This window comes from Bos indicus, chromosome 5, assembly GCF_029378745.1.
Source record: "Bos indicus isolate NIAB-ARS_2022 breed Sahiwal x Tharparkar chromosome 5, NIAB-ARS_B.indTharparkar_mat_pri_1.0, whole genome shotgun sequence".
NCBI classification, from domain to species: domain Eukaryota; kingdom Metazoa; phylum Chordata; class Mammalia; order Artiodactyla; family Bovidae; genus Bos; species Bos indicus.
In genome coordinates this window covers 27,538,260-27,608,011 of record NC_091764.1, presented here as the reverse complement: position 1 = coordinate 27,608,011, position 69,752 = coordinate 27,538,260, and the positions used below count along the sequence as shown (strand labels likewise).

The 69,752-nt window shown below is 48.8% G+C and overlaps 3 protein-coding genes and 1 pseudogene across 3 annotated transcripts; all 4 read right to left on the bottom strand.

Moving 5' to 3' along the window:
* Positions 1–6,902: 6,902 nt before the first annotated feature.
* Positions 6,903–19,058, bottom strand: KRT82 (keratin 82). The gene is made up of 9 exons (XM_019960023.2): positions 18,654–19,058; positions 16,801–17,009; positions 14,173–14,233; positions 13,510–13,605; positions 12,970–13,134; positions 10,333–10,458; positions 8,341–8,561; positions 8,100–8,131; positions 6,903–7,132 (listed from the first exon to the last, which is right to left on the bottom strand). The coding sequence occupies exons 1-9, from the start codon at positions 19,056–19,058 to the stop codon at positions 6,903–6,905; spliced, it is 1,545 nt and encodes a 514-aa protein (XP_019815582.2).
* Positions 19,059–23,188: 4,130 nt separating this feature from the next.
* On the bottom strand, positions 23,189–36,254 carry LOC109559067 (keratin, type II cytoskeletal 5-like). Its single transcript, XM_019960512.2, has 9 exons — positions 35,775–36,254; positions 33,226–33,434; positions 30,535–30,595; positions 29,609–29,704; positions 27,229–27,393; positions 26,327–26,452; positions 25,660–25,880; positions 25,024–25,058; positions 23,189–23,843 (listed from the first exon to the last, which is right to left on the bottom strand). The coding sequence occupies exons 1-9, from the start codon at positions 36,252–36,254 to the stop codon at positions 23,641–23,643; spliced, it is 1,596 nt and encodes a 531-aa protein (XP_019816071.2). The 3' UTR covers positions 23,189–23,640.
* Positions 36,255–42,054: 5,800 nt separating this feature from the next.
* Positions 42,055–48,251, bottom strand: LOC109559068 (keratin, type II cytoskeletal 75). Its single transcript, XM_019960513.2, has 7 exons — positions 47,622–48,251; positions 46,874–47,088; positions 45,895–45,955; positions 45,448–45,543; positions 44,484–44,648; positions 42,421–42,546; positions 42,055–42,279 (listed from the first exon to the last, which is right to left on the bottom strand). The coding sequence occupies exons 1-7, from the start codon at positions 48,105–48,107 to the stop codon at positions 42,055–42,057; spliced, it is 1,374 nt and encodes a 457-aa protein (XP_019816072.2). The 5' UTR covers positions 48,108–48,251.
* An 18,515-nt stretch (positions 48,252–66,766) lies between these two features.
* LOC109558346 (keratin, type II cytoskeletal 6A pseudogene) overlaps positions 66,767–69,752 on the bottom strand; it is a 3,398-nt pseudogene continuing 412 nt past the window's right edge.

Genomic DNA, 69,752 nt, shown 5'->3' with positions numbered 1-69,752 from the left:
TTCCAGACACCCATTCTCTTGATTTTCTTTACATATTATTGACTGCTTCTTTTCATTTTTCTTGACCAGTTTAGCCTCATATCCCTGATCTGCACACATCACAGCATCCTTGGGCTCAGCTCTTGTACCTGTTCATGTCTTTACACTTGTCCCCTATGTGACATCATACAGCCTCATGACTTTAAATACTATCTGTCTGCTGATGGCTGCCAAGGTGTATCTCTATCCTGAACATCCCTTTGAATGTCCCTTCTGTGCCCCCATGCACGTATTTGGATCAACATCTCTATTTGGTTATCAACTATGTATCTCAAATTTAATCTGTCCAAAACTGTTCTCCCGATTGCTTGTTCCTGTGAAATTCATTCTACTTGCCAGGCTTGCTATCTCTGTACTGGCTCAGGCAAAAAACTTGGGGGCCATCCTTTGTTCATCCACTTTTTCCATATCCCACATTCAGCCCATTGACAAGTCCTACCTTCAAAATATACCTGGAGCCTTACTGCTGCTCACCACACCATTGCTCCCGTATTGGTCCAAGTTCACCACTCCTCACAGGGTCTATTGAAGTATCCTTCCAGCCAGTCATCCTGCTTCCTCCTCTGCCCCCTCTGTCTTTCCTTAATACCATGTTCAGAGTGGTCCTTTAGAAACAAAACATGTCCGATCATGCCATTTCTAAGTTCAAACATCCAGAGTAAATGCCATACAGGACTCTACATAGTCTGCCCTCCTCTTTCATTGACCTCCCTTCCGTCTGTCTGTCCTTTGCTCACTCTGCTCCAGCCACTCTGTCTGCCTGTATGTCCATCAGACAGGTAGGAAAGCTCCTGCTCAGACACTTTTCGCATTTACTGTTTTTCATTTGTGCTGGGAAATCTTTTTTCCTCAAATGGCCGCATGGCTGGGTCCCTCAACTCTTCCAGGTCTTTGCTCATAGGTCCCTTCTCTTTAAATTCCCCTCCTCCACGTACTCTCCATCTCCTCTCCCTGCTTCCTCCTCTCCTTAGGAGTTCTCACCATCTGAGGTCCTTGCCTGCATGGATTTGCTGTTTAACATCATCATCCCAGGCTGTAATGTAAGCTCCAGGAGGCAGGCACCCGTGTGTGTGTGTGTGTGTGTGTGTGTGTGTGTGTTTCTCCTCTTCATCCCTCCTTAGGAGAGTGGAGGCAGGTGGTAGGCAGGATGTGTGTTTTTGCTGAATGAATGGAGACACTGGAAAGATTAAAAGCAGGAGGAAAAGGGAGACAGGACAGGGGGTAAAATTTTATTATCACTGTGCAAACACTCGCCCTCCTTGGTACATAAATGACCTGGGGAAATTTTCTAACCTCTCTAGCCTCAGTTTCCTCATCTGTAACATGGAATTATACCTACTGCATAGTATGTGAAGGACACATGTGGAAATGTTTGGGCGGGGTGTACGTTGTGTGGAGCCTCGTGTGGTTATCCATTTCTCTCCTCTCTTCATCCCCTTCTTTTCATCTCTGCCTCTTTCCCCCTTTTTTGCCTCCCTTCACCTGTAAGCTGTCATTCCTGGTGTGGTCCAGAACCCCACCTCATTCCTGCTCCAGTGGTTATGGCATCATTACCCCACCAGTCATTACTGGGGCTGACCCGTGTCTCAGCTTCCTTCAACCCTAACAGCTGGGGCGGGATGGGGGTAATTGAGACCAGTCATGCATGACCCCTGTTGTGAGATGAGCTGTCACCATTAGCAGTTTATAGTTCTGAGGTATTATTTCACCAGACGATGCAAAATACAGTCCTCAGCCATTTTTAAAGGGTAGCAGGTGGGGAGAGGGGAGGAGTAGCCCTGGAAACTCTGGGCTGGGGCTTTTGCTGCTCTGACAGTTTCTTCTTCCTGTTGAGAGTTGGTCTGGATGTAATCCTGAGATCTGCTGGCTGAGCTAGTGTAGATAGATTGCTGGCTCATCTTGATGCTAATTGCCCTGGGAGGAGGGGGAACTGCTGATGAGGGAGGGGGCCATGCTGGTTGGCTGGGCAGAGCCTGGGAACCTTGGCTGCTCTGTGTGTGTGTGCATGCCTGTGGGTGGGGAGGAGGGTGACAGGGAAATCCCAGAGGATGAGACGACTTTCTAAAGCCACCGCCTCCTTCAGAGTGTTTCCATTCTGCCTGGGGACAAGTCTGCACTGGAGAGAGGCACTCACTGGGATGTGTTCATGCTGAGACCTGCCCCAGTGGGAAGGGAGACTCAGGAATCTCCCTGAAGAAGGAGGGGGTGATGGGAAGGAGCCGAGGCCCTCTAGCCCTCTGTCCTGTCAGGTTAATGATGCTGAGATAGAATCTAAACACCTCTCAGGAGAGACAAAGCACCCCTCTTACTTGAGCCCATCCCCACCCTTTCAAGCAGCATGGCTTTTCTCTTTTTTTCAGGTTTAGCCCAAATTCCTCACTTGCCCACACAGTTTCAGGGCGAAATGATGCTCTTCATAGGCATGCAAGTCAGTTCACATCAAAAACCCTTCACTGGGTGCTGATGTGAGCCTGGCATCGAGCTAGGTGTGGGGATGCCAGCCAGCTGGGTGCAACCCTCTTCCTTCTACCAGACACAGTGATCCTAGGTCCCCTCCTCCACTTACAGCTCCATTTCTGTGGCCATTTCCCCCAATTCAAGCTCCAGGAGGAGAGTGGCAGTAGTGAGTCTCCCTGGAACCCCTGATGGGACCAGGATGAGGAAGGGGTCCCAGGGGACCCAGAGTGTGGGGCAGAGCACAACTGAGGGAGAGGGCAGTGGGGCAAGGAAGGGTCTCCCGCGGGTAAGAGGAACAAGAAAATGGGAGACATTCTGGGGAGACAGAAACAAAAACAAGGAACCTCATTCCAGAACCTCCACCCAGGCCTCTTTGGGCTGTTCGCCACCTGTCCTTGCGGGGGTGCTCTGGGAAGGGCTGCGATTTGAACTCCGGAGACGGAGTGGAATGCAGGGAGGCTCTGGCTTCAGCAGACATCTCTCCCTTCCTCCGGGGGGTAGGGCGGGGGCCTAATCCTCCCTGTATCCCTGCACCTGGCGCAGGGCAGGTCCTGGGAGAAGCTCGGGAGGTGTTTGCCCAGCTGATGGAATGAAATTCTGGAGCACCAGCAGGAGGCACTTTCATCCCGCCTGCCTGGCGTCACCTCCTTTCTGGGGAGAAGAGGAGAGTGAGGGCGCAACTGCGCAGCGCTGAGGGGGCTGTCCTGGGGGATGCTCTGAAGGGGCATGCTGGCGCCTCTAGCTTACATCCAGGACAGGGCCACCCTGGGATGGGAATTCCCGCAGGGATGGTCACCGGGCCGGAGCCCACCTCTCTGTGAAGGTGGAGGGATCTTCCTTTCTCCTTTACCCCACTGGGGTGTTTCCTGGGCCCTGGATAGTCATCTTCGGGACAGAGGTGGCCTGTTGTCATCTCTGTTTTTGCTGACTCCAGGCTGGATTGTCTCTGTAGTTTTCAGAGCTTTGGGTTTTTAATCAGCAAGCAGCTTACTGGCTCTAGGGCAGGTCCAGGGTGGCAGGGCTTCAAGTGGGAATGGAAGCCGTAAGGCCCTTGTTGTCCCATCTTCTCTTTCCCTGGGTGTGGATGTGCGTCCCTGAAGTCCCCGGCTCTCGCCTGTCTGACTCTGCGTGTGCCCTGACTCAGGGTTGCTGATCCCTCAGCCTTGAACCTCACCCCCCGACCCTGCCGCCACGGGCTTCCTTGCCTCCTCTCAGTCTTGCTGGCTTTTGGGGTCCAGCTTAGCTGCCCCTCCTCATGCGACCTACCCGAGGCCTGTGACTAGGGTGGGAGCCTCAGTTCTGTCCTCTTTCACAACAAGCCTGACATCTATAATTTCATGTCTAAGTCTGTATCCTCAGGTAGGCTGTAAGTCCCAGAGGCCTGGATTGGAGCCAGGGCCCCATTTTTGAAAGACAGTTTTTTAAAGATATAATTCATGGATCATATAATTCACTCATTTAAAATGTACACGTCAGTGGTTTTAGTATATTCCCAGATAAGTGCAACCAACACTATAGTCCATTTTAGAATATTTTCATCACCTCCAAAGAAACCTTTAGAATATTTTCATCACCCTTACCCCATCCTCTCCTTCCTCCAGGCCTAGGCAACCACTAATCTGCCTTCTGTCTCTATAGGTTTTCCTAATCTGGAATTTCGTATGAACGGAATCAGACTATCTGGTTTCTGTGTCTGATTTCTTTATCTACCTTATGTTTCCGAGGTTCATCCACGTTGTAGCACACATTAGTACTTCACTCCTTTTTATGGCCAAATAATATTCCATTGTATGGATAGATCAAATTTTGATCACCCATTAGTCCATTGCTGGGCATTCAGGTTGTTTCACCTCTTGGGGATTGTGAATAGGGCTGCTGTGGAACATTCATGGATGAGTTTTTATGTGGACATGTTTTTTTTTGTTTTTAAATTTTTATTGGCGTATAGTTGCTTTGCAGTGTCGTGTTAGTTTCTACTGTACAACAAAGAAATCAGCTAATGTGTACATATATCTCCTCTTTTTAAAATTTTGTTCTCATTTAGGTGACCACAGAGCACTGACTGGAGTTCCTTGTATACAGCAGGTTCTCCTTAGTTATCCGTTTTATACATGATATCAGTAGCGTGTGATGTCAGTCCCGGTGTCCCAGTCCGTCCTGCCTCCCCTCTCCTCCCTTAGTGTCCATACATCTGTCCTGTATGTGCTTTCATTTCTCTTGGGTATCTACCTAGGCGTGGAATTGCTGGGTCACGTGGTTACTCTAACGTTTAACATTTTGAGGAATCGCCAGACTGTTTTCCATAGTTTACAGTCCCTACTGTGGGCTCTAGGTACCATGTCTTCTGCCCCTACAGGTAGGTGCCACATCTTCTGTCCCTAATGGGGCTGCCTGGTTCACCACTATGACACCAGTTGCTGGGTGGCCTGACCCACAGCAGGTGCTTGATAAATACATTGAGTGAATGAAAACTGAGTGGATGGGTCCTTTGGAATAAGATGCCCATAAATCAGTAACCCTTGTCTCTTCAAACCCTGTCCTTGCAGTCTTCTCTGTGAACCTCTCTCTGACACCCCTGCCCAGCATAATCATCAGTTGCTTTTTCTTGTCACTTCTGTCCTCTCTGGCTGTCACTACTTATGACTCCTCTCTGAGGCCGAGTCCCTCCAGGGTTCCGAGGGTGTATAGTCACCTCTCTTTCACCAGCTCCTAATGCAGGGCTTGGCGCAGAAGAGCTGCCCTGTGAGGCAGGGCTGTGCGGTAAGGGAGTGCTCAGGACACGGGAGCACAGGGGGGCATCTATGGTGGGGGGATTGTTACAGGGGTCCGTGAAGCAACATGGAGGGTATCAGAGCCCCTCTGAGGGAGGAACTGCTGCCACCAAGTCTCAGCTCCAGGCCTTGGGGCTGTGGAGAGGGAGAGGCTCCTCGAGGATGCCCCTCCCTGGCCAGGCTGCTACCCAGCTTCCCTGTCAGCCCCAGGCCTGACTCTGTTCTGCATCGAAGGTGGATGTGGTACACGTAGTCCAGGTTGTGGAGGCAGAGTCCAGCCCTGGAGGCTGCTGAGTACAGACATGATATAAGGGCCCCATGGGCTTTCTCTAGGACGTATGCAGGGGACCATGTGGTGAGGAGGCCTGTGGGGAATCAGACCATGGTTTTTAACATGGCAAGTGACTTCTAAACTCTTGTGGTATGATGTGCAGGCTTTAAGTGTAATTTGTATGGCTCCACACTTACTCCACAGGCCACTTGCCAATCATTCACATGTAGTTTTCCCATTTGTATAATAACCTCTGTTTCCACTCCCAATGCTCCCAACTGGCCCCCAGGCCCCCAAAGCTGTTCATCGGTTTCACTTCAACCTCATTGTCCTCAGAGCAGGGTGAACAGTCCTGATTCCTGTAGCCTGGGAACAGTTTATTGGGAATAGACAAGCCCAGAGGCTCATGGAAGAAACGTGGATCCCTGGGTGGGCAGGAGGCAGCACTACTGGGAGGGGGTGTGCTCTGGGGAGGTGAGGCCAGTCAGCACCTTCTCCTCCCTCACAGCCCCTGAGGCAGAGCCTCCAAACCTGCTGAGGCAGCGCCTTAGCACTGTAGCCAGGAAAACATGCTCACATCAGACCCAAAGCAAGAGGAACTCAAGGGAGAGGGAGCTGGCAGGGGGTGGCTATGTACAAGAGGTGCGGGCATGACTGATTCCCTGGAACGAATAATGTCAACTCTTGATTGTCCCTTTGTTTTAGGCATTTCTTTGCCATCAGCTGCCAATATCAGCTCAGGAAAGAGATGTATTTTTATAGTGCCAGTTCAACACAGCTGAGCTGGTAAATCTATTGCCCAAAGACCATCTCCTGATTCTGTGTGCTGAGAGCAGCATTGACATATTCCCAGTGATTCTGAAATCCTGGCATTTGGCTTGGGAATTTGGGATGGGATTTTGGGGTGTCTCCTTTTGGTATTTGCAATAATGCATGTATTAGGTGGGAGCTAGAAGGAGTTAACTTTTCTCATGCGGCCAGTTCCATGGGGTGATCCACAAAGCAGAACTGTGATGTGCCCCTTTGACCTCCTGGGGGAGAGAAGTGTTAGGGGGCCATTGCCATTTTCCTGGTCACACTAGAGCCTGACTGTCAGCAGTCCAGGGAGACGGGAGGTGTGTTTTCTTCCTTTGTACCTTACCCTCACCCGAGGGCCTCGCTCAGGGTCTGCACGCAGCTAAGTGAAAAGAGACTCTTGAAGATACCTGAGGGGCAGCTCCCAGTGAAACCCCAAGGGGAATCTTCGATCAGTAGAGAAAGGTGGGATCATGGAACAGCTTTGTCTTGAACTCTGGTTGTGGGGGACAACATCCCAGCCTGGAGCTTGTGCCCTGTCCCCTGGGCTACTAGCCTCTGGGGCTATACTAACACTTGTGGCAGGAGGCGCTGCCCCCAGCCCCTAGCTTCACACCGGAGCTCCGCCTGCTCCCACAGACGAGGAGCCCCTGGGGCTCACAGGGGATGTAGATTTCACTAGTGCCCACAATGCCGCAGCCCCCACTGCTCTTGAGGACACTGGTGCTCCCTGGACAGTACACAGGTGTGCTGACCACACATGGCTCGTAGAGGATGGCACCTTTGGAGCTGCTCACAGCTGTGGGGACAGGAAGGGATGTTGAGGGCCCTGCCAGGCCAAGCCCTGTGCCCCCACTGGCCCCGCACCCTCACTGGCCCCGCACCTGCTGTCATCATGTCTAAGGACACCCCCATCCCAGTTACCAACTTCCAAGTCTCCTATTGTTGTTTAGTTGCTCAGTCGTGTCCAACTCTTCTGTAACCCCTTGACTATAGCCTGCTAGGCTCCCCTGTCCATGGGGTTTTCCAGGCAAGAGTACTGGAGTGGGTTGCCATTTCCTTCTCCAGGGGATCTTCCTGACCCAGTGGTCGAGCCTTGTGTGAGGAGTCACTTGTGTCTCCTGCATTGGCAGGCAGATACTTTAGCACTGAGCCACCGGGGAGGCCCAAGTCTCCCATTCCAGTCACATGAAATGCGTAGCAGTCCCCGCGTGTCCTTCTTCTTGCCCCAGAGCCCTGTCTTCTGCTTTACCCTCTCTTTCTATTTGTCCGCATGTGTGCATGCGTGCTAAGTTGCTTCAGTCGTGTCTGACTCTTTGTGCCCTGGTGGACTGTAGCCCACCAGGCTCCTCTGCCCGTGGAATTCTCCAGGCAAGAATACTGGAGTAGGTTGCCATGCCCTCCCCGAGGGGATCTTCCTCACCCAGGGATCAAAACTCTGTCTCAGGCGTCTCCTGACCTGGCAGGCGGGTTCTTTATCCCTATCACCACCTGGGAAGCTCCCTATTTGTCTGCTTCAAGTCTTGTTTCTCCAGGAAAACATCCTCTTGTCGAGATGGTGCCTGGCAGACCACGCTGGGTGTATGCTCCTGCTTCTGACTCCCATAGACCTGGGCAGCCCTGAGGGAGAAACTCTCCATCCACCAGGAGCTCTTTCCTTTAGGGTGAGGGAGGCAGGCTAAGGTTTGGGCAGGGGCAGTGTGGTCTATGTTTGGGTGGATCCGTTCCCAAGATCCCAGAGCCCCTGCAGAGTCCTCAGTACTCACAGATATTCACGGGTCCAACACCTTCACATAGCCTGGAGGTGAGAGGGAAAGGAGACACAAGAGACCTGCATCAGAGAACGAGAAGAACACAGCACCCCCTGCCCCTGCCCGCACCATGGACCTGCCAGTGAGGAGGGGCTGCAGACTGCATGCTGTCTCAGATTTCCTGTGGATGGGCTGAGAGGTGGGCAGTGGCTGTAGCAGCAATCAGAGGGCAGGAGAACAGACATCCCTGACCCACCTCTGCTCCTCGCCCTCCAGCAGGCGCCTGTAGGTGGCGATCTCGATGTCCAGGCCCAGCTTGGAGTTCATCACCTCCTGGTACTCCTTGAGCAGGCAGGCCATGTCCTGCTTGGCCTTCTGCAGGGCCTCCTCCAGCCCCGCCAGCTTGCACTTGGCATCATTGAGGGCTGCCTCGCCCTGCTGCTCAGCCTGGGTCACTGCAGCCTCCAGCTTGCAGCGCTGGGGGAGAAGCACAGAAAAGTATTACAGGGGCCCCAGGACCCTGGGCTGATTTTCAGAAGAACAGAGAGCATGGTCATTGTGGGATAATTGAAAATAACATATATTGGTCTCTTCCCCCAGTTCCTGGCACAGAACTCCTCCAAACCTTGTAGTTTAAGTGATGAGCACACCAGAGCATCCTTTGTCCTAACCTTTGGTCTTTGACCCTGTGTCTGATACAGAGTCCCAAAACCCCTTAGAATTTCCTGAGTATTGACAATGTCTTTCGTTTAAATAAGGTGATTCTAGGTGGGCTCCTGGGTGGGGGCTGGTCACCAGAAAAACTAAGCCTTGATTAGAAGCTGGGAATTTTCAGCCCACCCCACCATTCTCCTAAGAGGGGAGAGCAGCTGGGAATGGAGGTGATAAATGATGATGCCGATGTGAGGAAGCCTCCATAAAATCTCAATAGTAGAGGCTTCAGAGAGCCTTCAGGTTGTTGAACACGTGGAGGTACGGGGAGAATGGCATACCTGGAGTGGGCATGAGAGCTTCGTGCCCGTCCCACACACTTTACTTTATGCATCCCTTCCACCTGGGTATTCATTTATATTTCTTATCATATTCTTTTATAATAAACCAGTGTGTGCATGGGTGCTCAGTCATATCTGACTCTTTGTGACCCCATGGACTGTATCCTTCCAGGCTTCTCTATCCATGGGGATTTTCTAGGCAAGAATACTGGAGTGGGTTGCCGTTTCCTCCTTCAAGGTATCTTCAAGACTCAGGGATTGAACCCACATCTCCTGCATCTCCTGCCTTGGCAGATGGATTCTTTACTACTGTGCCAACTGGGAAGCCCATAATAAACCAAAAAAGTAAACTATTTTCCTGAGTTTTGTGAGCCACGCCAGCAAATTAATTGAATCCAAGGAGGATGGTCATGGAGCCCTCCAATGTACAACCACCTGGTCAGGAGCACAGCCTGGACGTGTGATTGGCATCTGAACTGGGGGCAGTCTTGTGGGACTTGGGGGGCAGCCCCTAACCTATGGGGTCTGATGCTATCTCCAGGTAGGTAGTGTCAGAAGTGAGTTCAATTGTGGAACACCCAGCTGGTGTTGCAGAGCTGGTTGGTGTGGAAACACTCTTCCCCACTATCTGGTGTCAGAAGTGTTGTGAGTGTGACTGTGTGAGAATGAAGGAGGGACACAGAAGGAAGAATGAGTTCTTCCTACAGTCATGGTTATGTGCCAGGTTCATGTCTGCTGTGGGTTTCAGCCTAGAATTGTGACGTCTGGTTCCCCCAGGGGATGGAGGCCAGTGCTCCTGTCTGTGACACTTCAAGGAGATCTGAGAGTTTCCTCTTATGCCAAGCAATTACTTTGTGGTTAATACATTTTAAGCATCTGCCTTGTCTTCACTAGCCCAGGAGGAAAGGGTGGGTCTGATTTTATGGACTCTACAGCGTCACCTTGAATTTCAGGATCATAGAATTAGAGTCTTTGGTTGGAAGGGGGTGTGGAGGACATCTTTTCTATACCCCCATCTCGTGAAGTATTCTTGCTATTTCATCTTGATGAATATAGGCTGCCTGGTCTCTGTTGGGGGCCTCACTATTGCCTGACCCTGCTTATCCTGCTGTGGATCAGCTTTTCTGAACAAAGGGCTCGCTCCCTCTTGTGGGAAACAGTGCAAGTTTACTCCCTCCCCCTCAGGTCCCCCAGGGAGGATGAGCCTGCCCTGTACAACCAGGACCAGATGGTGGGTCAGCCTGTGATGGGCTCACCTGGGCTTTGACATTCTCAATGTCTTGCTGCAGCCGCTGGATCAACTTGTTTATTTCCAGGATCTCATTCTTGCGGTCGCGGAGGTTGTCACAGTGATTCCCGGCCGTCAGCTGAAGCTCCTCATACTGCCAGACAGGGAGGTCAGAACCTGGGCACCCACACCGTGGTGCCTCTCAGCCCTCATTCCCACTGTCCCCAGGCTCTGCTCTCCTGACCTCCTGCACTGGGTACTCTGGATTCTTATACTTGTTATGCTTCCCCAGCCCTTTTCCACTTCTGGTCCTTTTCTGGGCTGCTTCTCATTCCCTTTTCACCTCCCAGCCCCGAACCTTCAAGCTTATCAAATTCTCCCCTAAGCTCCAAGCTCCCTTCCTCTTTTTCATGGGTTCTGTGTCTCATCCTTTTCTCTATGCCCTGGAATTTCCCTCCCTTTTGCTCCGTCTGTGCTCTGGAACTTGGAGGGGATTTCTGCCCTCACGCTGGGGTACCTAACAGACCAAGAACTGAGAACGCAGAACATCTGCCCACTCAGGGTAGATTTGCATGTTCTCCCTCAAAACAATTGAAAACAAAATTCAATGTTACTATCTCGGTTTAACACTTTTTTTTAAACCTCTGCACATAAAATCTAATTTCTTAATAGTGAATTATAGATGACATCAATAGATTTTTAAAAATTAGCCAACTATATGTTTTCTGCATATAAAAATGAGCCAACTGTATGTTTTCTGCATATAATGCATTTTCTATGCAAAACAAGATAAGCATAAGTCACTCTCTTTGGTTATTGTGAAATAAACTGGTAGTTGCCTAATCACTATCCATACTTCTTTTCCTCAGACAGAACCCCAGATAAAAGAATGTTTCTCAGCTTTCTCTACAGTGAGGTGTAGACTCTTGCAGGGTAGGGCTTCTAGGAAAGCTGTTTCAAGTCAGGGATGATTCACCTGGCATGTTCCTTTTGCCCTCTCTTCCTTCTGCTTGGAGTGGACATGGGAGACTGGTGGTATTGCAGCCATCTTAGGGCATGAGGGTACCACGAGGATTAAGGTTCTTAACAGAATGGCAGAATAGCAAGCTCGAAGGAGCCTGTGTTTCTGATGGTAACTTGGGGTCGTCTAGGCAGTGTATTTCTGTACTTCAAGTTATTTGAGAAAAAAATAAAAAATAAAATTTGTTTTAACCATTATTACTTAAAATTTCGGATCTTCACAGCCAAGTACAATTGATAAATAATAGAATTATCGTTCTGGTTCTAACTTAGAAGGATGGGTAATTAAGATTGTTTTCCTTAAGGCCTGATGGGTGGCCCAGGAGAGCAATCAGAGGAGGAGCTCGCCGGAATGAGACCTGGCCATGGATGGGCCACAGACTGACTTACAGGGAGCTGACCCCAGGTTAGGGTTTGATACCTTGATCATCATGGATCTGCAGAAAAAGGACAGAACATTTCTTGGGACACTTCCTGAAAATTGGTATCCATGGCCTTCAGAAAAATGTCTAGAGCCTTCAGGGAAGCTCTGCCGATTGCTGTGATCTAGCTGTGTCTCCAGCCCCATATCCTTCATGGTGCTTCACACTGGGGACACCTCCCCTTCATGCTTCTTGGACTGCTCCTGCTGGCTCTCAGCCAGACACCCTTACCATGCTCTGCTTATGGAAACCATACTTGGCTTCCAAGATCAGATCAAATGCCAGTGCTCCTGTCTTTCCAGACACAATCTGTCACTTCCGCATCATCATGCTGTACCCCGGGCCTATGGCTCGACTTTGGTGGCCACGTCATGCCACCTCGTATCCTTCTGGCTGTTTATACCTCTCTCTCTCCCACGGACTGTGACTTCTTTGAGGATGGGGATGGTCTGACTCTTAGTATCCTCATGGTTCCATACAACCCAGTAAGGCCCTCCTTCCCTGGCCAACCATTTAAAAACCGAATTCCCGCCACACTCCCTGTGCTTCACCCTAATTTATTTTTTTCCATAGCACGTGTCCATCTACTGTACATCCGCTGTACTTGTATGTCCTGTTTGGCTGTCCTGCCCCTGCCTCTGGAAAATGAAAGTGACATAGAGGCAGCTATTATTGTTCTGATTCCTGTTGGATCTCAAGCATCCAGAATGCTGCTTGGCACATGATGAATGTGCAATAAATGAATGAATAAGTGAGTGAGTGAATGAATGAATGGTACCTTTCATAGATGGGGTAGGTGAGACTGAGATGATAGTATCTGTTAAGTCAGATTGCCCTTGGGGGACAACTGCCCTCCCAGCAAGACCCTAATTACCTGAGTCTGGGGCCACCTTAATCACAGTTTCTGCTCCACCATTAGTAACCATTCCATGCCATTACCTCCTCCCACACCCGGAAACTCTGAGCCAATTTGCCATCACTGCCAATTAGTATTCCTTCAATGCTACTTAGGGAAGCACTTCCTGTGAGTCTATGAGTGTATAAAGCTGGGGAGCTCTGATGAACAGGTCTGGGCTGTCTGCGGGGTCTCTCCCACACTCATGGGGACCTGTCCTGAGGCTTGGTCAAAACAACAGAGGCTGGAGTGGCATGGCGTACATTTTCTCTCCTGATTCCTGGAGGAGAGTGGTTCTGGGGTCTCCCAGGCCCTGCCCAAGACTCACCCGGCTCTGGTACCAGGCCTCTGCTTCGGCTTTGCTGCGGCTGGCAATTTCGTCATACTGGGCCTTGATCTGGGCAATGATGCCATCGGTGTCCAGCTCCCGGCTATTGTCCATCTTCACAGTGACTGAGGTGTCCGAGATCTGAGACTGGAGCAGGTTCGTCTCCTGGGGGTGGGGGCCCCGGGTGAGAATGGGTGAGCTCTTTGAGGATAAAGTTGGTGAGGGAGAGGGGAAGAAATGAGGAGACCCAGCCCTGACATTCCTATGGCAGATTTGCCTGGCCGTCCCAGCCTTCAGTCACCGACCTCCTCCAGCCCCCACCCTCCAGTTGCACTGAGACCAAGTTGCACAAGAGCCAAGGTGTGGGCCCTCTGACTTCTGGGAGTCTCTCTGCCTGACACCCAGCTGTTCCACAATGACTTCTTCACTTGCCCACTTTTAAGCCACAAAAGTACCCACAGGGCAGGAGCTTTCCCTGCCCACCATCCCTCCAGAACTGGCCCCTGGCCAACCACCTCTGGGCAGCATGGCTGCAGGTACCTCGGTATACAGGGTTTTCAGGAAGTTGATCTCGTGGATCAGAGCTTCCACATTGATCTCCAGGTCAGAATTTATCAGGAAGGCTGTGTCCACATCCTGCAGCCAGGAAAGTGACAGTCATAACCTGGGGCCACCCCTCTGCTAGCTGGGCCACCTCCCAGGCAAGCTGGTAGCAGGTGACAGGTGTGGGACCCATGTGGAAGTGAAGGGGGTGACAAAGCCAAGGACCTCATGCCTGGGCCTGGCATCCCACTGGGGAAGGATCTGAAGGGAATGGGATTAAAGGAGATGGGAGTCCATTCCTCAGAGCTGCTATGGACCCTGGGCAACAGAACACATAGCTGTCTATGTGAGGGGTTGTCAGGATGGTTTTTATCTCTGGGGATTTGAGTCAGAGCTTTTGTCTTTTGATTTGGCATTTGCCACATCTCCAGCTTCTTGGACAGATGTAAATACAACACTTAACACGAGTTGGGCAGTGGAGGCTCAGTCACTGCCCTTCTGGAGCAGGAGGCTGGGCCTTTCTCTCCCTTGGGGTCAGTGGGGCTGGTATCGGGGTCAGCAAGGTGGGCTGGCTGCAGGCCGGGTCCAGGGGTTGAGTGTCCCCAGGCCCACTAGGCCAGCTCAGAGCGCCTTCTCCCTCTATGGGCCACCCTCCCTCACCTTCTTCAAGGCAACAAACTCATTCTCAGCAGTGGGTCGCAGGGAGAGCTCCTCTTCATATCTGGTGGAAGGGGCAGGGGGAAAATGTTTTAGTCACGCTGGTGAGATTTGGAAGGGTGTGGGCATGGGGTCTGAGAGTAGGAGCCTCTGGGGACAAGTCACAGATTGAATGCCCTATGGAGGCACCAGGTCTGGCCCTGTCTCTGGTCACCTCTGGCCCCTTCAGCCACTCAACACAGATTTTTTTTTTTTTTTTTTTATCATAGCCTCTTATTAGCCACTTTGTAAGTTTATGTTCCACTCCAATGCCTGGTAGCCTTTTCCTGTAATGAATCATTCTCTGGGAAGACCTTCTTTTTTTTTTAATTAAAAAAATTATTTACTGGCTGTGCTGGGTCTTAATTGCGAAATGTGGGTCCTTAGTTACATCATATGGGGATTTAGTTCCCTGACCAGGAGTCGAACCCAAGCCCCCTGCATTGGGACATGGAGTCTTAGCCACTGGATCACCAGGGAAGTCCCTGGGAAGTCCTTCTTAAAGCTACCTTTATTCTATCTTGCTGCTGAGGAAGCTTACTTCATCTAGTCATTTCCTCTGGGAAAATGGTGAAGAGTTGGCTGCCTGTTGCTGGCACACCTGTCTTTTCTTTTTGAAAAAATATCTGTTTATTTATTTGGCTGCGCCAGGTCTCAGTGGCAGCATGTGGTATCTTTCAGTCGCAGCATGCGGAATCTAGTTTCCCGACCAGGGATTGAACCCAGGTCCCCTGCACTGGGAGCATGGCGTCCTAGCCACTGGGCCACCAGGGAAGTCCCACAACTGTCTTTTCTGAGTTGTTCTGAGAGTTGGCTGCGGTCACTGCAAGCCCAGCTGACCCGTGCCCCTCCTCGCCAGGAGAGCGCTGAGCCTGGCCTCTACCTGCAGCTCACTTGCAGAGGTAGCAATTACCCACTTTACCAGGTCCTCAGAGAGAGCGGCCTATTTCCTCTAGGCTCCAGGGAGCTCTTCGCCCACTCACTGCACCCCAAGGCAACGGAATCAGGGTCAAGTGTTTAGTCTGGCCAGAATGACTCAGTTTGATGAATGACTTCAATCCATTAAAAGCTTCTCTGTGCTTCCTGACGCCCGAGCTTCCGTTTTCCTGCAGAACTCAGCCGCTGCACAGGCGCTGGATGCTGAGCCTGCTGCCTGGGTTTCAATCCCACTCTCCTGCACTTGTCATGTGACTTTGGGTGGGTGGCTTGGCCTTTCTTGGCCTCAGTTTCATCATCTGTAGAATGAGAATATCACTGGTCCTGTCTCACAATTACAAACATCACACAAGTTAATGTCTGCAGGACACCAGGTCAGTACCTGGAACAGGGTACGGTGTGCTTGCTATTGGTGTTAAAATACCACTTGGCCTCATCCTTCTCCAACAACCCCACTTTTAAAATTCAAAGTCCTAATCTTGAGCTGCGAAATATGTCTCCTGATCACCTTGTATCCATGAAGAAAGGCATCGCTCCTGCTGAAAGGGCTGATCTCGCCACGCCCACAACCTTGCCACATCTCCCCTACCAGTCCGCTTGAGTCGTCCCCTCTCACTTGCACACTCTGGTCCTTCCTTGTCACCTGCTTCTGTCTCATCTCCTTTTCTGTGGTCTAACTCTGAACTTCTCTTTTAGAAGAAGCAACTGGAATGAAACAAATCCTTCAAGGCCTTGAGCAAACTGACACCTCCCCTGGGAAGCCTTCCTGGGCTGCTTCTGCTCTCTCACTCTCTTGGGCTTCCTCTTCCCTCCTGCCTTGTACCATGCTGTAGCTGTTGGTGTGCATACCGGGGTATCTTGCTGACTCTACCAGGACATCTAGAGGGAAAGAGCCAGATTTTCCCAACTTTATCAAACCCAAACTGCCCAGCACAGCATCTGACTTGGACTAGACACATGCGTGACACCTGCAGCGTGTGTCCCCAACATGGCTCCACTCTAATGAACCCTCGTTCTTAGTGTATTCACACTGTCCTTGGAGACGTGTTTCTCTCGGCCCTCTCCCACCAACATGAGAGGCTCACCCAGGACCACGAGGCAGTTTATCTGGGCCTCAGCTTCTTGAAAGAATCACTGAATCTGTGAATTCTTGCAGATGATGATTTCGAGTTGGACCAGGAAGATGCGGGGTAGAATATATTAGCCCGGATGTTACAAAGAAATGCCGAGGTGGGACTTATCAGGAAGAAGGAACAGCAGGAGTCCAAGCTGGGAGGAAGGAGGGCTTGGGAATCTGTTTGGAGGCTAAGAAGTGTTCAAGATCTGTCAAGGGACTTATGGACGATGACGCACAACAGGTATGAGGGCAGAGCCCTGGAGCACTGGGAACAGCAGGAGAAAACTTGTTTTACATGAAGAGAAGTCGAGCGTGGTGGGAAGGGGGATTAATACACATCTAAAATCTCAGAGCTTGTACGATGTGCCTAATGGGTAGTAAGGATGCTCTGCCTACATTATCCCACGTGACTGTGGGACCCCCCCCCCGAAAGGTCTACATTTTCAACTTCCCATTTTATAGATGGGGAAACCCAGTGCCCAGATTGTTTATGTCACTTGCCTCAGGTGCCCGGCTGGGTAGCAGTGGGGCAGACTCACTTTTTCTTGTAGCCCTCCAGTGTGTCATGGAGGCAGTGGAACTCTGACTCCAGCCGGTCTCGGTCCCCGGTCAAGAAGTCCAGCTGCCTCCGAAGGGTGGAGATGTAGCCCTCGAAAATGGGCTCAATGTTGCTCGAGCAGCACTTCTGCTGCTGCATGAAGTTCCACTTGGTCTCCAGAAGCTTGTTTTTCTGTTCCAGGAACCGGACCTGCAGCCAAGAATAGGATATCATGGGGCGGCAGGGACCCTGGGGACCACAGCTTGCGAGAGTAAGTGCTGGTGCAGGCAGTGGAATCTGTCTGTGCTCCGACCTCCATCACATTGCTGCTGTGTCTCTGTCTCTCCTGCCTGGGGCGGCTTAGGGGACCCCCAGCTTCCACCAGGGGTTGTGTTGTAGTGGAAACAGGGCTGCCCCAAGAGGCCTGGGGTGTTTCCTCCTTCCAGCCCTGCCTGCCTGCCACCAGCCTGGTAACCTGGGCCAAGCCACTCAGCACCTCAAGCTTGTTTTGCTGCCTCAAACTCATACTTAGGATTGCATAGGGAGAGCTTTGTACATCTTCATGCTAATGGAAGCTGATGAGGCTACTGGAAATTGGGGTTTCTTTAATTACAGCCCAGGGGTGCTCAGGGAATAAAGCTCAAAATTCGGTCCTGGCACTCATTGCTACTCTGCCCCATCTGCATCCTACATGGCCAAGTCCAAACCATGTCCCTGCCACAGTAATGCGGAGAGCTCCTGGCCTACCCTTCATTTCCGTGGCTTGGAGATGGAGGTTAAGAGACACTGAGTGAGTTGGCTGTGGTCACCCAGCTAAGCTAGTCACTGGCCGGCATACACTGTCTCCAGTCCTCACCCTGGGATTTTGCACCTGGTGCACTGTCTCTCAAGAAAACGATAGAGGAAGTCACATCATCTTCCTCCTGGTCAAAGGCTTGCTCAGCAGAAGGCCCCCAGCCTCCCAGATGGAGATGTGATGCAGCTGACGATCAGGGCTCACAGTGTTGGAATGAGTTTACAAGCAGTGCTTAATGAGCTTTCAAAATAAAACTGTAAGTTTAACATTTTCCATTTACTAAAACAAGTTCCTTTTGGGAGCACTTTTGTGAGTATTACCTTCTTTAATTCTCCCTCCATCTCTGCCCGCTTTCCTGGGGCTGGGAGTCAGGGTCCAGGTCTCATGACTGCCAGCCCAGGACTCTGACCTAAACTTGGGATCACCAGGAACACCAGCTTAGTCCTCGGTGTGTATCCTGATCCCAAGAGCTTCCCTGGAATATAGGGACAGGCCCAGAAGCAGCCGAGGTGACAGGCCAGTTCAGCGTCTTCCAAAGGCAGCACATCACCCTTCTCTCAAGGCTTTCAGAGCCATGACTTGGGGGTTGAAAGATGTGAGACTTGGTCATGGCCACTTTGTGTCCCTAGCTCTGACTGCTCCACCTTCTCTTCATCACAGACCTAAGTTGATGGCAAATTCCAGGGTCACAGTGCCAAGGGTCTCACCCCAGTTCATGTCATTGGAAGGAAGATCTTTCATTAAAGCCTCATCAGAAAGGGCAGGTCTCTGCCTCTGATTGCCCCGTTCAGTATCTATCATGGCTTTGGGAGTTCCTCTTATAGTCTGACCTCAGGCCCTCTTGGTGAGTTTATCAGATAATACCCAGAGAGAAAGATAACGTATTATAAAAAAAGACAGACAAGCAGAAATGTCCACTGCTGAGCCTGATCTAACCGGCTTCCAGCGACTAGGGGTCATGGAGCAGCCACACCAGCAGCCCCAGGTTGTGGCTCCTGGGACAGCCACAAAGTGCTGTCTGTCTCCCATGGCCCTGCACCCCGGCACCCACGTCCTACCTTGTTGATGAAGGATGCAAAGCGGTTATTGAGGCACTTGATCTGCTCCTTCTCGTCCCTCTTCACCCTCTGGACAGTCGGATCGACCTCCAGCTCGAGTGGGACCAGCAGGCTCTCATTGATGGTTACAGGGGCGATGCAGGCTGAAGACCCGCAAGTGGTGCCTGCTCGATACCCAAAGCCAGGCAGGCCACACCTGGAGGCTACCCGGGGCCGCCCGAAGCCCACGTTGCACAGGCTCCGGGAGCCGAGGCAGCCCAGGGCACGGAAGCTCCCACTGCCCCCAGTCCGGCATGGCCCCTGGCTCACTGCATAGTGAGTGACCACCCGGGGGAGGACAGCTGAGCAGGAGCTGAAGCTCTGGCCGCCACATCTGAAGCCCTGCTGGAAGGAGCGGCACGACATGGTGGGTGTGAGAGGCAGAGAGACTGCGCCCTGGCGGGAGGACAGAGGTGAGAGTTATCAGGTGAGCTCAGCCTCCACCCTTTTATCTGGTCAAGGATGGAGGGCCGAGCTGGGCCGAACCCCAAATCACCATGAAATCAGGTTTATGAGCTTGGCATATTGGCAGCTGCTAAGCACCGAGGTGGATAATTAGGGTAGCAGAGAGCAAAGGGTAGGAGCCAATTGTCCATGCAGGTTGGACCCATAAAAATCCTACTTGTCCTCTTCCTTGGTGATGAAAGGGGCCAACCAGACAGATGTTGGGTCGGCTAAAAAGTTTGCTTGGTTTTTTTCTATAAGATGGCTCTGGTAGCACTTAGTTGTCTTTAACTTCATTTGAAACCATTTTGTTCAATTGTATTGTGACAGCTGTCATATCAGCATGCGTTAAAAAAAACTTACCAAAACCAGTGAATTTTTGTGTAGCTGTTTTAATATTGAAGATGGAAGGAAAAAGCAGCATTTTCGGCAAATTACCCTTTATTATTTCAAGAAAGGTAAATTCGCAACTGAAATGCACGAAAAGACTTGTGTAGTTTATGGAGAAGGGGCTGTGACTGACTGAACATGTCAAAAGTGGTCAAAAGTGGTTTGTGAAGTTTCGTTCTGGAGACTTCTCACTGAATGGTGCTCCATGGCCAGGTAGACCAGTTGAAGTTGATAGTGATCAAATTGAGACATTAATTGAGAAAAATCAACATTACATCATGCAGGAGATAGTTCACATACTCAAAATAACAGATCAAGTGTTGAAAACCATTTGTACTGGCTTGGTTATGTTTGTTGCTTTGATGTTTGGGTTCCGTATAAGTTACGTGAAAAAACCTTTTTGACCATATTTCTGCATGTGATTCTCTACTGAAATGTAATGAAAATGTTCCTTTTTAAAGAAAATTGTGATGGGTGATGAAAAGTGGACACTGCACGGTAATGTAAAATGGAAGAGATCGTGGGCCAAGAGAAACGAACCACCACCAACCACGCCGAAGGCTAGTCTTCATCAAAGGAGATAATGATGTATATATGGTGGGATTGGACAGGAGTCCTCTGTTATGAGCTCCCTCTGGAAAACCAAATAATTAATTCCGACACATACTGCTCCCAGTTAGACCAGCTGAAGGCAGCACTCAGTGAAGAGCGTCCAGGGTCAGTCCAGAGAAAACACAAAATCTTTCATCAGGGTAGTGCAAGACCGTAGGTTTCTTGATGACCAGGCAAAGACTGTTACAGCTTGGACAGGAAGTTCTGATTCACCTGTTGCATTCACCAGCCATTACACCTTCAGATTTCCATTTACGTCAATCTTTACAGAATTCTCTTAATGGAAAAAAATGTCAATTCCCTGGAAGAATGAAAAAGACATCTGGAACAGTTCTTTGCTTAAAAAGATAAAAAATTTTGGGAAGATGGAATTATGATGTTGCCTGAAAAATTGGAGAAGGTAATGGAACAAAACGGTGAATATGCTGTTCAGTAAAGTTCTTGGTGAAAACAGAAAATGTGTTCTTTATTAATATTTTTACTTAAAAACCAAAGGAACTTTTTGGCCAGCCCTATATGTTGGTTTATTCAGTTGCTTGGCCTCAAGGAAAGTTAGAGTTGGGACTTTAGGCCCTTTTGTCGGGGTGGGGCAAAGGGTATGAATTATCTACCTGGCTGCTCTGGGATGCGGAGAAGGCAATGGCGTCCCACTCCAGTACTCTTGCCTGGAAAATCCCATGGACAGAGGATCCTGGTGGGCCGCAGTCCATGGGGTTTCGAAGAGTCAGACATGACTGAGCAACTTCACTTTCACTTTTCACTTTTATGCATTGGAGAAGGAAATGGCACCCACTCCAGTGTTCTTGCCTGGAGAATCCCAGGGACAGGGGAGCCTGGTGGGCTGCTGTCTATGGGGTCGCACAGAGTGGGACACGACTGAAGTGACTTAGCAGCAGCAGCAGCAGCTCTGGGATGGGCTTTCCTGATAGCTCAGTTGGTAAAGAATCTGCCTGCAACGCAGGAGACTTCAATTTGATTCCTGGGTCGGGAAAATCTGCAGGAGAAGGGATAGGCTACCCACTCCAGTATTCTTGGGCTTCCCTGGTGGCTCAGCTGCCTTCAATGTGGGAGACCTGGGTTCAGTCCCTGGGTTGGGAAGATCCCCTGAAGAAGGGAAAGGCTACCCACTTCAGTATTCTGGCCTGGGTCACAAAGAGTCGGACATGACTGAGCCACTTTCACTTTCACTGCTCTGGGATTAGAGGCCAAATTAGATGTACTTGAGGATCCTCTATTTCCCCAAAGTGGTTTCCATGTTTTTCTGCAGATGCTTCAGACCCAAGTACCCCCATGGGCTCCCAAGTGGTCCTAGAAGCTCCCTAGAAGAGGGAGGGAGGCTTTGGGCATGAGAGAAGCCTCCCTAAGCAGGCTGGGCCCTGGCCTTCTCAGGCCGGGTAGGGTCCTGACTCTGAATCAGCTACCCACCCCTCATCCATCTAGGGCTCCTGAGATAGAAGGCTCCAGACACAGACTCTTGTCTCCAGGGGCCTGGTTACTCCAAAGGAGGCTTCAGGGGACTCAAGAGGGGGTGCCTTGTGCTTGAGGAGGGGAGAGGAATGGCCTCCCTAAGACTCTTTGAGCCCCAGATGGCTGTTAGCATAACTGACAGCATCTCGACGCTTACAGTTCCTCCTGTCCTTTCCCTGACCTGACCTAGGACAGTACTATGTGGTAAATCACTCTTTGCCATCAGGGGCTTTGTAGTTAATAGATATTGCTTAATAATCATTAAGGCCAGGTGGCCCTATGCTCTGTTGATCCTCAAGCAGTGATGACAACCTTCCCTGAAATATTCTGGGGCCCACAAGACTAGTTACCCATTCATAAACCTTAGTATTGCATGTCCTGTTTCAAGCACCTACCCCTGAACCCCAAGTTAAATCTAACATTATCCCTGTGGCCACTTGGTGGTGTAGAGTGCAGTTGTGAAAGCTTCCGAATTGTTGTCGGCCAGATCTTACCGTGTGAGTAAGTTACCCTGTAATAAACTGATCCATTGATGATGTGGAGCTGCTTGCCTTGTTTTTTTGGCTTCAAGATACCTTCTCAGTTAGGTGGGCATGTTTTGTTCCCTCCGTCCCCCAACAGGCCCCCCAAGTATGTACTGATGTCAGTCATTAGGTCAGGGATCCTTTCCCTGTCTCTGCCCTCCCCATCCTGAGCCTCCCAAGGATGGATGCTCTGACCTGAGGACATTTCTGGGAAGGGTCGTTGCCCTCAGGAATTGTTCAGGTGGAAGCAGGTTACAGGCTTTCTCCCCAGCACCTAGGACACAGCTCTTTGCTGATGCCTGAAATGCCTTCTTTCCATCAGTCCCATCAGTGAAGCCACTGTAGCCACCTTGTCTTTCCCTTCCACACTGTGACCTTTTTCTAGGTTAAAATCAAGTCAACAACAATAATAGTAACATTTACTGGGTGCCTACTATGTGTTGGAACCAAACTGAGCTCTACGTCCATTATCCCATTGAATTCTTATGATAACCATGATATAGTTTCTATTTTATGGACAAGGAAAGTGAGGAGCAGAGTGGTGGAGTAAAACTCCCAAGACACACAGACAGGCTGGGATGGGCGGGGATCCAGTCCCAGCATTTCTGATGTCACTGCACTCTACTGCTCTGGTGGGGAGGAGCCTGGGTTAGGACTCAGGGATCTACTGTTAATATGCATTCTGTCCTCTCTGTTTCTTGGCTTCCTCACCTCTGGATTAGGAGACTGAACTCAAACATTCTTGTGCTTGGCATTTCTTAGTCTAACTGTGACACTTCACACTGGCACCTTTTGCATTGTCTTGGCTCGGGTCCTGGAGCGTTGGCGAGGGAAGACTGGGGCTTGGGGAGGTAAGGGGTATAATGAGAGACTCTGGGAAATGGCAAGAGGCAGAGGTGGGTGGAGGTTGCAGGATGTCCGGGGGAGGGGATTCTCATTCTGCCCTGGAGTAAGCCCTGCAGGTGGATAGAACCTGCTCCCAGAGAACTCCATTTCCGAGGTCGTCCTCTGAGTATGGGATAGGACACAGACTCAGTCAAGACCTAGAGAGCTCGGTGACATTTTTATTGAAGCAATTTGAGGGGATAGGCAGGCACCGGAAGCAGGAGAAGTGTTCTGTCTATGGTGGGAAACGCAGGCCTGGACTGTACTCAGCGTCTCTGGGGGCACCAAGATCAGCTCTAAGCAACCCCAAAAAGGACTGTGGCTGCCGGGGATCTGGGTCAGACAGGAGGAAGCTCCTGAAGGAATGCCCCAGCCCAGATCTTGGCATATGGCAGCTGGAATGGATGCCTGTGGGCCCTGGAGTGCTCTGGGATGAGAAGCAAGTGGGGTACCTTTGCGGAAACCTGTTTGGAATCAGAGGGATGAACAGGCGAGCTGGGGACTCACAGGCTACTTCCCTGCTCCTGGTGCCTCTTGTGATTCAGTGCATGGGGGTCAGCAAAGCGGCGGGTCTTAGGCCTGGGGGCTGGGGGCCTTAGAGGGGAGGCAGAGGGGCAGGGGGCCCTTTAGCTCCTGTAACTCTTGCTGGACGAGGTCTTGGAGATGATGCGCATGCTGGAGCTGGTGCCGCTCATGCCGCGGCCGCTGGTGGAGCTGAAGCTACCGCCGCTGCTGCTGAAGCCGCTGCTGCCAAAGCCATAGCCGCCCCCGGTCATGCAGAGGCCGCCGCCCCCGCTGTAGCCCGAGCCCCCAGAGGAGGAGACCACGGCTGTGGAGAGAAGGCACAGGGCACACTGGCAGCCTTGTCCCTGGGTCTTGTGCCCAGGCGCCTCCCTCCCACAGGCTCCCCGGGGAGCCTCATGGTCCCCATCACCCGCTGCCTCAACGAACACAGGACATGGCAATTTTTATAGCTTGCCCAGCTGTGACCACAGATGTCTCTTCGACAGGCCTGAGAGGATGGCTTTACTATGATACCCCTACTTTTCAGTGGAAGAAACAGGTGCAAAGACACCAAGTGGCAGGCCCAAGGTCACACCTGCCGGAAAGCAGGGCTTGGGTCCCTGAGCCATGTTGGTCCCTCCTCTCTACCCGGGGCTTTCCCACTGGGTGAGACAAGAGGCCCCAGATATTGTGTGGGCATCACAGGTTCCCAGATGGGTGGGCCCAAAGGCTATCCAGGTGAACCTCCTCCAGACTGGAATCCCCTCTACTGCCTCCCTGAGAGGTGATCCTTTTGTTTCTGCTCAAATCCTTTCTGCAATGGGAAGCTCTCTGTCTTGGAGTATAGCTCCCCACAGCCTGTTGAATGTTTGAAGATGCCTCTTCAACCTCCCCTCACAGTGTCTGATTCTCCAGGCAAGGCATCTCTGTTCCTTTAACTCATTAGTTTCTAGCTCTCTCGCATCCTCGTTTTCCAGCCTCCCTCCCAGGGCCGGACCCAAGGGGGCCCCAGGGAACTCTACATTCCATGCCCAGGACTCCACACTCTATGCACGCCGCTGGAGCCTGCTGAGTCCTTCTGCAGAATGAATCCCCCTGGCTTCCTTCCTGGGACCTGAGGGCAAACCTCTCTGCTTTCTTGTTCAGTTAATTTGCTTCAATTTTCAACACAGGTCTTTAGCTTTTTAACAGCCTCTTGTTTGAATTTCTGCCAGAAATAGCTGAGAAATCAGGTGTTGGATGAGGGACCCATTGCTTTGTGAGTAGTCCTGTCCCATAACTGAGGTCCTCAGGGATTTGGGTGGAGTGGATTTATGACTCCACCATGAACCTCTCTTGACCCCACTGGGAGGAAGGGCCAAAGAAAAAAGGGGTCTCCACAGAGCCTCTCAGAGAATCTTAATGATATCCCTGCCCCTGCTCATTCACTATCTGTTCACCAAAAATGATGCTGTTAGCTTCTGTTTTGTCTCCCACTTTTCTGTCGTCCCAAGACATTTACTCACAGATATTCACGGGCCCGACACCTTCTCCGGTGAGTCTGTTGCAGGAGGGAGAGAAAGACATGTTTCATTTGCTGAGAAGTTAGAGAACCCTGAGTTCTATGTATTTAAAGCTATCAGCACAGAGGGCTGGCTGTGCTCTCGGCACTGTGCTGAACAAGCCTTTGAATCATCCTATTAGCTGTAGGAAGCTGATGCGACTCTGGGAGGGGACATTAGAAGAGAGATCAAATCCAAATATATGGCGAAATGGGGAGACAGACTGGTGCTCACTATGTTGGGAGGGACAGTCAGATGGGAGGCCTCTCTGGGCAGACAGAGCCCCTGGGCCTCGCCTTGTCCTGAGTGTGGCCTCCTTGATCACAGGGCCTGGGGAGAAACGACCCTGCCGCTGGCCTTCCAGGTAGTCATGGACCACCTCCTCCTGACACCTTCTATCCTGGCCCCTGCTCTGGGTCCCGTCGGAGCTCTGGGAATGACTTCAGGATGCCTCAGGAGATCATCCGAGTTTTACGTCTGTTTCTATTCTGAGCATTTCTATTTGGGGCCTGACACCGTGGGGATCTTGGCCGCTGTAGCACAGCTACAGTGCTCTGGTGGCATCTCTCTGAACCACGGCAGGAGGAGGAGCTTGCCCACCTGCACTCCTCGCCCTCCAGCAGCTTCCTGTAGGTGGCAATCTCGATGTCCAGGGCCAGCTTGACATTCATCAGCTCCTGGTATTCACGCAACTGCCGCGCCATGTCCTGCTTGGCCTTCTGCAGGGCGTCCTCCAGCTCGGCCAGCTTGTGCTTGGCATCCTTGAGGGCCAGCTCCCCACGCTGCTCAGCATCGGCGATGGCAGCCTGGAGCGTGGCACACTGCCAGGAGGACACAGGAGTTTATGAAATTGTCCACAAGGAAGGATGGAAGATATGGGCTTTAGGTTAAAAATGTGGAAGAATTTCCTGAAATGGATTTCATGCAAAGGAGGTTGGAGTATCATCTTTAAAAATAAGATTAATCTATGTTCTCCTTGGATACTTTGTGACTTAGAATGGAGAAATGGTTTTCAGGGTCCTGTTCAATATGAACTTCTCTGAATAAGTAAAAAGTGAATCAGTTTTGCCATGTATGCCTCCAGAAGACAGCATCTTTCCAAGAGGAACTGATGTTGGACAGATCTCAGAAAGAAGGTCCTGGCCTCCCTGGTAGGGGCAGAAGATTACAAGTTTATATTACTGGACAATCATTCATCTGGGGAGAACTCTCTGCATGGGCTGAGGCAGGGGAATGGATGAGATGGCCAATGGTTGCTCAGCCCTACCTGCTTCTTCACGTTTTCAATCTCAGAGCGCAGCCTCTGTATCACTCGGTTCAACTCAGAGATCTCCATCCTGGTGGAGCGGAGGTCTTCCCCGTGCTGGCCGGCAGACCGCTGCAGCTCCTCGTACTGGGGGTCAGGAGAAGGAGGAGAAGTGGTGGTGAGGCCAGAAGGTGGTGGCTTCCCAGGGCCCAACAGGGCCTCTGAGGCGACGCTTAGAGACACCTCCCTTTGCACGAGCTGTCTCCATCAAATCCATCGCACTGTCTCTTGGCCCTGCCCCTCACTCTCCATACCCAAAGTCTCCACTCCACAGGTGGACCTTCCTATACCCCAGCTTTGGTCCTTCGTCTTCATATTCAGGTGCCTCACCTCCACAAACTCAGCATCATTCGGGGGTGCTTGTCACTTTCTAATTTTAAAGCTCACTCATATTTGTTTTTCCTGGCACCGGGTCTTGTATTCCCAGGGACTCCTCAGCTCTAATCTGGAAAATGTCATTGGGTAAGCCCTAACCAGCCTTTGCTCAGCCTCTCAGCCCCAGCTATTTCTACCTCTCATCTCCGGATGCAGGAAGCTAAACCTACCTCTTGCTCCACCCTCCCTCTCTTGTGCCTACTGGGACTAGTGGCGGGTACTGTCCAGTTGTCCCTTGCCTCTCCTCTACAAGGCATCAGAGGGGTGTTCATCCTCCTCGGGGCAGGACTGACCACCTTTTGCCTCTGTCTGGCTGTTCCCCCAGGTCCTGACGATGCATCCTGAGGAGTGCTCTGACAGAGTGAGCCCCAAGGTGAATTCAGATCTCTCCAAGTCCATCAGACTGGTAGGACAAGGCTTTTATCAAATCTGCCTTTGAAATCTCAGTTCTCTGAGACTGTTTCATGAAATTGACCTTGACACCTCACCTTGATCTGGTACCAGGACTCAGCCTCGGCCCGGCTGCGGTTGGCGATGTCCTCGTATTGGGCCTTGACCTCAGAGATGATGCTGTCCAGGTCTAGCTTGCGGTTGTTGTCCATGGACAAGACCACGGAAGTCTCAGAGATCTGGGCGTGAAGCTGAGCCAGCTCCTGCGAGGAGGTCCACATGGGAAAGCTGAAGCTGGGTGTGTTTGCCTGCTTGTGTGTGTGTACCTGCATGTGTGCTGGGTGTGCATGTGTGCACTTGTGCGTGTGTGCTGTGAAACTGTGCCCAGCACCCCAGAACAGACCCTGGCACTGAGGGCCTCCCTTGCACCACAGGACAGAACAGTCTATTGAAGACTGAAAGGGCTGGGGGGACAGTAGGGCGGTCACTGGGATAACACCTGTTCCCTATCTGCACAGAAGGAGCAGTAGCTCAGGTAGCTGTAGCCAAGATTCTCCAGAAGTCACTCCCACTGTCAAGGGCACGCACCTTGTTATAACCTGTCAGTTCTGCGATGTCTCATGTTCTGAGAAAATGCAACCTTTCATTCCAAATAAAGTAATTATCTTGGGAAAGAAAGCTGAGTCAGAAAGAGCCGGAAAGCTGGGCTGTCCCAGCCCCATTTCCTAACCTTGCTCCTCCCTGCTCCCCGGGGAAGGGAAACGGAAACCACCTGGAAACAGCAGAAAGACCTGAAAAATTCAAGCCTAGGATCTGCCAAGCAGGTTAGACGGCACCTCTGAGCCTCAGAGAGACTACTGCCTCCCATGATTTCTGTGAGCGTTAAATGCATTCACGTTTGTTTGTATGGGGCTTCCCTGGTGACGCGGATGGTAAAGAATCCTCCTGAAAGGCAGGAGACCTGGGTTCGATCCCTGGGTCGGGAACATCCTCTGAAGAAGGGAATGGCTACCCACTCCAGTATTCTTACCTGGAGAATTCCATGGACAGAGGAGCCTGGTGGGCTATGGCTATGGAGTCGCAAAGAGTCAGACACAACAGAACAACTAACACTTGTATAAGATGGGTTTTGAAGCAGAAAATCCACAAGTAATTTGTTAATGATGACTTTACAGAATCATCTAAAACAGTGGGTCCCAAAATGTGACCCTCAGACTAACAGTATCACCTACTGAATCAGAATTGGTGTTCTCACAAGATTTTTAGGAGATTCTAATGAGCTGTAAAATTTAAGCATCACTGATCCAAAGCCCAAATCTTTAAGAACAATATCAATTGTTAATTAATTGTTAATTCCTTTCTTTATTAACAATTGGTTCATGCATTTCCTGATTCAAGAAGTTATTCTTTTGTTGCTGTTAGGTTGTAATTTGCGTTTCCAAAATCGTTTTTCCTGATAGCTGACCTAGCTAGGGGAGTCTCAGCCCACAGGATTGCTGTTCAGCATTGGGGGCCAACATCACCCTGGTTTTCAGCATTGAAGTGAATAAGCAAAGAAAATGATGGGGTCTTTTTTTGCCCCCAAGTGGGTGGTCATTGAAGTCACCTGAAGACCCAGAGCCCATGTTCCTGCTCCTGGAACATGACCAGATTGTGTTGGGCATCACACACATGCAACCCCATGAGCGGATTACCTGTTGTTACCAGGCCTACCTGCCATGCACACTGCACCCTGTATCCATACCTCCACATCACTAACCTCATCTCAGCTGCTCCCCACTCATTCATTCTACACCGCTCACATGGGCCTCCTTCTGGCTTTTCTGGATCCTCAGTTCCTTCAGGTTATCACCCACCATCTGCCTGCCCCTGCTCCCTGTTGTCTATTTCTCCATCACCCCTGAAATGGGGTAGTTATTTGCTTCTCTCCATGCTACCCATCTCCTGGAAGCTCCAAGAACTTAGGGCCTTGATTGCGTTTGCCCAGCGCTGTATCTTGCAGCCTTGAGCTCTGTGTTGGGCTTATAGAAGCACCCAGCAAAACGCCTCTTCAGGGGAGCCAATTCAATATTTTGTGTGCTTCTAGAAGCACCTGAGGGTTCACTAGTTGCCACTTGATCTGCATAATTACATCATCCTGCAGTTGCCATAGGAAAAGTAACAGGTAAATCTGAACTGGGCCGGGTGAGCTGGGTTGCTCAGATCATTCTATGGAAACTGCAAGTAATTTGCTGACAGGCAGCTCTTTTGTCTGACCAACAGAACATTCTTGAATTTTTCACCTTATCTGATCCACCAGCTGCCCTGGGAAAACTCACATTCTCCCTTGGTAGGGGAAGCAACATCTACTCCATCAATTCCAACTCAGGCATGGGGTGAGGAGCAGAGGGGTGACCAGGGAAGGCGCCAGCAGCCTCTGTGCTCAGCCGCCACCCCCAGCCTCCAGCCCTTTGGAGGGGAGCCCCCGGCCATGCTTACCGCTTCATAGAAAGACCTCAGGAAGTTAATCTCGTCCATTAAGGCTTCCACCTTGGCCTCCAGTTCCACTTTGTTCATGTAGGCAGCATCCACGTCCTGGGCACAGAACATGCAGTCACTCTAGTCCCACCCTTCTTGGGTTAGCCAGCCCCTCTGTCTGTGAGTTAGGTTGGAGGCCTTCAGCTCCTGGGGACAAGAGCATTTCTCTCTCCCAGGCTATGGATAGAGTGGAACTTACAGGGGGATCCAAATTGCATGCGGACCAGGTTCCTGGGGATTGCCCATCTGCTCATCAGCTGGTGCTATGTGGAGAAACCTCTCATGTCACCTCCATGCAGTGAGGACAGCCTGAATCATCCTGGGCCCTTGGGCCTCTGCTGCCTGTGGTCTCACCTTCTCCCTGAGGCTTCCTTCCTCTCTGCACTCTGTCCCTGCCTCCCCTTCCCACATTGCTGCTCCCGCTCTTCCTCCCTCTCCGGATTAGCTTCAGGGCTGGATCTCCCCCTCCTTCTGCCCATCCACACTGAGCAGAAAGGTTCACAGTTTCTGGAGCTGGTCCCCATCCTATGCCCATTTTTGAGCCTGACTTGAGGTCTCACAGACTCAGCTTAGCACAGGGCCCGTTTTGCTTCTCCTTTGCCTGCATAAGATCCATGTTGGAGAGGGGACTGGTGTTAAGATTTATAGCTCGGACTTGGGTGTCTTGGATCCTGACTCGCTTCTGATTATCTGGGTAACCTGGGGCAACTTATTTAACCTCCATGCACCTGACTTTTCTCACTTCTAAAGTAAAACGTGCTTCCAGGATTGGTTATGCAAATTAAATAAAGCCTCGTATACAGGGCCGCAGACTTATGTGGCAGCCGTCACTCCTGGGAGGGGTTCCCTGGGCCCGGAGTCAGATCAGAGCACCCCTGTCTCCTCACCTTCTTGAGCACCACAAACTCGTTCTCAGCTGCTGTGCGCCTGTTGATTTCCTCTTCGTACCTGTGGGGAGAGGGAAGTGGGTGGATGTTCAGAGCGGGGCTTCTAGGAGTGAGGTCCAGCGTGGGGATGTAGGTGGGAAATCAGAGCAGACTTGGAAAGCACGCTGCTGAAGTGTTGCTCTCCTATTACACATGTTACCCAACCCCCAATCCATCGCACAACCAGCCCTGTCCAAACAAAACCCACACTTAAAACAACACAAAACAGAACTGCCCCTCATTCTTTCTGAGGTCTTTCTCATAGCTGTATTCTCAGAGGTCCCATGAAGGGGCGCAATGCTTCCTTTTACCCCATGGTCTCGCCTAAGCCAAGAGGAGGGACAGAGATCGGTAGGGGGGGGCAGTCTGGGCCAGGCCGGCGCCTGCACCCCATGGCGCCCTCATGTTGCCTCACCGTTCCATTCTCAGCTGCTGACCTGCTGCCTGGGAAGCAGAGTCTTTAGGCTAATAAGAGACCTCCCTTTTGTCCCCTCCACCAAGTTTTCTCATATTCAATTTGCCCCTGAGTAGCAACCCCACTCTCCCTAGCCCCGCCCCCGCCCCTGCCACTGATCTCTGGGAAGGAAGTCTCAAGTCTGCTCTAGGTAACATTCCCCACCCTACCTCTTAAGCATCAGCCAGTCCCACCTTCTCAGAGGCTTGGGATGGCTGGGCTGTGGAAGGGGCTTCATCCCTTCTCCCTACTGGCTGAATAACCCAGGGCAGGTCCCTTAACATCTCAGAGGCTCTTTCCCATCCACGAGTCAGCTTGTTGTTAGCTCTATACGAACCCACAGTATGGATACCGCCAGACTCTCCCCCACTTTTCTATTGAACCTTTTGTCTACAGAATCTTCAGTCCTGTGCCTTCTTCCAAGTTCTCTGGGAAAATGAATCTGATTTTCCTTGTTGTTTCCCAAAACTGTCTTTTCATTAAACATGGTCATCTTTGCTTCACCCAACTCCACGCAATTGTCTTTCTCTGTTTCCCAGCTCACGGTCCCTCTGGCCAGAGGGCAAGCCTCAGGTGGCCCTGCACAGGCCTCTTAGACATCTACCACAGGAACACTGCTGTCCTCTAACCAGCAGCACACTCTCCAGCAGATCCCCCATATCCCTCCAGTGTGCATCTTCTGTTCGCACCCTTGAGTTTTTTGTCTCTTCCTCCTGGAAGCCTTCTTGGATTGAAATACTGTTATCCCATATTTGCATGATATTATAAATTATCTGTCAGCACTTGCTTCTCTTGTCTATGTTTGCATCACTACATACATTGTACTTAGTCGTCAATATAATAAAAATAGCTAACACGTGTTAACAGCTTGCTATGTACCAGGCACTAGATAACCTATTGAGTACTTTACAAGCAAGTGTTGCTTTAATATTCTCAGTCTCCCTGTGAGGTGGGTACTATTAATATCCCCTTTAACAGACAAAAGAACTAGGACTTAGAGAGTTTCGCTTTCTTTAGATATTGAGTCAGTAAATGATTAAGCCAAGATTGTAAATCTGAGGATTTCGCTAGTGGTCTGGTGGCTAAGATTCTACACTCCCAGTGTGGAGGGATCCGGGTTCAATCCCTGGCTGGGGAACTAGATCCCACATGCCTCAACTAAGACCTGATGTAGCCAAATAAATAAATAAATATTTTTTAAAATCTTAAAGAAAACTGATTATCAACCTGACTAGGTTCTCTAGCACTGTTTAGCAGAACTTTCGCCTCGATAGAAATGCTCTATACTTGCCTGTATTATGGGACCCATTAGTCATATGCGGTGACTGAGCATTTGAAATGTGGCTAGTGTCCTTGAGGGCTTGAATTTTAAATTGAATTTAATTTTAATTTAAATTGTCTCATGTGGCTTGTGGTTAACATGTTAGAGCAACTCTAAAATCTGGGCTCTCATGACCTTATACAAATGGTAACAAAAACTGATTTGTTTGGCCCAAGAACAAACATTAAAACTACATTAAAACCGTAGAAATAAGAAATTATTTGTATCTTTAGATGTGAGCATACCATTATGTTTAGCAGAGTGTGTGTGTGGTTCCAGGGAAAAGGCAGTAGTCACACCTCCTTGTTCTTCACACAAGCCCTTGGCCAGGGCTTACACACAACATGAACGTTGTGTAAGTCAGCAATCAGATTGAGGTGAACAAATGTGAGCATGAGGTTCTATGGGTTCAGCTCCTCACTAATAATGTGTTGCTACTTCTGTAACCTTGGATGGGTCAGTTGCTATCTCCGAGCCTCACTTTCCTCATTTCCAGAATTTGCAGGGTTATATGAATCATGCTCTGTGTGCCCATATAAGTTATCATTTCTAAGCCCAGCCCCTCCCCCAAACCTCAACATTATTTTTTTTTGGCTGCACAGCACATGTGTGGCATGCAAGATCTTAGTTTCCCAATCAGGGATCGAACCCCTGCCCCCTGCATTGGGAGCATGTACACAGAGTGGGACATGACTGAAGCGACTTGGCAGCAACAACAGTCTTAACCACTGGACCCGTAGGGAAGTCCCTAAGAGTCCCAGTTCTTTTCCTGGGTCCACCTCTGTGTCCTGAGTGTGTGCCCTATTCCCCATTGGCTTGGGCACTTCAGGAGAGCCCAGGGCCTCCCCTGGAGCCTCAGGGCTGAGCTACCACTCACTTGTTCTTGAAGTCCTCCACCACGTCCTGCATGCTCTTCAGCTCCACCTCCAGCCTCAAGCGCTCTCCCCCCAGGCTGTCCAGCTGCCGCCTCAGGTTGTTGATGTAGCCTTCAAACATGGGCTCGAGGTTGGCTCTGGTTGCTTTATGCTCCTGCAGGAGGCTCCATTTGGTCTCCAGGACCTTGTTCTGCTGCTCCAGGAACCGCACCTGCCGCCACCAGAGGTGAGAACCCATGAGCATGTCTTTACAGCCATTGCTTCGCAGAGGGCTCTGGGATACAGGACCCCCAACAGTGTAGCGGGGAGCCCTGCAAGATCTCAGAGTCCAGGTGGCAGGCTCCTCCTCCTTGTTCTCAGGCTGGCAGGAGCCTGGGATGTAAATGGCCAAGCCCATGTTGGTGTGATGGGGCTGGGAGACTGGCTAGTGGCTGGGTTTGGAGGTGAGAGTAGGCAGGAGGGCCAGAGGGCCAGGAAACCATCTGAATACATCACACCATGCTGACGTGTGATAGCTGAAGAAAAGAACACTCTACCATGTTACTGAGTGAGATCTTTGGTTCCCAATAAATGGGCAAGAGGTTCCTGGCAGAAAATTCACCCATTTGCTTTCAACATGATTTCTCTAGATCTAGAATCTGGACTCAGTGGCCACCACAATCCAGGAATGCTGGAGTAGATCACTCTGGAGTCACCTTAGGGGGACCTGGATACAGTTTCAGCCATGTCCCTCATGAGCCGTGTGGCCTTGCACAAGCCTCTTCTTGTCTCTATTCTCTCAGACCTCAGGTTCCTGTGGTCCTGTGCTACTAATCTGGTTTTCCTGAATTGCACTCAGCTGCTCCTCAGGCTGGGAGACAGCCTCGGGAACATGTAAAACCTTTTTCTCTAAACCAGTCCTTCTGTTGGGAGCAGCTGGAGTGACACACAGCCTCAGAGAATGAAGGAACAGAGCCTCCAAGGCTTTGGAATTGGCAGTGTGCCTACAGAGGGTCTTTAACAAATGTGTCCCACTCCTGCTTTCTCTTCCCTCATCCTGGCTCCAAGTCCTCCCTAGACACATGCCCTCATTCCCCAAGACCCCTCCAGATGAACTGTGGAAAAGCAGGGCCCACATCCTTCCCCTCAGAATGGGATTTCTGGACATCTCCCATCTGTTGGAACAAACATCACATCAAGTGGAGGACATGGGTGATAAAAGCTTCAGCAGTCCCTGTGATTAGGTTTATACATTCAAAGGTCTGAGTCCATATGATGAGGCATTTCATAGCCTGTTAGACCTGCAAGAGGACCTTGGAGTCCATCTGTTCAACCCAACTGAGACCTAAGAAGTTGGGGATTCTCCCAGCAGGAGAGCTGACGGTAGGAGCTGGTTGCCCCTCAGTTTAGCACTTTTTCTTTCAGAATCCAGGATTGGAGCCTGAATGATCTAGATTCTTGAGCTGGTTCTTCCCAGATGAAAGCAATTAGCTCCAGTGTGAACTGGCAGTAGTGCACACCAGAACTGGGGAAACCCCTAGGGTTCCAGGCCAACAGCAGGGGAGACTCAGGGCTGAAGTCACAGCTTTCCTCTCACCAAAAGGAAAGTCTGAAACCCTGAGTGCCTCCCTTGCCAATCAAATCAATAGTGAGGCTGCCACAGGACTTGCCCCTGTTGACTGGCAGGGAAAAGTGACCTCAGCCTGTGAGCTGAACTTGTAACCTTCCATTTCTTGATCCTCTGCTCTCTGAACCAATCCCTTTTGCTGTCTAATTTTAAGCCATGTTCATGGCTATCCATCAAGAGAGCAATACAATACACTGTTGGTGGGAATGCAAACTAGTACAGCCACTATGGAGAACAGTGTGGAGAGTCCTTAAAAAACTGGAAATAGAACTGCCTTATGATCCAGCAATCCCACTGCTGGGCATACACACCAAGAAAACCAGAATTGAAAGAGACACGTGTACCCCAATGTTCATCGCAGCACTGTTTATAATAGCCAGGACATGGAAGCAACCTAGATGTCCATCAGCAGATGAATGGATAAGAAAGCTGTGGTACATGTACACAATGGAGTATTACTCAGCCATTAAAAAGAATACATTTGAATCAGTTCTAATGAGGTGGATGAAACTGGAGCCTATTATACAGAGTGAAGTAAGCCAGAAAGAAAAACACCAATACAGTATACTAATGCATATATATGGAATTTAGAAAGATGGTAACGATAACCCTGTATGTGAAACAGCAAAAGAGACACAGATGTATAGAACAGTCTTTTGGACTCTGTGGGAGAGGGAGTGGGGGGATGATTTGGCAGAATGGCATTAAAACATGTATAATATCATATTAAAAAAATAATATGAGTGTAAAAAAAAAAAGAGAGCAATATTCTCGCAGTGGGTCAGACAGCTCTGGTGCCCAAAGATGGACATTTTTCTCATCTCAACAAGGTAGGAAACCGCTTCCTCCACACCCCTGGCCCCCAGGACCTCAGAGAAGAACAGAAAGCTGAGATACTCCTGGGTGCCACATGCTTTCCTGGCGGGAACCCCATGGCCCTCTCACCTTGTCGATGAAGGAGGCGAACTTGTTGTTAAGGGTCTTGATCTGCTCCTTCTCCTCCTTCCGTACCCGCTGGAGGGACGGATCAATCTCCAGGTGAAGGGGGGTGAGGAGGCTCTGGTTGACGGTGACCTCATGGATACCTCCAGCGCCAGACATCATCCCACCTCCAAATCCACAGCCACTGCCAACTCCTCCCACTCTGTACCCTATGCCCCCAAGACCCAACCCGTAGCCAGCACCCCCGAAGCCAGTCCGGTTGGAGCGGTAGCCACTGCTGATGGAGATTCTCTTGTTACCCCCAAAGCTGTGGAGGCTCCTGGTTCCAAATCCACCTCCAAAGCCACCCCCGAAGCTCTTCCCACTCTGGATCATGGAGATGGAACTGAAGCTGGGCCTGCAGCCTGGGAGGAGGTTGGCTGAGGAAGCACTGAAGTTCCGAGAACCCCCTGACTTGATGGTGATAGAGGATCGTTGGGTCATGGTGGGAGCCGGTGTCAGCGGGTCAGAGGAGTGAAACTGTCACAGGGATGAACAGCCTTCCAAGTCTAGCTCTCTACAACTCTCCTTGACTTTTATCCCTTTCGAGAACTGGGTTTGGCCAGAGAAGATCAAAGACCACTCTGTTGAGTTCATCTCAATGGTATGTCTGGCCATGACCCATCTTCCTGCACTGCTCATCATCACAGGGAACACCCCACCCAGGGCAGGACCAGGCCTGGGAATTGGGACCTGGGGCAGGCCTGGTCCCAAGCCCCCCCACCCCCAATCATCCCACGTTCTCAGCCATATGCTGCAGATATTCCCATGGCTTTTCTTCTCCTCCCCTTTTCTTGAGTCTTGGACTCTGAAACCATACACTTGATTACAGTCTTCCCATCATGGTCACTTATGAGGGAAAAATTTTTTTATTGAGGATTTCATCTGTGCCAGACCACAGGCAGGTCAGTTATAAGCATTGTTATTTGATTCTCATTGTGAGGTTGGACAACAAGAATAATAATTGCCAATATTTATGGAGCAGCAATTATAAGTAGTGCTTTACACCTGTTTCTCATTTGAACTTCACACAGCAGGAAGGGGTAACTCATATTATTCTTGCTTTGCACATGAAGCAATTGAGGTGTAGAGTAGTTCCGAGACTTAGGACCCAGCAGTCTGACTGCAGGTCACCAGCTCTGCATCACTATTCTCGTACCGATGGCAAGGTGGCTTGTTCGAGGGAAGGAGCAAATTCAGGATTTCACTCCGAATTCCTGTACCCTCTACCCCTCACCCCAGCGTCTCATCCCGTGGTCACCCCGAGGACCAGGGACATATTCTCAGTGTCATTTCTCTCCTTCCTTCCATCCTCTCCCTCCAAACCTTCCAAATTTTAGCCCCTGGTTTTACATTCATCTTTTCTCATCCTAGTTCATGGCCCCTTCCTTCCCTTCCATTTAACTTCTTGCTCTTTCACCCTGGACAGCTGTGTTTGAGATCCCTGGTTCCAAGAGCCCACCAATGTGGTCCTGAGCACTGACCCCATCCCTCCAAGCCCACTCGGGCTGCCTCAACTCTGGGTGATGCCAGGGGCTGAGGTCTGATGGGAGGTTTCCAGAGGCTGTACACTCAGGAATGTGGGAGCTGCCTGCAATTATGGGCCTAAATGGCCCTTCTGTTGGGTGAAAGCACTGCCCCCAGGGCTGATTTCTAACTCCTCTCCTGGCCTGTTATTTTCCTGCTCACATCTGCAAGTTGGAAGCTGTCAGGAAACAATCAGCCCTTTGCTGGCAGAGGGCTGGGCTGCCCACCCTACGTCAGTGTCCTTGGAACTCAGTCTGGTTTGGGGAGGGGAAGGCATTGCCCTGCATGACATACAGAGTGGGGAGTCTGAGCAGAGCTTCCGCCCAGGGGCTTGGGCTTCTCAAAGAAGGCATCCTGATGGGAGGAGGGGGTAGGTGGGCAGAAGGAGGGAGGGAGGGAATCTGGCCAGTGCTTGGCCCTCCTGCCCCTCCCATCTTCTCAGCCCAGTCTTCTTAGCTCTGAGGGAAAGGGAGGGAGGTCAGATGCGCTGAGCCCTCCCTGTGCCAGGACCCCATGCTGAGAGGAGGTTTGGATGGGGAGAAGGATCACTCTCTGCTCCATCACCATTCCAAATAGAGGGCTGGACACCAGACACATTATACATGCATTTAATAGACACGGTCCTGGGAGGAAAGAGAGAGAGGCTTCACTCTCATCCAGCAGGCAGCTCGTAAGCATCGTGAGACAGGTGGGCTGACACTGAGATGGTCTGGGAGATACAGACTGCATTTGGAGGAAGGGAGGAGGGAGGCAGAGCTGATGGGGAGTCTCTGAAAGACAATCTGACAGTGAATTTTGAAAGAGAGCGGGTTTGGCACAGAGTGGGTTCTAGGAGCAGTCTGGGGACTGAGGGAGGGCAGAGGCTGGCTTAGGCTGGGGAATGGGATATAGACAGGATGCCAGGCTTCCTGGCAGCACAGGTGGACCTCGAGGACGGGAGACAAGGAAAAGCACCTAGGTGAGCAGGGATGAGTCCAGACAGGCCAGGTGAGCGGGCGGAGCTGGCTTCAGGGTAGGGGTGAGGGAGCAGGGTGACTGTGTTTAGTGCTTATAGCTCTTCCGGCTGGAGGACGTGGTGGAGACAAACTTGAAGCTGGAGCCACTGCCCCCGACGCCCCGGCTGCTGCTGTTGCTGAAGCTGGAGCCGCCCAGGCTGTGCCCACCACTGGTCATGAAGGAGCAGCCGCTGCCCCCACTGAGGCCCAGGCTTCCACTGCCAATACTGCTGCCACCTCCGTAGCCACTGGAGACGGTGGAGGTGACCACAGCTGCCGGAAGAGAGGAGATGTGGTCAGAACCAAGGGCAGGAGAGAAGACACCTGGGGCATCATGGACAGCTCCCCGAAATCCATGGGGTGGGGACCGGTGGTTTGCCTCTTTCCAGTTTCCTGCCCACTTCGTGAGCTCACTGTCCCGTGGCTCAGTCTAGTTTCAGCTGCCCCACAGCACCAGGTGTCCTCCCAGTCCGAATGGCTTCCTGCCTCTCCCCTGCTACTTGGTGCCTCTCTTCTCCTTCCAGAACTTACTGGGATGCCCGTCCTCTGGGAAGCTCTTTTACCCGCCTGCCTTCCCTTTGATTCCCCTGCTGTTTTGTCGCCATCTCCCCCTGGTCTTGGTGTCTCCCTTCCTTCTGGAAGCTCACAGCTGGTTGTGGGTACATTTCCCTTTGTGCCCTCCAGTCCACGCTCTCTGAATCCCAAGGCAGGGCTGGAATACTCTTGATAGACCAAGTGACAGATGACCCCCTGGCTGGCTAACTCTGTCCTTTTCTCCTCCCGAACTGCTCTCTCCCTAACTTTCAAACCACCCATCATCTTAAACATCTAGTACCTTACTTCGGGCCCTTCTGAAGGAAAGCTGAAATAAAATATAGACTCTGTTATTGGATGAACTGTATGCTCCCCAAAATGTGTTGAATACCTGTAAAGTGTCTTTACTTGGAAATAGGACCTTGTAGTTGTAATCAGGTTAGGATAAAATCATTAAGGTGGGCCCTGGTCCATTATGATTAGTGTCCTTTTAAGACAAGGCAAGATGTCCAAGTGAAGACAGACACACCGAAATGGCCACATGATCATAGAGACAGAGGCTGGAGTGAGGCAAGCAACACCAAGGCTGGACAGCTACCACCAGAAGCCAGGAAGAGGCAAGGAAGGTCCTCCCTACAGGCTTAGGGACACACGGCCCTGCTGACACCTCTGTTTGTAATCTCTAGCCTCCAGAACCACGAGACAGTATATTTCTGTTGTTTCTCGCCACCCAGTCTGTGGTACTATGTTATGGCAACCTTAGGAAATAAGCACAGACTTTAGGTGCTTTCAAGAAAGGAAACTTTAGACGTCATGCCAGCCAGTCCCCAAATTAGCTTTGAGGGTCTCTGGAGCCACTGGACAAGGACCTTAGGGAAGGAGGACCTCTGGGTGGTTCAGAGGGATCTGCCTTATTGAGTCATTGGTTAATATCATCAATCGCTAAGGTGACTGTCACGTCAAGAAAACTGAACTCACTTGCAGAGTGTAAGTTCTAAGAATCGTCTCTTGGCCTCACGATGCCAGCACTGAGCTCTGTAAACGGTGACTTCTGTGCTTACCAGTGCGGGCTGTGCAAGCTTGCTAACGAATGCCTCTCCTGCTTCTGGGAAGTGGCGCCCAACTGCCAGGCCTCTTAGAACTCTCACTGCCTTGAAACCCCTTGGTAGCTTTCTGTGTTACACTCCATAGAGTTAAGCCAAGCAGTGGGGCTTCTCCCAGACTGTTCTGGAAGAGGCTGCCTAACTGGCAATGCCCTAGTGCCCAGCACGAAGGCTCTCTCTAATGCTTGAGAGCAGACAGTATCTCTCTAGTGTGATCCAGTCTGGGCAGGGGAGGGTGTGGCCTGAGGATCCTGCAACCCATGTAGAAGGATGAGCGCAAACTTCCCGTTACTCCCCTCGTGGTGCCCTCTCACTTGCAAAGAGGTAAAGTCGATGACTGTAAGGTCTCTCCTAATAGAAACTCAGAATCTCAAACCTTCTCAAAATGAACCTCCCATAGGTAGGATCCCCTCCAATGCCCCATACATCCCTGGCACCCTCTGACATGCCAACCATCTCCCCAGTCCCCAGCCACATACATTTCAGATGACATGAAAGGATGTCATACTCACAGATATTAACTGGAGAAACGCCCTCTCCACTCAGCCTGATGGGGAGGAGGGGGGAGAAGGAAGGTTACTGTGGTGTCCAGCAGCTTGTGGTCATTTGAAATGACATTTGTGCAATTGTTTTAAATTCACTGAGAAAGCCTTCAATTATTTTTATTGCAGAAGTAATGGAGGTTGAAATTATTTAAATACCAGTAGTATTAAAAAAATAATAATAATCTAATGAATGAAAAATGCAGAGTTGGGGTTCATAGGAGTCAAATCTGTAATCTCAGAATTTTTAGTGTAAACGAGATAAACACCTTAAGAAAATTAAAGCGAATCATATGTTAGAGGCAGCTGGAAAGGCAGGGCTGTCATAGAACAAGAAGATCGCTCTTTCAACAATGGCCTATTGTCAGGTACCGAGGTTATTACAGGTGTGGAGAGGAGTCTGAGTCATAAATGTAACAATAGCAATCATCGGCCTAGCCTTGTTGTAACAACTAGAGTAGTTTTGCTTTAGCATTTTGAGGACAGAAGTGGCATTCATCATAAATGCAGACCTAGCCCTTGAAAAGGGCTACCTACCTATTACCCACATTATGCCACTTAATTCTCTCAACAACCCCTAAGTAGGTATTACAATCTCGGTTTTACAGATGGGGAAATTGAAGATCAGAGAGGTTAACTAACTTGCTCATGATCACAAAGCTGGATTTGAGGCCAAATTAATTTGACTCCAAAGCCCACATCTTTGGCCATTAAAATCAGGGGGAGCTAATCATTTGCCGTGTCCCATCCATTGTTCTGAGAACTTCACTGGTAGCCCCTCACTTTAGCCCTCTTAATAACATAGAAGATAGAAACTCTGGCTGTCCCATTTTACAGATGAGGACTGGAGAAATCACACAGCTGGTCACACAAGTGGTACTGGAGTACAAAGCCCCCACTGTGCTTTGGGGATCATGTGACCTGGCCTCTTTATTCCATCACTAAAGACATAGAAAGCGGGAGTGGGGAGCATTGGTGGGAGGAAGATGCTGAATTTCCTAAGCTTATGTAGCTAGTTTGGAGAAGGCAATGGCAAGCCACTCCAGTACTCTTGCCTGGAGAATCCCAGGGAGTGCAGAAACTGGTGGGCTGCTGTCTATGGGGTCGCACAGAGTCGGACACGACTGAAGCAACTTAGCAGCAGCAGCAGCAGCATGTAGCTAGTTAGTGGTAGACCTGTTGGCCCAAATCCTAGGACAATTTATTCTCAATTCAGAGTCATTCATACTACATATCCAGACCCATTGTGTGACCAAATTTCTCCTTTGATTTGATTTTACCTAGATCCAATCAGCTTCTAGATTTCTATAGGGTGCTAAAAGCAGTTGCACCTCAAATTTGGGATTGTTGATTATGATTTCCCTGGAAAGAAACTGCACCTGTATTCTTTGTCAGAGTCCAGTTCTACCAGCATTTTGCTCCCTTTTCCAGGCAAGGAAGGGCCTGTATCAACCTGCGTGCATGCATGCATGCTAAGTCCCTTCAGTCATGTCCAACCTGAGCCCCTAGGAATGCCCAGGTTGCTGGGATGGGTGATCTGCCCTCACCTGCACTCCTCGCCCTCTAGCAGCTTCCTGTAGGTGGCAATCTCCACATCCAGGGCCAGTTTGATGTTCATGAGCTCTTGGTACTCGCGCAGCAGCCGGGCCATGTCCTGCTTGGACTTTTGCAGGGCCTCCTCCAGGTCCACCAGCTTGGCCCGTGCATCCTTGAGGGCCAGCTCCCCACACTGTTCTGCATCGGCGATGGCTGTTTGCAGGCTGGCACACTGTAAGGAAAGGAGGAAGCCATGAACCTTACTGATAACCCCTGGAAATCTGGTGCTTCTTGGGTAGGAGTCCTGTAAGTGAGGCAGAATGACCCGGAAGACATAAGTGTGTGGGGAGCTCTGGGTCCTGCCAGAATGTACCTGCTTCTTGACGTTGTCTATCTCAGCTCTCAGCCTCTGGATCATCCGATTTGTCTCGGAGATCTCTTGTTTGGTGTTGCGGAGATCATCACCGTGCCGGCCGGCGGTGACCTGCAGCTCCTCATACTGACAGAACCAGAGCAGAGTCAGTCACCCCATCAAACCCTGGCCTGGGCACTACCTGCATGCCCAGCCTGGCCCTCGGTGCTCTGAGCAAGCCCATCCATGCACTCATCATTCACCCATCCCCTTGCTTGTTACTTGACCACATCTACTCACCAGGCATGTCCTGGGCTCTGGGAATATCATGAAGAGAACAATCAGACTCCTGCCTACAGTTTTTTTGTTTTGAGATGGAAAATAATTGAACCAGGCTGGCATTTGATACCAGCAGTTATCAGTAAGACTCATGGTTTACTCCTTTCCTTACCAGCCTGCATATTATTGAATTTATAGCTTCAAATTGAGATGAGTGTCCCTTAGGAAATAAACTGAGTCCTATGGGGCTGTGATAAAGGAATCTGACTTAGATATGGAAGTGAGGGATGGGGTAGGGAATGGACAGGGATGTCCCTCTAGAGATGGAGATATTGACACTGGGCACTGAAGGCTGGGAAGGATTGACTGGCTCAGGGGAGAATATTCCAGACAAGGGAAACAACCTGTACATGAAGCCCCCAGAGCATGCAGAGCATGAGGAGGGAGAGATGATTTGGCACTGTCCTTGGGGAGTTCTTGGTTATGGGGCATACGTCAAAGACCAACTGTGACCATGAAGTTTGGTGGCCCTCCTGATGCCAATGCTGGGGAAATGGAGGCACTGCAGAGAAACATCATTGGAAGGAGCTCAGGCTATAGAGGACCCCGTTCTGAAGACTTTGTAACAGAATCCTCCATCTCAGGTGGCTCTCTGTCTAATGGTGCGGGTCTAGGACACCATCATTTAGGAGAAACAAACGCACCCTGTGTCCTCCAGCAGACTGGAGGAAACTCACACCTTGCCCAATGGAAGAAGAGCCCCTGCCTGAGTGAAGATCTGTCCAATTTAGAAAGTGCTGAATGGTTCAGCTTCTTCGTTTCTGGACACACATGGTTAAAGGCAACAACAGTCTTCGCCAACTCTATACATTGCAACCACCCGACTTGGAGTTAAGTGCATCCCACCTCCACTCACTACCAAGGAGCTACCTCCACTCTTGTACCCCGGCACCTGACACCTGCTTCTTTTCTACCACTTGCAGTGGCAGCGACTAAGGCAGTGCAAAGACCGAGGCAAGGGATGAGAGCCAGCTTGTAGGTGAGCAGCTGCCCTGGAAAAGCATCTGCATTTGGCCGATAACTGATCTCATGGGTTGGACCATTCAGGCTGCTACACCCCTCCAAACCCAAACCTTCTGTCCATCTGCACCTTTGGACAATAGTTCTCTGCAGTCATGCCAACCTCCCTCTTCCCAGGGCAAGCTCTCTTGTTCAGCAAAGTGCTCATTTCTGCCCCCCAACCCCCCAGGACTGCTTGCTCAGCCTTTCAGGCCCTCCCTGCTCCTTGGCAATCTTTTGTTTCCCACCACTTCCAAAACAGACTAAAGCCCACCTCTTCTTGGAAGTGTTTTATTAATGCTTTTCCCCTTCTATGACTGTTCACTCATCTCATGCCCTCCCCAGACCTTGGATTCCTTTTGTATTTTGTTCATTTACAACTTTGTAATCTTGCTTGGCATACAGTAGGAGTTCTGTAAATAAACAAGCCCTTTGGAAACAGTTTTATGAGCATTTCTTGGTTGTTTGAGTCTCATCCAGCTCCCTGTCAGTTGGTAAGTGGTGGGGTACTGTGGCTGTCCTTCTGAGCATCCAGCATTGCCTGACCGCTTATCAGCATATGTGTGTATTGGGATTTCCACATCCATTTCAAGCTAAGTTTTCATAGCCTCCAAGACACTTCTGCCAAGTTGAAAGAAACGGGAATGCTCACATGGCTCCTGAGGCTTGTGGCTAGTATTAAACAATGATCTAAGGCTTCAGAGAACACTAGACCCGCAGTCTATCACGGAGGTGCCCATGCTCACCTTGGTCTGGTACCAGGACTCAGCCTCTGCCCGGCTGCGGTTGGCGATCTCCTCGTACTGAGCTTTGACCTCAGCAATGATGCTATCCAGGTCCAGGCTGCGGTTGTTGTCCATGGACAGGACCACAGACGTGTCACTGACCCGCGTCTGCATCTGACACAATTCCTGCAGAGCCAGTTAACTCAGTGTCACCACCACAAAAAAAGAAGGAGTCTCGAAATTATGCAATTGACCACCCATCTAAGTCAGGAATCCTTCTTTGGCATCCCCAGCAGGGAGTGCCCAGCTCTTGCTATGCCAGCTGACCCTTGAGGAGTTTCTGGGTCATAGATCAGTGGAATGGGAGTGTGTCCTCAGTATCCATTCTCAAGGCTTCCCTCTGTGCTTTTTCTCTGAATATGAAGGATGAGCAAGTGTTCTCTGAATCCAAATTAGATCACGTTGAATATGACATATGTGATTCATATGCCAGCAATAAAGGTTTCTTCAGGATGGGGTGATTTTTAGGACCCCTCCCCGCCACACAGTGTGACTTCATTGCTCTCTACCTCTCTGTCCCCTTCCACAGGCCCAGGTGTCTGCCATCAGAGTGGAGATGCCCAGAAAGAGGCATCTTCAGGGGCCAGGAAGCACCCTGACCAATGGGCTGAGGGGCAGCTTGCTTTCTGAACTTCTCTGAGACGGAGAAGAGAGAGATGGGTCTTGATTCCTTGGGAATGTTACCCAGTGACATGCGAGTTTAGGAATCAACACTTGCTCCTTGCTCGGCCGTGGGATTGCAGGGAGAAGACTCAGAGCTGGGGTGGGGTTAAGTGTGGCAGGATTTCAAGCAATTCTTCCCAATCTCCATGACCTCTCCAACCCTCCATCCCAGGGAGAGACACTATATGGATAACACTCTGCAACATCCTTCTCTGTCAGGCTTTAGACATAAGAGGGGACAAACACACATGCATGATCTTACTGCCTCAAAGAGCATCTGGAGGAAGTTGATCTCATCGGTCAGAGAGTTGGCCTTGGCCTCCAGGTCCACCTTGTTCAAGTAGGCAGCATCCACATCCTGAAAGGACAGCACAAGATGCTCCTCTGAGACCCTGGCCCCAGGCAACAAGCCCAGAAGAAGCTGGGTAGACTCCCTGACCCTTCTAGTTTGGATTTTAGCAAACTCTGTATCTGGGGTTTGGGGCTGGGGATGGGTAATTGCTGGGAACTGTGGCTTGAATCTCCTGGGCTAACAGAAAACCAGCAAGGTCATTGGAGCCATAAACATGGAGGGAGAATTTTGGCAGGTTTGAGCTCTCTAGATATTACAAGGGCTGAAGTCACTTTTCTTGGGTGGCCCAAGGGTCTGTCACCCCACACTTCCAGATTTGGTTTTGAATCTTCTCCCCTGAGAGACATTTCCACTCACCTTCTTTAGAGCCACAAACTCATTCTCAGCAGCTGTGCGCTTGTTAATTTCATCCTCATACCTGTAAGTACAGAGGAGAGGGGGCGAGCGGTGAGTGAGGGTTTGATTGAACTCTTCTCAGGCTGGGGTGGACTACTTGTGTAGCAAGAGACCTCTGTGTGACTTCAGGTGATTCACTTAACCTCTATTTCTCCCCCAATAAAAGGAGAATAATTTCTTCTGCCAGTTTCTTTTTCCTTTTTTTGCTTTTGTAAGACTGGAAAGTGGGCATGGAGCTGACAGGGATAGTAAAACATATTTATGCAACTCCATCCTCGTAGAGATGCACAATTTCAATCTTGAAAAACTTTTTGCTGTCTTAAGTGCCTGCTGGAACTGTGGGATAAACTTTGTTCAGGACACTGCTTCGGTCGATTTTGATGTATTTCCACTGAACCTCAGGGTAGCCATTTAAATAGTGTGTTTTTCTTAGTAAGTAGGTATTGCTTTAAAATAGAAACCAAGGGTGAGCCACCTAAGGGGTTGGCGAGGACCATCTTTTCTGTTGGATACCTCACCTATTGCAGCCCGGGTGATGGCAAGTCAAAATTGACTCCCTCAGGAGGATCAGATTGCCTGGTTCATACTCTAGGGTACACCTTGGCAATGCAGGCATCTCAATAATAGAGCCCATGTCCAGTGTAATTAAATAATAAACTGTAAAATAGTATATTGCTTTCAGAGCTATAATGTTTTGTTAGATGACACAGATGTCCCTTTGCAGCCATGGACACATATAAGAGTCGGCTTCTTGTTGGTAGTAATGCATGAGATGAGAGTCCCTTTGTTACTCTATACCTTGCTCTCTTCTTCTCATGAGATGATGACCACAGGTCCAAACCTCTCTGACACGGGCATCTGCTCCTTTGCTCTCTTCTGGCCCTCATCAAGAGGAGTTTTGGGATGACTGCATGTGATCAGAAGGGTCTCTCACTCTCACCTGACTTTGAAATCCTCCACGACATCCTGCATGGTTCTCAGTTCAGCATCCAGCCTGCCTCGCTCGGTGGTGATGCTGTCCAACTGCCGCCGGAGGTCGGTGATGTAGGCTTCGAAGAAGGGCTCCAGGCTCTGCTTCACAGTCCTGGTGCCCTGCTCCTGCAGGAGGCTCCATTTGGTCTCCAGGACCTTGTTCTGCTGCTCCAAGAACCGCACCTGGATGGGAGAAGAAGAGAAGAAATTCTGGAGAAACTGGGGAGGCAGAGCCAGACACCACCCCAATGAATATAGGAGAGGAAAAGTACTTTCCACCTGATACCCGTCTGCCAATGATATAACTGACAACCCCTGTCGAAATGGAAAAGCCCATCAAGTTACCCTGACATTCTCTGGGGCTCCAGAGAACTAGTGTAGTGGCTCCTTGATGGGGAGCCGCCATTCTTAGGGTGTCTCTACCAGCCCTGCTCTGGGTTAGGTTGGTTTTCTCAGGGAACTTAAGAACTTCACATTTCCCTCTGTGTTGACTGAACCAGCCAGCATGGCTCCCAAGGAGAATGAAGGGAAATACCCACAAGTCCTGTGGGGCAAGCTGGCCCCACCTGCAAATACTTCTGCCCCTGAGGGGTGCTTGCTGAGTGAATGTGCTTTCCCGCAGAGAAGCTGTTGGGCCATGGCTGCTCTCTGGACTGGGGCCTCCCCAAGAGTTCCTGGCACCCAACCCCGTGGACCAGAGGCAGCTCCCAACTCACCTTGTCGATGAAGGAGGCGAACTTGTTGTTGAGGGTCTTGATCTGCTCCCGCTCCTCTTTCCGCACCCGTTGGATGTTGGGGTCGATTTGCAGGTTGAGGGGAGTCAGGAGACTCTGGTTGACGGTGACCTCTTGGATGCCTCCAGGGGGACAGACGGAGAAGCCGCAACCCCCGTGGCCCCCTCCAATTCCACCCCCATAGCCGAATCCACCGCTGACCCCAAACCCGCTGCTGGCCCTTCCACCAAAGCCACTTCGGAAGTTGCTGCCACACCCACTGATGGAGACCCGCTTGGTTCCCCCCAGGTTGTAGAGGCTACGGCTGCCGAAGCCGCTGATCCCTCCCAGTCCTCCACTGCCCACCGGGGAGTGGGTCACGGACGCGGAGCTGAAGCGAGAGCGGCTGGTGGCTGGGGTGGTGGCTGAGGCTGTGCTGAAACCCCTGCGGCTGCTGGTCTGGAAGGTGATAGTGGACTGTCTGGACATGGTGTCTGGGAGAGGCCGGTGAGGAGCGCTCCTGCTGTGGGTACGTGTGGAGGGGGATGGAGAAGACAGGGCGTCTGGGGTGCCCCGGCCCCCTGGGCTTTTATGGGCCCCGGGAGGGGGGCGGGGCACGCTCCTGCAGGCCTCTGATGGCATTTTCTCGGCATCCACCAACCCTGAGCCCACACTCGGCTCCCCTGCGAAAAAGGCGTAAAAGCCACGCGCTTGTTCCCTGGCATCCCTCCCCCACATGGAAACTCCTTTCCAGTTGCAACTTGATCAGCAGACGAATGAGAAGCACGTTAATTGCCTTCAGTCATGTCCTAATCATGCATTTTAAAATGGACTCAGAAAACACTGCCTCATTTCCAAACCGCTCTCTTGGGCCTGGGACCAACTCCCTCCTGTGCAAACATCTTGTGTCAGCCCCAGTGATGGTGGTTCACTGTTCCCTGTTCCTTCTTACCCTTAGGTGTGCGTCTTACTCCTGAACTCTTTCTCGGCTATTAACTCTCAGAGCCCCCTCTCCCAACCCAACCCTGGCCCAAGCAGTCCCTCCAGATCTTGAAAATCCTGCTCTCCACCCATCTTTCTCAGGAATCCACCCCATTTTCATGGCCCCTTTGCTTTACTCTAAAGCTGCCATCTGTATTGTGCGGGTCACACTGACATTCTGGGGTGTGAGTGTGTGTTCGTGTGAGCACATATGTCCTGTCCACTCCAGTGTAACGTGACCCTTAAGGTCAGGTCCTCTGCCTATGTGGAGAGAAGCTGCAAGAATAGGAAGATGGGTTTGAATCCCAGCCCTGCCACTGCCTAAAGGTGAGACATGGGCCCAGTCATGAAACATCTCCAGGCCTCAATTTGAGTGTCTGTAAAGTGGGGTTTGTGATGACTATTCATGGGAAAATGGATTTTGTAATGCCAAGGACATGCAGATGCTGAGCCAACTCAACAGAGTCTTCTCTCCTGATATAATCACATGTTTGTGAAGGAAATGCCAGCAAGGTGCCCATCCTGAGAAAAGTACTCAGTATTTGAAAGCAGCACAATACACATTCTTTTTTCTTTATTAACAGGCTTATGGTCCTGTTGGGAAGACTAAATTGAGACACATTGAGGAACTTATGAAACGGTGATGCTCCATAAAACACTGACTCTTGTCTCTGTTTGAAGCCGCCTCATCCCTGAAGTGGAGAAGGCAATGGCAACCCACTCCAGTACTTTTGCCTGGAAAATCCCATGGACGGAGGAGCCTGGGAGGCTGCAGCCCAGGGGGTAGTGAAGAGTTGGACACGACTGAGCGACTTCACTTTCACTTTTCACTTTCATGTGTTGGAGAAGGAAATGGCAACCCACTCCAGTGTTCTTGCCTGGAGAATCCCAGGGACGGGGGAGCCTGGTGGGCTGCCGTCTATGGGGTCGCACAGAGTCGGACACGACTGAAGTGACTTAGCAGCAGCAGCAGCAGCAGCAGCAGCAGCATCCCAGAAGTCTCCTTGACCAGCCACTCCTCCTGTTGATGGCCAAGGATCCTAATCTTTAATCCTTCATCAGAAAGTCCCATGGCTACACCGAATAGAGGGCTTGTTTATTTTCCCCCGTTAGTCTTAACATTTTTTTAAATTGAAAACTTTTATACAATTTTAAAAGGTTGCTTTGCATTTGCACTTATGACAAAATATTGGCTATATTCCTCACGTTGTACAACACATCCTTGTAGCCTATCTTACACGAAATAGTTTGTACCTCCCACTTCCCAACAGCTATATTGCCTCTTCCCACTGGTGGTCACTGGTTTGTTTTCTGTATGTGTGAGTCAGTTTCTTTTTTTTTTTTTCATAGCCACTAGTTTGTTGAGTTTTTTATATTCCACATATAAGTGGTATCGTATGGTATTTGTCTTTCTCTGTCTGACTTATTTCACTTCAGCATAGTGTCCTCCAAGTCCATAAATATTGCTGCAAATGGCAGAATTCTGTTCTTCTTTATGGCTGAGTAGTATTCCATTGTGTATGTATATATATATTCTTTATCTTCCACATCTTCTTTATTCATTAATCTGTTGATGTACACTTAGATTGCTTTCATATCTTGGCATTTGGAGATAGTGCTATGAGCATAAACATGTGGAGGCTAAACAATATGTTACTAAACAAAAAGCAATCAATGGATCATGGGAAAAATTAAAGAGGAAATCAAAAAATTCCTAGAGTTGAATGAAAATGAAAATAAGCTGATTCAAACCCTTTGGGATGCAGTAAAAGTAGTTTTTTTACATGCTTTAAAAATTGCAGTAGAGTTGATTTACAGTGTTTCAGATGTATAGCAAAGTGATTCAGTTTTGTAACTGCAAAAGCAGTTATAAGGGGGCAGTTTATAGCATCCCCGCTGGTCTTGTTGACTGTGTCTCCAACCTCCATAAATTTCAATTGATAAGAAAGCTCCTGGTTCCCTTTCTTCTGCATCTCATCTCCCCATGGAGGGTGGAGGTGAAGTCAGACAGAAATTGTTAGATCTTCTTTTGTCTTGCTGACTTCTTGCCTCTTGCAGTGGCTTTAAAGGATGGGAGAGGGAGAGAGGAGCTGAAATGTATTCTGTTTGTGTTTTGTGCATGAGAAGCCAAGTCCCCATGTGGTAAATGAAAGAGATCAGCATTGTCTAGCTAGAGAGAAGCAGAGCCACATTCTGTGGTCTCTCCATGCAGGGGTCCTTTCAGAGGTGCAGCCTGTGGCTTGGCAGATTCTCCCCAGCCTGAAATGGCAACTTGGCACTCGGAGCAGTGGTTCTCTGTTCTCTGTACTATTTCCTTATTGGGGCTGAGGCCAGGGAGTGGGCCTCTCCTCTATTGAGAGAGTGTTTGAGAGTCTCAGTTTCCACGGGGAACCTGTGAATCATAGCTTTTGTTGATACAGGCCAGGAGGAGCGCAGGAGTTTTCTCGCTTGGTTGCCAAAGTGTCCAGGTCCCAGCTGGGGTGGTGCATGTGTCTGTGGAAGAAAGAAAAAAAAGTCTTTGTTTTCTGTACTCATGGCATGATAATCTTTCTCCCAAAAGAAAGGATACTTGTTTTCTGAGCCATGCTGAGTAAGCTCTTCAGAGCTTTCCATGGAATAAAAGCTGGTAAAGGGTCAAGGCTCGAAGGGCTTTCACTGACCCATGCTGAGTAAGCTCTTCAGAGCTTTCCATGGAATAAAAGCTGGTAAAGGGTCAAGGCTGGAAGGGCTTTCACTGACCCATCCATGAGAATGGGGTCACCACAGCCCTTGCCCTTTGAGCTTTCCATCTGGAAGCTGCTCCAGGCTGCCTGCCTCCTGGGTCATGCCTTTACTGGCCAAACCCTCTCCTGGGAGCCTATTCCAGGTGTTGCTATTCATCCCATTTCCGATCTTGTTTCCCTCGGCCATCACCTCTTTGGGGTTGCCCACTTCCTTCCTTCCCTCCTTTCTCTCTCTAATTCTCCCACCTGGACCATTGTTTCCAAAGCTAGTTTGTCTTAGGTGCTGACTTTGGTGAAGAAAATGGAAATAGATGAGACTTACCCCTCTTCCTCCTCATTCCCTCTCCTGTAACCATTGACCTCCACTGTGACCTTAACTCTGATGGACAATGTCTATATGAATGCGTAGGACACCCCGGCCCCACAACAGCCTGTGCAAACTTCAGAACTTAGAGACTACTAACACCTCTGCTTTCCTTCCTGCCAATGAGTTTTTTTTGTTTTGGTTTTTAACCTCCTTTATAATTCTGCTTTGAACCTTCCCCCGAGAAGACTTCCTAGTAAACTGCGCCCAAGGACTGCCCCTTCACACCTGTTCCCAGAGCAGGCCTGTGCTTGTGCTTGGCTTGCACATTGGCATGTTTTTCGCTTGCTTTGGCTTCCTGGTGGTCTCTGGAGGGGTGGGGTGTGTCCCCTTCCCTTGCCCTGTCTCCTAGCCCCCTACAGGGAATTGTGACTGCAGTTCACTGGATGTAGGTTATCTAGTTTTAAAAAAGAGCTTTAAGGAACACATTCCTTTCTGTTCCCTGAAACTCCTGAATCTCTCCAACCCTGTGTTGTTGGGTTTGTCTGGGAGGAGTTCTCTTGAGGTTTGGGGAGGGGTGGATTCAAAAGATATGGTATGGGCTCTGGTGCCTGAGGCTGGGGGCGACAAACTCCTCTACTCCCTGGTTCCTGCACCTCTGCTCAGGGTGGTCTCTCCTATCCTCAGAGGGATGCTGTCACTCTTGGCTGTGGTAGATTTCAAGGAGACTGACCTGTAGTGGCAACAGGGCTTGAGGCTGGTGGAGCAGGGGAGGAAGGCATGGAGGCATGACTCCCAATGCTATGGGAGTAGAGAACACAGCAAGGAGCTTGGGCTTCCATCCAGGCCAGAGCCAGAGGAGGGCAGGCTGGAGGGGGCAGAGGGGATTGGGCCATTCTCTAGAGCAGGCTGCCTGGTGCTTAGAGCCCAGGGTCCTTGGGCACAGTGTCTCCTGGGACTGAGAGTAGGGAAGATAATTCTGTTGGATGGTACCTGAGATATCCCAATGGAAACACTCTTCAACCTTGACTGTTCTTGCCTGTGCAGCTGACTTCCTCCGCCTCTGGCACCACCCAGCTTCCCTTTACAGGTGTCAAACCCTCCAGTGCATGGCACCTTTGCTCTCACATTCTGTGGAAACAATGCAAGGATGAAACTTGCCAGTTGACTTCAAGAAACTACCAAGATTCAGGGCTTGAAACATGTACTTGTGCACAGCCAGACCTCACCTGATCTGTTCCCCTCCACTGCCCACATAACCAGGCTTTCACTTGGGCCCAGATTTGATGGGCAGGTAGAGTCTAGTGTAAGTAAGCAGGTGGCCCTCAAGGTCCCTTCACCAATTTTTAGCACAAATTAAGGTGTTTTCCCATTCAAACTTGTGCTTAACAGAGGCAAGATGGAGCAGTCCCTTCCCTCTTTGATCAAGTGCTTCAGACACACCCAACAGATGTGCCTGTACAAGGCACAGATGGACACAAAGATACTCACGTCCTAAGAACATCCACAAAACAATGATCTACACATGATGTAGTGTATACTGAGTGTGTCAGGATCAAGAGGTGAAGCAAAGGAACAGAGGCAATGTTTAGAGCTGCAGAAGACTTAGGGAGGAGGAAACCAAGGGCAGGAACCATCAAAGGCCACACAGCCATCTGGTAGACCAGCCAGAGCTCCTGCTCCCTTCTGATGCCACATTTGGCCTGAGCCTCCTTCATATCACAGTGCCTGTGAGAAAAGCTCCCTGTTGCCTGGGCCACAGAGCGGGGGTTCTTCCTGGAGGAAGGGGGTGGTATGACACCAGTGTCTCAAGGGCTGTTGCAGTGCAAGCCTATAGGAAGCCTCTGGAAGGATTCCCATGTGTCTTGGCCATCTGCCCCGACCACACTAATGGCCGCCCTTGTCCCCAGGAGGGGGCCCTTCACCAAGTCTCTCTGGTTGGTGCTGAGGAGGAGCTGCCAAACAAGGGCCCTGTTGTGAGAGGAAAGTGGTGGGGGAGAGCCCCTGTAGCTTTTCCTGGGCTCTCTGTGAAGAGAGAAACATACTACATAGGACGGCACTTTGGCGAGGGAATCATGGCTCGTTGCCATGGCCTGTGGGCACAAGCTGGGTGGGCTGGGTGATACTTGAGCACCAAGGGAGACTCTTTACACCATCCCTTTGCCTCATTACGGGGCTTGGGGCTTGCTGTAGAGGGTGGGTGTGTGTGTCACCAGCTGGGAAGTGATAGCCAAAAGTGTCAGCCTTACCCCCGCACTGAGTTCGCTACCACCTCAGTGTCTTGTGAACTTGAACATCACAGAAACACTCTCCTCCTTCCTGCTTTCTAGCCTCATCCTCTCAGCCCCAGTTATTCTGAAGTGAGCCATCAGACAAGGTGTAGTTGTTCATTTATTTATTCATTCAACAAATATTTGTGGAACTTACAATGTACTCAGCACTGGGATATGAGAGTGAAGAGGGTCCCATCACTCACACTGCATCCAGGGGACAGACCACTATGATAGTGTCACCGTATGGATAGGAGAAGGCACAGGACATGTCTGGGGAGCTCTGACAGAACTGCCAGGTGTCTAGGAGGCCAAGTCACGTCCCTGGGGTATAGACCCCAGGCCCCTGATGCTTGCCTGGGACCCAGAAAACTTCACAAGGTATGGTTCAGAGGTCCCTATTTTATGGATGAGGGGAGTGGGGCCAACATCCCATTGGAAGCTGAGAGTAAATCTGGAGCTGGCACTCTTGTTCCCTGTCCCTTAGCATAGGGTTTGTGCCCCTGCCACCCTAACCCAAGCTGGATAAGAAGTTCTGCATGATTCCTACCCCCAGGTGCTTACTGGGCTGTGAGGAAGATAAAATTGGTGTATGTATATGAAACAATAAAAGTCATACAAAGTGGCACATAGAATTTAAAAAGATGCAATTCTGAGCAGCATGGCTGAAGGCAGGCTGGATGCTGAGGGATGCAGAGGAGCCTCCTGAGCATGCGAGGGGAGGCTGGGGGAGCTGCCTTGACTTAACATTTCTCACAAAGAAATTGTAGAGTGAATCCATCCATGGATCCTCGAGATGGGATTGCAACGATCTGCTGAACGCATACCCACCTGGTCTGTAAAGCTGTGTTCCTGTCTGAGACATCTCGGTGTCACATTATTTACCTGGATATTGCCATGAGCAGGAGCTTCTGGATGTGGGGCTGTGTATTCACCATCCCCTGGAGGGCTGGGTACGTGGACATCCAGACTGGGCCTTGGAGTCTCTGCCTCATTCTGAACTCTCTGATACCCAACTGACTTGCTGGCACTGAGTGAGTACACCCTGATGATGAGGATGGCATTGGGAAACCAAGAGCCATTAAGCTAGGAGCGACTGCCTCCAGGTAACAGGGGAACAGGTAGCTCTCCGTGCTCTGCCTAAAGATAGTAAATTTCCGAAAACCCAGACACAAAGGGATGAAATATAGGACCTGTGATTTGTTACTGCAAAACAAGTTTTCTTTTTGAAGGACTCAGCAGAAGACACCGCCAGCTGGTCGGCTCTCCCCGTGTACACCCAAAGTGTGATTGGTTGATACACAACCACCCAGGAGGGCTTCTAGGAAAAAGCCCACTGCAAAACCCCATGTTTTTCTGGAATATGATGGGATGAAATAGTTTCCACAGAACATACCAGCACCATATTTGTGATACAAGTTTCACTGAGTGCCCAGAACATCGCTCTCACCTCCCTCCCTGGAAAAGGGCTAAAATGGTGTGTGACCCCACTGGCAGATGCCCCAGCACCCTCTGTGATTCTCCTTGGGGGATATTCTGAATATGCTCCCATCAGGCCAATGAGAGACACTCATTCCTTTTAAAGGAAGGCTTCAAAGTGCTTTCCATTTGCCCCAGGCACTGGTTTGTTAAGCAAGAGTTGGCCAACCTGGAGTGAGCCCAGAGACCAACGCACATGATGAAAGTGTTGGGAAATAGGAGTTGTGAGGAGAGGGAAAAGGCAGGATGTGAGGAGGCCGTCTGCTTCTTGGACTCTGTTAGAGCCACCAGGGAATACACTTCAACTCAACAGGACGAATTCAACTCAGAATCAAAGGGCTTCTATGATCTAATGGTAAACACAGACATCCTCTCTCCAGAGAAATCGTGCGATTTCCGGAGATTGTTTCAGGAATGATTGAGAGGGTGTGATTCTATAATAAATGGAGTTCTTTTTGTTTGCTTGTTTTGTTTTTCTGGACATTAGTCTCTTTGACATTAGTACCTATATGCTTCACCTTGATAAGGTTGTTTAGATATTGTGGCATTTTATGGATTTAGTTCTAAAATGTAGCCTATCCATATTTTTAAAAACTTGCCCTTCACTCGAAGGAATTGACACTCATGCAGCCTCTCAGAAGCTGGACCCGCCATTGTTCATGTACCTTCCTATTTTGCATTCACCACTTTTGCCTTTTAGTTCTCATGTTGTATAGTATATGTGTGTGTTTATGGGTATAGTTCTAGCTCTGCCAGATGAGAGGGTTTTTTTTTTCAAGAGTAGGCACATAATTCAGTTGAATCCAACATATGTTTAATAATGAACTTGCATGTGTGTGCTAAGTCACTTCAGATGTGTCCCACTCTTCACGACCTCATGAACTGTAGCTTACCAGGCTTCTCTGTACGTGGGATTCTCCAGGCAAGAATACAGGAGGGGCTTGCCACGCCCTCCTTCAGGGGATCTTCCCAACCCAGGGATCGAGCCCATGTCTCCTGGGGCTCTTGCATTGCAGGTGAATTCTTTACCACTGAGCCACTAGGGAAGTCTAACAATGCGCTTCCCTGCCTTTAAATTATCTATAGCGTCCAGAAGCTAGCTCAACCACAGGTAACCTTACACTGTACTGCTGAGTGACTTTGCTGGGTTGCTGAGTGACACAGAGCATTTATGAGAAAATAATGAGGTTTCAAAAACATGTTTTGAGATAAGGGTAAAGATAGTCACACTGCAGTCATCACTGCCCCATCACTGAAGAATAAGTGAGAAGTCAAAGTGGAGAAAATAGGCTGCAGAAACTGCTAAGGCTCTCAGGAGGAGGAAAGACAAAATAAAGCTTGGATGAAGTTCATATCCAGGGGAGGAGCGAGCAGGGCATTGTGCCAGCTTGGGCAAAAGCAGTCATTCCTCATCTTGCCAGTGTGGGCTGGCAGTCTCAGGCTCAAGGGCAATCCAGCTTGGTTTTTGCTGTCGGGGTGGGGTATGTCACCAGCTGATGTCATGAGCCAGCAGACATCCCATTGAGGTGAGGAGCCCACTCCCGGGTCTGCTCTTAGCACCCCAACTAAGCAATGGCAGCAAGCAAAGTCAGGAGGGGCTGGAGCCGTGGGAAGGAAGTCCCTCCTGGTCCACACCTGCACCTCTCCCCACAGCCAGAGGGGGCACTGATGGAGCCAGAGTCCGTGGGCAAGATTGCACCACCCTAGCACTGGGGAAGAGCACAGTTTATGCCAAGGGACGGGTCAGTTCTTGGATCCTGGCTCCGTCTCTTTCTTGCACGTCATCATTAGAACTGGGGAAAAGTTTAGCAAGGTGGTCGGGTACAGGAATTAGTAACTCTCATTCACTACCTTCCAGTGATTAGAAAACATGACGGAAAAGAAGAGGTTCTAATTCACAACTGTGAAAGGAACTGACGCTCGCGCAGCTTCTCTGAAGTTGGACCTGCCATTGTTCATGTACATTCATACTTTGTATGCACAACCTTTGCCTTTTAATTCCTATGTTGTGTGAGTGAGTGTGTGTGTGTGTGTGTGTGTGTGTGTGTGTGTTTATGGGTGTAGTTCTGGCTCTGCCAGGTGAAAAGGTTTTTTTTTTCCAAGAGAAGGCACATAATTCAGTTGAATCCAATATGTGCTTGGACTCAAGCACGCACGCACATAAGTGTGTTGTTAGAAACTGTAAAATCCCTAGGGAAACTTATTAGCAACAGCAACCATGAAACAAAACACATAATAATTACAAAAAGAACAGTGAAAGCAAGCAATGAGTAGAAATCAGTGTATCAAAAGCCATCGTGGAATAGAAAGCCTTAGTAACGACAATGGTGTGATTGCACAAAGAGGTAAATGGGACACTACAGAAAAAGTATGAATTCAACATGTAATAAAAGTAGTATTTCAGTGTGGTAAAGGAGCATATATATATACACATATATATATAATAATGTAGCAAGAAAGTTCAAAAAGGAAAAGAACATTTACTCAAATTTCTACTCATTGGAATCTATCACTATTAATATTTTGACTTATGTTTGCTTTCACCCTTTATCCTCATTAACATCATTTAATAAATCACATACATAGTAAATAAGCACAACATCCTTTAGAAAAATCTATGGCTACAGTTCTGGCTAAAATGGCCAAACAGCTGGCTGTTTCCCTCCTCCAGGATCAAGTCTAAGCAATTACAGAAACAAATGGAAGTCCTGATGCTAGGGATCACCAACGGTGACACATAACTGTGAGAAACCCAGGAAAGCCCAAGGCTGTTTGAACTGATCTGTGTGGGAGTTTGGTCTTTACCTATTGTCTGTCTCTTCCCAGTGGGAATTTGGAGCAGCAGCTCAACCACCTGTGTCCTTGTCTGTGGTTCAATATGTCTGTAGTTCACAGGTAGGATTGCCCTATTTAATAAATAAAAATAAAAGATATGCAGTTCAATTTTAAGTTCAGAGAAACAGCAAATTATTTTTTTAGTATAGGTAAGTTCTGTACAATATTGAGGACATGTGTGCATGTGTGCTAAGCTGCTTCAGTCATGTATGACTCTGCGACCCCATGGACCGTAGCCTGCCAGTCTTCTCTGTCTATGGGATTCTCCAGGCAAGAATACTGGAGCGGATTGCCATACTCTCCTCCAGGGGATCTCCCCGACCTAGGGATTGAACCTGTCTCTTATGTCTCCTGCATTGGCAGGCAGGTTCTTTACCACTAAAGCCATCTGGGAAGCCCCACTGCGGACAAACTTATGCTAAAATGTTTTTGTTGTTTGTATGAAATTCAGGTTTCACCAGGCAGCCTCTGTTTTGTCTGGTGGCCCTATTCACAGCTGACGGGGATAGTGATGCTACCCCCAGTGGCAAGCTGCTGGCATGTAGTTGGCTTCCCCAGAACTGGGGACATACCTGACCCTCATTCCAGGGTGGTGAGGAAGGCCTGTAAGTTAACTGCTGTCACGGAGAGCTTCACGTGGGGAGGGGAAGCAGAGTCTGTGCCTGGCTCATTAGTAAGTTTCCCCACCAGCTTTTGGGATTTTATGCTGCTTGGAAGTTCCTAACCTCTACTTCCATCCCTTGACTCAAACCCTACAGCTGCATTTTGGCAGGGTAAAGAGGTCACTAATCCTCAGAAGTGTTAATTTAAAAAAATTCCACACACACAAAAAATAAAAAAATAAAATTGCACAACGTGAGCTGTGAGTTAAGTTTTATTTGGGGGCAAAATGAAGACTATAGCCCAGGAGACAGCACCTCAGCTGAGAAACTGTTCCAAAGAAGCAGGGTGGAAGGTCAGTATATATGTGATTTTGGTCAAGGGGGAATAATATGTGCAATCAAACACATATTTTTCCAGAAGGTTTCTGCTAGTCTCATGAAGCTTTCTGCTCATCATGAGAAACAGTCATCACTGTGAAGGATTTTAGTGCTTTTCTAGATACGAGGAGATACAGTAATTGGGTGCATAAAATCAGCTCCTGAAAATATTTAACTCTCTGATGACCTGCCCTGCCAGTTTCTCCCCAAGCACAGGGTGCCTTGTTTCTGCTCTCCACCCTAAACTCCTTTCAGGGAGTGTTGAAGGTCAGCAGCACACGACTTAACCCTTGTAGAGGTAGATGGCAAGTGCCCATGGCAAGTGCCAATTTGCAGTTGACAAGAAGTCCCCCCTAGCTCCAAAGTTTCTGCCTAGTGACCTGCTCAGCTGAAAGACCCTTGCCCACCTGTAGACAACCACAGAACAAGGCTAGATTGCCACTTGATCCATGACCCAGGGCAGAGGGTTCCTGCCGTGGCTTCAAAGTAGCAAATTATTGTAACAGAATTGGCTCTTGTTGTTCTTAGGGAATTTTCCTTTACTTTTTATTCTTTTGCATATAGATAGGACCTGGTTGAAAAGCCTGACTAGCCAAATTCTAGAATAAGCTTGTGTAAACTTGGCTGTTTCTGTTTAAAAGTAAAAAATCATAACCTCCAAAGAAGACATACAGATGGCTAACAAACACATGAAAAGATGCTCAACATCACTCATTATCAGAGAAATGCAAATCAAAACCACTATGAGGTACCATTTCACACCAGTCAGAATGGCTGCGATCCAAAAGTCTACAAGCAATAAATGCTGGAGAAGGTGTGGAGAAAAGGGAACCCTCTTACACTGTTGGTGGGAATGCAAACTAGTACAGCCACTATGGAGAACAGTGTGGAGATTCCTTAGAAAACTGGAAATAGAACTGCCTTATGATCCAGCAATCCCACTGCTGGGCATACACACTGAGGAAACCAGAAGGGAAAGAGACACGTGTACCCCAATGTTCATCGCAGCACTGTTTATAATAGCCAGGACATGGAAGCAACCTAGATGTCCATCAGCAGATGAATGGATAAGAAAGCTGTGGTACATATACACAATGGAGTATTACTCAGCCATTAAAAAGAATACATTTGAATCAGTTCTAATGAGGTGGATGAAACTGGAACCTATTATACAGAGTGAAGTAAGCCAGAAAGAAAAACACCAATACAGTATACTAACGCATATATATGGAATTTAGAAAGATGGTAACAATAACCCTGTGTACGAGACAGCAAAAGAGACACTGATGTATAGAACAGTCTTATGGACTCTGTTGGAGAAGGAGAGGGTGGGGAGATTTGGGAGAATGGCATTGAAACATGTATAATATCATGTATGAAACGAGTCGCCAGTCCAGGTTTGATGCACGATACTGGATGCTTGGGGCTGGTGCACTGGGACGATCCAGAGGGAGGGTATGGGGAGGGAGGAGGGAGGAGGGTTCAGGATGGGGAATACAGGTATATTCAATATTTGGCAAAACTAATACAATATTGTAAAGTTTAAAAATAAAATAAAATTAAAAAAAAAGAAAATGTTAAATTAACTTTTCAAAAAAAAAATCATAACCTTGACACAGATATATGGGAAGATCTGAATAAACCTCTAACATTGATCTTGCTTGTAAAGAATTTTACGGTGAAAATGGTTTTTGGATATCCTGTCACAAAAGGAAAATGTCCCCAACCAGAACCACCTTCATGCTAATCTGATGTCATCTGTCAACTTGGACCGTTTTTCAATCTCTTTTTTCTTTTTTTCGCCAATAGCATTTCAAAGCAAAGTCTCTAAACAACACTGTTCAGAGGTTTTATTAATTTATTTCATTGATTTTTTTGATAGCATCATTTTATTTCAACATTATGGAGATATAATTTACAGACAGTCAAATTCACTGTACCCCTCAGGGTACAGTTTTATGAATTTTAACCAGCATTTGTTGAAAGTTCTTCAGTTGATACCAAATATCTTTGGGTGAAAGGAAATCCATTCCAACTCATTAAGCACCACATGGTTTTAAGCCCATCCACCAAGATCTGGAATATTCCTTTTCTGTACCCATCAGCTTGACTGATGCATATTAGATGTTGTAACAAAGCGATAGCTTTATGGCAAAAATTGGTATTATCACAGAGAAGGATCAAACATTTCACCTTCCTACCAACTATCCTCTGTTCCACTGGATCAGTGCAGAGATTTTCCAGTGATGGGTGGGGGCTGTGAAGGGTATCTCTGAGAGAGTCTCAGAGATCAGATGGGGACCAAGTGGAGATGGAAAAACAAACATCTCAGTTAGCAGATCATGCTGATCCAGTTTGCAGGAACCCAGCTAATGTATTTTCAAAGACTTCATTTTAAAACTTATTTTTTACTGAAATATAGTTAAATTACAAGTTCTGTTAATTACTGCTACACAGCACTGATTTGGCTTTGTATGCATACGTATACATTCTTTTGCATATTCTTCTCCATTATGGCTTATCACAGGATATTGAATATACTTCCCTGTGCTACACAGTAGACCCTTGTTATTGTTGTTGTTGTTCAGTCACTCAGTCGTGTCCGGCCCTTTGTGACCCCATGGATTGCAGCACGCCAGGCCTCCCTGTCCTTCACCATCTCCCAGAGCTTGCTCAAACTCATGTTCATTGAGTCAGTGATGCCATCCAAGCATCTTGTCCTCTGTCATTCCCTTCTCCTCCTGTCTTCAGTCTTTCTCAGCATCAGGGTCTCTTCCAATGACTCAGCTCTTCCCACCAGGTGGCCAAAGTATTGGAGCTTCAGCTTCAGCATCAGTCCTTCCAATGAATATTCAGGGTTGATTTTCTTTAGGATTGACTGGTTTGATCTTCTTACAGTCCAAGGGATTTTCAAGAGTCTTCTTCAACACCACAGTTCAAAAGCATCAATTATTTGGTGCTCAGGCTTCTTCATGGTCCAACTCTCACATCTATATGTGACTACTGGCAAAACCAAAGCTTTGACTATATGGGCCTCTGTTGGCTAAGTAATGTCTCTGCTTTTTAGGATTGCTGTCTAGGTTTGTCATAGCTTTTCTTCCAAGGAACAAGCGTTTTTTAATTTCATGGCTGCAGTCACCATCTGCAGTGATTTTGGAGCCTAAGAAAATAAAGTCTGTCATTGTTTCCATTGTTTCCCCATCTATTTGCCATGAAGTTTGCATTTACTAATCCCAAACTCCCACTCCTACCCTCTGCCACCACCCACCCACCCTCTTGGCAACCACCAGTCTATTCTGTATGTCCCTGATTTTGCTTCTGTTTCAAAGATAAGTTCATTTTTTAGATTCATATTTTAGATATTAATATTTCTAAAATATTTAGTCATATTTTAGATTCCACATACAAGTGACATCATATGGGGTTTGGCTTTGTCTTTCTGACTTATTTCACTCAGTATGATAATCTCTAGTTGCATGCATGTTGCTGCAAATGGCATTATTTTATTATTTTTTATGACTGAGTGGTATTCCATTATGTATATGTACCACATCTTCTTTATCCATTCATTTGTTGTTGGACATTGAGATTGCTTCCATGTTTTGGCTATTGTGAATAGTGCCACTATGAATGTAGGGATGTACATATCTTTTTTAAGTATAGTTTTGTCTGGATATATGCCTGGGAGTTGGATTGCTGGGTCATATGGTAATTCTATTTTTAGTTTTCTGAGGAACCTCCATACTGTTTTGCATGGTGGTTGAACCACCAACAGTGTAGGGAGGGTTCCCTTTTTCCACTCCCTCTCCAGCATTTGTTATTTGTAGACTTTTTAATGATGACCATTCGGACCATTCTGAGGTGGTACCTCATTGTACTGATAACTTTGATTTGCATTTCTCTAACTATTAGTGATGCTGATCTTTTCATTTGCCTATGGGCCATCTCTATTTCTTCCTTGGAGAAATGTTTCTTTGGGTCTTCTCTCATTTTCCGATTGGACTGTTTTTGTTGTTTTTTTTTGTATGAGCTGTCTGTATATTTTGAAAACTAAGCCCTTGTCAGACACAGCATTTGCAAATATTTTCTCTCATTTGGTAGATTTTCTTTATATTTTGTTTATGGCTTCCTTTGCTGTACAAAAGCTTATAAGTCTGATTAGGTTACTTTTGTTTTTGTTTCTATTGCCTTGGGAGACTGACCCAAGAAAATATTAGTACTATTTATGTCAGAGGATGTTTTGCCTGTGTTCTCTTTTAGGGGCTTTATGATGTCATGTCCTGTGTTTCAGTCTTCAAGCTATTTTGAGTGTATTTTTGTGTATGGTGAGAGGGCATGTTCTAAATTCATTGATTTACACATAGGTGTCCAACTTTGCCAACACCACTTGCTGAAGAGACTGCTTCAAAAACTCCATTTTGAGAAAAAGCTGAGTGGCAGAGAGCCAAATATTTGGCAGAGAGCCAAATACCCTGTGGGTGGATACTCATCCACCCACAGGACTGAGTATCACATGATGTTAACCAACAGAGCTGGGTATGAGACAGGTTAAGTCATCAGTGGGGCTAAGAGGTGGTTCTACAAAGATGAGGATCTCTGAGTGGGATAAGAAAATTTCAGGACCAGTACATGATCATAAATACAGTCTAACACAGAATCTTTTTATTATAAATCTGCTTTCTTCAACACAACAAAAGAAAGCAAAGAGAGCAAAGCATCGCAGGGATATCTGAGAGGGTGGCGTCAATACCATGTAGAGACACTGCAGAAGAAAATAACTTATTCATTCTTGTGAGGAACTCTTGAGTCTTGTTAGAATGGATAGGATAATTAAAATTAAAGGGAAGAGTCCCTGCTCTGATAGCACGATGTAGATTGAGTTTCAGTTTTCAAGGCGGGCGTAAGTCATTTTCTTCCCAGAATCATGGTAGACTGACGAAAATGATGATAAGATGGGAACATCAATAGGATGTCTACATATCTCCACGACACTGACTGTTGACCTTCTGATGGTGAATAAGGGAAGCTCAGATGAAGTTGGTATAGAGAGAGGAAATGAGAACTTTGCGATTTCAGCTCTAACTCATAGGCCAAGAGAAGTCGGAGGCGGGAGAGAGGCGGCATCCTAAGGAATGAGCAATGCAGCTGGACAGGGGACCTGAGACAATGTGGGACCAAATACCAATAGGATGACTTAGGCGCTTTTAGATCTTCCTGCTGGAGGAGACGGAGGTGGTGGTATATTTGATGGTGGAACTGCTGCCCCCAGAGGAGCTGAAACCAGCCCCCTATGGCTCTGCCACTGCCAGAACTGAAGCCACTTCCAAGGCTGTGAGTGCTGCTGTAAGGCTCGCCACTGCCACTGCGCAGGCCTCAGCCGCTGCTGACACCATTGACACTGCCATAGCCACTGGAGACGGTGAAGTGCACGTGGCCGTTGTCTGTCTCAGATCGGTCTCCGGATTATGTGGGTTAAGCTCAGCAGTCTCCTGCTTGATTTCGTGCAGTTCATCCCTTTGTGTGTCTATCTTGACCTGCAGCGACTTATACTGTATCCAGAAGGACAGAGAAGCTGTGTGCACGGGGGGAGATGCAGTGTTTCTGGCCTTTCATGTGCCAACAGTGGCTTTCGATCCCCAGCCCTCTAATAAACTCATACCAAATGATGTGACTTCTTTTCTAGAAAAAAATAGGTGGTACAAGAGTGTTTGCTGCTTCACAATTGAATAGTTCTGTTTGATCACCGAGCATCTAGTTTTTCAATTACCTATGATGTTCTTTGTGATATCTAAGGGATTTCATAATCAGAAAGAGGTTGAAGGCAAAACTCAGTAGGGCAATGTCATTAAACTTTTTTCTTTTTGTTCAATAGGCCTTGTTGCAAATTCTTTAATTGTCTACTTGAATGGAGCAATGACAGACATCCTATGAGATCACCCAGTGTCTTTGTATTTCAGACTCCACACAAAAAACTGCAGTTAAGCTGGTGCAGCTGAGTGTAACCAACTGTGAGCAGGGAGTGAGGGGCACAGAATTCCTCTCCCATTGCTGGAAACTGCTCACTCTTTTTGGTATAAGGACTTGGCCTCATTTGAGCAATCTTCCCTATAGGCTTTCGCCCTCAGAGATGATGCTATCCGGGTCCAGATTATGCTGGTTGTCCATGAAGAGGACTATGAAAAGGTCTAAGTTCTGAGATTGCATCTGAGGGAACTCCTACGAGATATGGATTGTCAGTACCTCTGCTCCCAGTGATACATCTATGAGATCCACCCCCCAGCTTTCCATGCACTCAGACCCTTAAGCAGAAAAACAAACAGGGTGAGGAGCTCACCATCTCAAAGTAGGAATGTAAGAAAACAACTTGATCGATAAAGGTACTTATCTTGGTGTGCACTTCAGCCTCATTCATGCAGCATCTACCTCCTGGGAGAGGAGAAACAACTCAGACTCAGCTGACCCCCACTCCCAGCCCACCCAACATCTTCTCTTCCCAGATGTGGGCTCTTCTAGCCTTCAACAAAAGGTTGGGGACACCTAACCTTGCTAAGCTAAGTTTCTTCAGTGTTACAAATTGATTCGGTGCTTATTTATTTCTTCATTTCCAGAAAGAGAGGATGAGGAGAGATGCTTGAGCCAATTCATAAAGGATTTTGAAAAAACCTGTTCTGACCCAACATTTTTTCATTAAAATGGATAATTGTTGAATGGAACTATCAGTCCAAGGAGCCTAAGAAGTGACTATTCTCTCATCTTTTCCCCTAGTATTGGGGATATGTACTTGATAATGAAGTCTATTGCCCATTTTGTTCATTCGTATTTTTCTTAGGCAATGTATTTATTTTTAATTAATTTTTATTGGAATAAAGTTGCTTTACAATGTTGTGTTAGTTTCTACTACTGCCAAGTGAATCAGTTATATGTATACATATATCCCCTCTTTTCTGGATTTCTTTCCCATTTAGGTTACCACAGAGCACTGAGTAGAGTTCCCTGTGCTGCACTGTAGGCTTTCATTAGTTATCTATTTTTTAAAAAATTTTTTATTTTGTATTGGAGTATAGCTGATTGACAATGCTGTGATAATTTCAGGTGAGCAGTGAAGGGACTTAGCCATACATATACATATATCCATTCTCCCCCAAACTCCCCTCCCATCCAGGTTGCCACATAACATTGAGCAGAGTTACATGTGCTATGCAGTAGGTCCTTGTCAGTTATCCATTTTAAATATAGCAGTATTACAATACGACCTTCCCGTACTTTCTTGCTGTCCCTTCCCCCATCTTCCCCCCCAACCCCAGGAACCAAAATTTCTTTCTCTAAGTCTGTGAGTCTGTTCCTGTTTAGACAACAATTTACAATTTTCATTTCCACTGGATATTTTTTTAAGCCATCATGGCCACAACTGAACCTAGTCACTCAGTAGACTAAGTGTGGATTTCAGAAAGCTTAAGTATTTCCTGTAATCTACTTGTTCCTGAAGTTCTCCACCAGATCCTGCATGAGCTCTGAATCTGGGCAGTCACTAAAAAAAGAGAAGATAATCCTTCCACTCCCTGAGGTTGTTGATGTACTACTCAAACATAGTCACTAGGGTCAGCCTCACGGGCTTGGGTCCCTGCTCCTGAGGCAGGGTCCTCTTGGTGTCCAGGCGCTTGTTTCTCCAGAAACTACATCTGGAGGAAGGCAAGAGAGCCATTTCTTGGAGATAGCAACAAGCGTCCGTATTACTAGGTTTCCAAGAAGGCTGCAGTGGTGTCCATGGTGCTGGGCTATTAAGAGAATACAGAGACTCAGATTGGGAGGTATGCTCCCCTAATCTTCTTCCTTCTAAACTGACAGATCTCGCTGATGAAATTCCCCCATGGATTTTTGAGCTGTTCCTGCCCTATAAGTAAGTGTGCCTATATCAGTGAATTTTCATCACTTCCTCTCTTTATTTTGGCAAGCAGAATCAAAATTTCAGTTTAAAATGGTTTCTATCCTATATAATATACAAAGCTTTTATTTTCTAGTGGATTTCAGTCAAAGGGATGTTAAATGTTGTCTAATGATTAACTACTAATCTAAACTCACATTTAGAGCTTGTATCTCTTCTAAAGCATTGTTATAGGTGGCCATGCTCTGTTTCTAGAATAGCTTCTTTTTAAAAGCAAATTATAAATATTTACACATCTCAAACATTTCTTCTTCTCATCTGTATGGAATTTTTTTTTTTTTTTACTTTTCTTCTCTTTTTTTTCCCTTCCTACTAGAAAGGTGGGCCAGAACCTCAGAGTAGGTGGTGACTGGCCTTTTCTTTGTATCCCATTGTAGACCTATTAGTGGTAAGTGTTAATCTATTTCATTCTTCCCTTTCTTTTTCTCTGCTTCAGGGTTATCAAGAGTTGACAATGTTTCCTAGGCAGGGATGAGAGAAATTTGCAGGATCTAAATAATTTCCATCATCTCCTGCCTGTGATACACATGGAACCTGTCCTGCATGCCTGTAGAGAGCTCCTCTGAGTCCCCTCCTCTCTTTTCCCCAAGTCTCCCCGGATAGGACATTAGTTGGCTCTCTTGGGCGCTCTGCAATCCCCATTGGGGCAGATACTCCCAGCTCACCTTGTCGATGAAGGAGGCAAACTTGTTGTTAAGGGTCTTGATCTGCTCCCGCTCCTCAGTCCTCACCCGCTGGATGGTGGGGTCGATTTGCAGGTTGACGGGAGTCAGGAGACTCTGGTTGACGGTGACCTCTTGGATGCCTCCAGGGGGAAACACAGGGAAGCCAGAGCCTCCATAGCCACCTCCAAAGTCAGCTTCCCCACCGAGCCCAAAGCCGCTACCAGCCCTAGTACCAAAACCAAATCCACTTCCGGCTCCACCCCTGAAGCCATAGCCAACTCCAATTCTGCCGCCATAGCCACCACCGATGACACAGCTGCCCCCTGTGATGGAGATCCTCTTGGAGCCTCCCAGGTTATAGAGGTTGTGGCTGCCAAAGCCAGCTCTTCCACACACTCCAGTGAGGCCGCCACTGCCCTTGGAGCGGGACAGGGACACGCTGCTGAAGCCAGAGTGGCAGACCCCAGGGACTCTGGCTGAGCTGGCACTGAAGCCCCTGCAGCTGCTGCTTTGGGTCTTCATGGTGGATTTGGTTCCTGAGGAAGAAGAGGTTAAGAAGGGCATGAGAGGAAAAGTATGAGATGGGCTTCCAGTAGCTAGAGTGAAAGGAAGAATGGGCTGGGCTCAGCCCTGGAAAGTGAGCCTGAGACTGGGAAGGGCTGGGCTTTATAAACAATGAGATGATACTTTGGTTATTAGAAAGGATAAGAAATAAGAAGGCTGCTTCTTGGCTTCCTTTAACAAAGGAAAAAATTCTCCTGCATTTGATCTTTGATATCAGTATGAGACTATTCTCAATTAACTGAGGCTAGGAGTTAGAAAAACATCTATTTCTGCTTTATTGACTATGCCAAAGCCTTTGACTATGTGGATCACAATAAACTGTGGAAAATTCTGAAAGAGATGGGAATACCAGACCACCTGACCTGCCTCTTGAGAAATCTGAATGCAGGTCAGGAAGCAACAGTTAGAACTGGACATGGAACAACAGACTGGTTCCAAGTAGGAAAAGGAGTACATCAAGGCTGTGTATTGTCACCCTGCTTATTTAACTTATATGCAGAGTACATCATGAGAAACACTGGACTGGAAGAAACACAAGCTGGAATCAAGATTGCTGGGAGAAATATCAATAACCTCAGATATGCAGATGACACCACCCTTATGGCAGAAAGTGAAGAGGAACTAAAAAGCCTCTTGATGAAAGTGAAAGAGGAGAGTGAAAAAGTTGGCTTAAAGCTCAACATTCAGAAAACGAAGATCATGGCATCCGGTCCCATCACTTCATGGGAAATAGATGGGTAAACAGTGGAACCAGTGTCAGACTTTATTTTTTTGGGCTCCAAAATCACTGCAGATGGTGACTGCAGCCATGAAATTAAAAGACACTTACTCCTTGGAAGGAAAGTTATGACCAACCTAGATAGCATATTCAAAAGCAGAGATATAACTTTGCCAACAAAGGTCCGTCTAGTCAAGGCTATGGTTTTTCCTGTGGTCATGTATGGATGTGAGTTGGACTGTGAAGAAAGCTGAGTGCCGAAGAATTGATGCTTTTGAACTGTGGTGTTGGAGAAGACTCTTGAGAGTCCCTTGGACTGCAAGGAGATCCAACCAGTCCATTCTGATGGAGATCAGCCCTGGGATTTCTTTGGAAGGAATGATGCTAAAGCTGAAACTCCAGTACTTTGGCCACCTCATGCGAAGAGCTGACTCATTGGAAAAGACTCTGATGCTGGGAGGGATTGAGGGCAGGAGGAGAAGGGGACGCCAGAGGATGAGATGGCTGGATGGCATCACTGACTTGATGGACTTGAGTCTGAGTGAACTCCGGGAGTTTGTGATGGACAGGGAGGCCTGGCGTGCTGCGATTCATGGGGTCGCAAAGGGTCGGACACAACTGAGTGACTGAACTGAACTGAGGAGTTAGACTTTGTCTCAAACAAAGGTTTAAT

Coding starts and splice junctions, on each gene's coding strand:
- KRT82 (XM_019960023.2), bottom strand. CDS start 19,058: ATGTCGTGCCGCTCCTTCCAGCAGGGCTTCAGATGTGGCGGCCAGAGC. Junction 17,010..18,653: donor TTGCATCCTTCATCAACAAG/GTAGGACGTGGG, acceptor TCTTGGCTGCAG/GTCCGGTTCCTGGAACAGAA. Junction 14,234..16,800: donor CTGGAGGGCTACAAGAAAAA/GTGAGTCTGCCC, acceptor CCCTTCCACCAG/ATATGAAGAGGAGCTCTCCC.
- LOC109559067 (XM_019960512.2), bottom strand. CDS start 36,254: ATGACCCAACGATCCTCTATCACCATCAAGTCAGGGGGTTCTCGGAAC. Junction 29,705..30,534: donor AGTTTGTGGTGCTCAAGAAG/GTGAGGAGACAG, acceptor TTCTGTGCCCAG/GACGTGGATGCTGCCTACAT. Junction 25,059..25,659: donor CTGGAGGGCGAGGAGTGCAG/GTGGGCAAGCTC, acceptor CTCCTGCAACAG/ACTCACCGGAGAAGGTGTCG.
- LOC109559068 (XM_019960513.2), bottom strand. CDS start 48,107: ATGTCCAGACAGTCCACTATCACCTTCCAGACCAGCAGCCGCAGGGGT. Junction 47,089..47,621: donor TCGCCTCCTTCATCGACAAG/GTGAGTTGGGAG, acceptor TCTCCCATCCAG/GTGCGGTTCTTGGAGCAGCA. Junction 44,649..45,447: donor TCCAGATGCTCTTTGAGGCA/GTAAGATCATGC, acceptor CTGGCTCTGCAG/GAATTGTGTCAGATGCAGAC.